This window comes from Lissotriton vulgaris, chromosome 5 (assembly GCF_964263255.1).
Source record: "Lissotriton vulgaris chromosome 5, aLisVul1.2, whole genome shotgun sequence".
In the NCBI taxonomy this organism is placed as follows: Eukaryota; Metazoa; Chordata; class Amphibia; order Caudata; family Salamandridae; genus Lissotriton; species Lissotriton vulgaris.
Genome location: NC_141693.1, coordinates 1,906,790,503 through 1,906,862,591, shown reverse-complemented (window position 1 = coordinate 1,906,862,591; position 72,089 = coordinate 1,906,790,503).

Below are 72,089 nucleotides of genomic sequence, written 5' to 3'. Positions count from 1 at the left end.
GATGAACAATAGATATTTTAAAGTGCAAACAGTGATGGATTCTTAAAAGCGTTTAAGACGACCTTGAATTGTGAGCACTGCATGTAAAAGCATTCAATATCAGGGCTGTAAAACTAAGAAGAGTGTTTAGATCAACTTAATCCACTTATAAATATAATTCGGCAAAAATACAAAACAGGCCTAAAACAGGATAAATGTCAGAGGGTCCGGATTAATCTATCCAGTCACCAGACATATTTGTGCCATAGCCAGGGCTTCAAAGATCATGTACGCTCGCCCTCTAGACAGATCCACATCCTCACTAACTCCCAGGAGAATTACTTGTGATGTAATATTATGTTGATTCAAGATCGTTCCCCCAAAAAAGGGAAATTTCTTGGAGATAATTAGCCACCGGGGGCAAGTACTAAACATGTGCACTATATCAGCCTCTGGTATGCCATGTGGTATTTAGAACCCGGCTTCCTCCCAATTTGAATAATTTTTTGGTGTGTAGTATGAATCAAAACGGTTTTATAATATTGGCTTTTGAGGCTGGCCATCAGAAGAGTCTCCTTACAGAGATCCAGAGATGTTTCCAAAAGCGGTCCCTTTGAGCCTACCCTTACTTCCCCCTTCTGGTTCTGTAGTTCGATATCATCTGAATGATCACTTATCAGGACCCTAGAAATAGGTCCAAAACATCCACCGTGGTTGACTTTATCTATTATTGGTTACTTAGCACCTGACCATTGGTTGTCATCCAGGTTGCCAAGGAAGTCAGGAATCTGCTGATATTTAAAAAAAATCTCCTTATGTAGACCAAACCTCGCCTCTAGCTGTGTAAATGAGCAGAGCTGTCCCTCATCTAAAAGATACCCACATTTTAAAATACCACAACCCTATATCGATTACACATGCCATCTTAAAATATACTTGTCGATTTTATTTTGGTGATATTAAATTGCTTTTTGATCTGACACCTTAATTTGAAGGCTGCATCAGCTGTTTTGAACTTAGTTTTTTTATAGTGACTCTTCTCTATATTCCTCAGGAAGCATCCTCTCACATCTATACCCAATGTGAGCTGATATATTGATTGTATTTCAGACTGGCATTCCTCCTGGCTGTTGCCAGGTATTAATGTTACAAAATATTGCATCATACAAGCCCAAAATATATTACCATACTAGAAACTCCCTTTCCTTCCCAGTCAGTGGGTAATACCATATATTTAAATCCTGCCGTGGTTCCTTAAACTGCCATACAAAGCTATTAAACAGACTATCCAGCTTAGTTAACCAGCTCTTATGAATCTCCAGGGGGATAGTTCTAAATAGATAAAGATATTTCGGGAGTAGCACCATTTTTAATACACTGTACCCCCCTCCTCCCACATGTGATGCTAATTTGGTTTGAGCTCTCACCCATTATCTGTATCCTGGCTGTGGGTGCCTGATATAAGGCCTTGACAGACCTAACAAATCCCCTACTGAGTCCCTTCAATTTTAACCCCTTCGCTGCCGGGCCTTTCCCCCCTCCTGTGCCAAGCCTTTTTTTGGCTATTTGCAGAAGTGCGCTCTGAGGCCCCTGTAACTTTTTGACCACATAAGGTATCCACGCCAAATTTGCGTCCTTTTCGTCTAACGTCATGGCGATTCTAAAGGTACTCAGGGTTTGTGGATTCCCATGGAGGGGTCACAGAAATGAGCCAAAATAAGACAACATTTTGTTTTTTTGGGGAAAAATGGGAAAAACCGGCTGCAAATTAAAGCATCTGGGTTTTCCCTGCAAATGTTATCAAAAAAGGGTTTGTGGGGCTGAAATCACAATTTCCCCAGATTTTAGGGAATTACAGACTTTTGTTAGAAAACCAACATTTTTTACACAGTTTTGGCATTTTTCTGGGACATAGCCTATTTTTGCTATTTTTTGTGCTTTCAACCTCCTTCCAGTTAATGGTAGAAATGGGTGTGAACGTAATAATGGATCCTAGAAAGCTATACATTTTTAAAAATTAGACAAAATTCTGAATTCAGCAACTAACTAACAGTTAAATATAGGAAAAATTGAAAATTTGTTGAAAAAATCAGCCTTTTGTGTCAACGTTTTCACTTGTAACTTCTTCTAATTATGACAAAACTTTGAAAGCAATATACCGTTACATCCGCTGGACCTTCCTGGTTGTGGTGAGATATAGGACTTGTAGGTTCACCAAGAACCTGACAAGCCCAGAATCAAAAACTGAGCAGCAATTTGCAATGTTTTTTTATTATGTTCTGGGTATATTGTGGGAAAATGTATTCATGGAAAAATCGGTATGAAAGACACCTATGTGTTTCTTAAATTGGAACAAATTATAGAGTTTAGAAACAGTACATATTTGCACATTTTCTAAATTAGGAATACTCATGTTAGCATGAGAATTATCGGTCATGTTTCAAAATGACTTCTTTTTTACACAATGTCTTTCATTTGGTAGGCAGAAATGCATCAAACATCAATAGGTAATAACAGCTGCTTTACAGAACTGTATTACCCGAAGTCTCCCAATAAAATGGTACCTCAATTGTGTGGGTAGGCATAGTGCCCATGACAGGAAATGTCTCAAAACTCAACGTGAACACACCACATTTTCACAATGAAAATGTTGTGTGTTCCCTTTTTTTGCGAAATGTCTAGCTGTAGTTTTTGAACACTATCTCTGGCAGCACCTCGGGAAACCTAGAAAACCTATACATTTTTTAAAACTAAAAACCCAGGGGAATACAGGATGAGGTGACCTGACTGCCTCCCACCAGGTCTGTTACCCAGAATCCCTTGCAAATCTAATAAATTGTCAAAAAAAAAACACATTTTCCCCACATTTCTGTGGTGGAAAGTTCTGGAATCTGCGTGGATCCACAAATTTCCACACACCCTGCGTTCCTCAAAGTCTTTAAAGAAAAATGGTACCTCACTTGTGTGGTTCGGCCTAGTGCTTGCGACAGGAAACGGTGCAAAACGCAATGTGGACACATCTCAATACCGCAGTGAAAAAGGACCCTTTTTTGGCAAAGTGCTTAGCTGTAGTTTTTCAACCCTAGCACTGCCGGCACCTACGGAAACCTAGCAAACCTATACATTTTTTGAAACTAGACACCCAGGGGAATCCAGGATGGGGTGACTTGACTGCCTACCACCAGGTTCTGTTACCCAGAATCCCTTGCAAACCTAATAAATTAGCAAAAAAAACACATGTTCCTCATTTTTCTGTTGTGGAAAGCTCTGGAATCTGCGTGGATCTATGAATTTCCACCCACCCCCCGTTTCCCAAAGTCTTCCAAGATAAATGGTACCTGACTTGTGTGGGTCGGCCTAGTGCCTGCGACAGGAAATGGCACAAAACACAACGTGGTCACACCTCAATTTTGCAGTGAATAATGACCCTTTTTTGGCAAAGTGCCTAGATGTAGTTTTTGAACCATAGGTCTGCCGGCACCTAGGGAAACCTAGCAAAGCTATACATTTTTGAAAACTAGACACCCAGGGAAATCCAGGATTGGGTGACTTAGCTGCTTCCCACCAGGTTCTGTTACCCAGAATCCCTTGCAAACCTAAAAAATTGCCTAAAAACCCACATTTGCCCCACATTTATGTGGTGGAAAGTTCTGGAATCTGTGTGGATATACAATTTTCCACCCATCCTGTGTTGCTCAAAGTCGTCCGAGACAAATGGTACCTTCCTTGTGTTGGTCAGCCTAGTGCCTGCAAAAGGAAACGGCGCAAAACACAATGTGGTCACACCTCAATTTCGCAGTAAAAAATGACCCTTTTTTGGCAAAGTGCCTAGCTGTCATTTTTGAACCATAGGTCTGCCGGCACCTAGGGAAACCTCACAAACCTATTATATTTTTGAAAACTAGACACCCAATGTAATCCAGGATGGGGTGACGTAGCTGCCTCCCACCAGGTTTTGTTACCTAGAATCTCTTGCAAACCTAAAAAATTGCCCAAAAAAACACATGGCCCCATATTTCTGTGGTGGAAAGTTCTGGAATCTGCGTGGATCCACAATTTTCTACCCACCCCACATTCCCCAAAGTCTTCCGAGAAAAATGGTACCTCACTTGTGTTGGTCGGCCTAGGGCCTGCAACAGGAAACGGTGCAAAACACAACGTGGTCACACCTCAATTTCGCAGTGAAAAATGACCCTTTTTTGGCAAAGTGCCTAGCTGTTGTTTTTGAACCATAGGTCTGCCAGCACCTAGGGAAACCTAAAAATCTATACATTTTTGAGAACTAAACACCCAGGGGCTTCTAGGGAGGTATGGCTTGTGTGGATCCCCCAACGTTTCCTTACCCATAATACCCTGCACGCCTCAATTTTAGCTGAAAAAATCACTTTTTTCACACATTTTGGTGTGGGAAAGTTATGGCATCACTGGGCTCACTCAAATTTCCCACCACACAGCGTTCCCCCAGGTCTACCGATAGAAAAGGTGACTCACTCATGTGGGAGGCCAAAGTACCCGCGACAGGCATGGGCCCAAAACGTACTGAGGCGGCATCAAAATTGCCTATCTCAAAACCACCTGGTTTTGCAAGGGGGGTCATCTGGGTTTTTGGCCCCTTGCTTAGCCGCCATCTAGGGAAACCTACCAAACCCACACATTTCTGAAAACTAGACACTCAGGGGCTTCCAGGGAGGTATGGCTTGCGTGGATCCCCCAACGTTTCCTTACCCGTGTTGTAATGTGATGGCCCACGGCTGGCGGCATGAATGCTTTGTATGAGTCACACGTATGAAAGGTGTATGAATGGCCTGTAAACACCCGCAGACAGCGCCATTCAAGGGCCCATCACTTCCACACGCCCACATTTGTGACACAGTAACTACACAAACTGATGGATTGCGTGGAGTGGCTCTCAGCTAGCAGTGTGTGTAGTGACCAGCTGCAAGTCACTACTCACACACCACCAGCCGACTGCTAGTCCACGCACACCGCCAGCCAAGCACCAGTCTATGCACACTGCCAGCCAAGTGCCAGTCCACGCACACCACCAGCCAAGCACCAGTCCACGCACACCTCCAGCCAAACGCCAGTACACACACACCTCCAGCCAAGCGCCAGTCCACGCACACCGCCATCCAAGCGCCAGTCCACACAGACTGCCTACCAAGTGCCACTCCACGCACACCGCCAGCCAAGCGCCACTCCAAGCACACCACCAGCCAAGCAACAGTCATTTTTTTCTTCAAATAACTTTATTCGATTCAAAAAAAGAATCATAAAAGTATACTATTAAAATAACAAGTATCATACATTCAATCACAAATCGTATTTCACAGTTCATGTCCAAAGTACCAAAATTCACAAACAAATGAACACTGACGGGCTGCACATTACAATAGTGAGGTAGATCATTGAATATTACTGGTTAAAATCTTTCACGTTGACCTCCCAAGATCATTAAAAAAGTTTGTTAAAGTGCAGTGCATTCTCAATATACAAAATATCATATTTAAAAAATCATAGTTCATAGCGTTTCCTAATAGAAAGTGCAGATCTGATAAAACTAAGCATAGAGCTACATATAACATCAGATGACAATAATCTCAGGTACCCAAAACCTTCCATATACGTACAAGGTCTAATATCCTTCAAAAGGGGTTTGATAAAACGATCTCTCGGAGCTTTATAAAGTGAACAGAAGAGGACAAAGTACACTGTGCTTTGTTGGGCTGCATTATTACATGGGCAAGGGGGCAGTCTCTCACACCAGCCCCCTTGTTTCGGGAAAGCTACCAAAAAGTGCAATATTTGCAACCAAAATCTAGTCAAATAAAAGCGCCATTGTGTGTGCGTAGTAAATGACAAATAAAACTGTTGTTGTGGTATGACAGCTTGATTATATGTTAATATTTCTTGCCTATGCGATCGTTCAACAGTGTAATAAGCATTCTTAATGACCTTCTTCATGTTCAAATTAATAGAGACCGGGTCATCATAAAAACTTTCTATCCCTATTTTATGGAAAGTTACCTTTACATAGCATAACCAGGGTATCGACATAGCCTTATCAAGATTCATGCAATCCTTTAAAATTTCTTTTGTGAATGACAAGTCCTCAGAGCTCCATATTTTTCCCCAGAGGAGTAAAGGGGACAAATGAATTCTATCTTTCACAGGTTGTAATCCCACCTCTGTATGGCAGAAAATATTTGGAGAACTGTTGGGGATTGATAATAAGCGCTTCAGAAATGTATTATCCATAATTTGAATCTTTTCGCTTTTATGATATCCCCATACCCCTGCTCCGTAGGTCACCACAGACACACTCTTTGATTTATACAGGGTCATCAAGTCCCCTATTGGTTTTTGCCCCAATTTACTAGCAAAGCGGAAAAGGGCCTCTACAGATTTAGATGTTTTTTGGATCCGAGTATCTATCAAGTCATCCCAGTTTAGTGTTCTATTAAAAAGATTTCCTGAATAGTTAAAATTTGTGACTTTTTCAATGATCATAGTGTCCACAGTATATTTACAGGTCTTAATTCGGCCTGGGCCACAAGCCATAGCGTATGATTTAGTCAAATTCACCCTGAGATCTAAGGCCAACATGAATTCATTAAAGGCATCCAGACATTTCTGCATGCTGTTAGCCGTTAGAGTCATCACAACATTATCATCCGCATATGACAGCAGCGGTACATAATTGCCGTTTATCTTGGGAAAATCTAAACATTTTTGCAATAAAAACTGTTCCAAACCATTTGTGTAAATTAAAAACAGAAAAGGTGCCATGATGCAGCCCTGGCGGACACCTTCAAATGAGGCAATTTTCCCAGTTTTTTCGCCGCCTGGGCCGTATCGTACAGCAACAGAAGTTGCAGCATGTAATCTACGTAACAGGGTGACCAATGGCTCCTCGAACCCCATAGACTCCATTAATGACCAGAGCTTTCCCCTACAAACAGTATCGAAGGCACTGGATAAGTCCATGAAGGCCAGATGGATTGAAACACCCCTGGCCTTCATGTACTTACCCATGATCATTGCAAAATTTAGATACTGTTCTGTGGTCCCCCTACCTCTCCTAAAGCCGTATTAGGAATCCACAATAATACCAGATACATCCGCCCAAGTTTCCAATCGCGCCAATATTACTCTCCCCAATAGTTTACAGGAGGCATCTATTAGGAAGATCGGCCTATAGCAACGGGGGTCATCTTTTTCTCCCTTCTTAAAGATGGGAACGATTACCGCATTTTTCCAGGATGATGGGATACGTCCCAAAATAGTTGCTTTAAAAACATTTAGCAGGAGGGGAGCCCAACGTTGTGGAATATTTTTAAACAAGTGGAATGGTACAGCATCAGCCCCTGGGGCCTTCAGGGCAATACCTTTTCTTAATGCCTCCTCCACTTCCTCCAGGGAGAGCGAAAAGGCTGAGCTGCTGTGTAGACTCAGCATTTAAGGGGACATCGTCCTCACAATCATTTGCTAATAAAATACCCTTCGGGTTAAATATCTTTGAGTATTGGGTCTCCCAGACCTCCCCAGTTATATGCGATATCATAGACCTCTCTTCGCTAATAAATAGCGGGCGGTTTATGACCTCCCAAAACAACATACTATCTCGCAGGTCACTGGCTTTTTCCAATTCATCCCAGGCCTTCGCCTTTAGTTCCATTTTTCTCTTCTCAACTGCCTTTCTGTACATTTGCCTTGCATTCCTGACCATTTCTTTATCCCGGGGTGCCACATGGAGGGCCTTCCTCAGCATTTATTGTGCTTTAGAACACTCCCCATTAAACCATTTCTTGCCTTTAACAACACCTTTCTTAACTGGTTTAAGTAGATTTGTGCTACGCCAGGATGATGGGCACCTCAACCAACACCAACCCTCAATTCCCCATACCTAAAGGATTAGATGTAGAATGGACCAAGTTACTTAACCTAAAGAAAAAAAGCAAAAGAACTGAACTGCATGCTCAATTCATGCTAGATTATCTTAGAGCTGGCACCATCCCAATAGGCTTGAGAGTACGCAACATTTATTTATTTATTTATTTATTTATTTATTTATTTATTTATTGACATTTGTAGAGCGCGGCGAATACCCGTGGGCGTCTCGGCGCTAGATACAACATACCAGGCCTATTTGTGGAAATCAAACAGTTCCTGGAGCGGTGGGCACTTATATCGAACCGCTGCTCCAGGGACTACATGATGCTTATTGTGGAAACAGCCAGGGAAGTACTGGCAGCCCTCGAGAAGGAAATACTAGAACTAGAAAGTAAGCTTAAGGACGCCAATGCAGTTGATCTAGGCAAAAGCAAACTTGAGGAAATACACCAGGAGCTTGACTCCTTCACGGAGTATTTATTGAAGAGAAAAACCGACAAGCTACGTAAGGACATTCGAATGTACTCCCAAGAACGTGCTTACCCCTATCTATCCCCGGGCTATTACACCGCCCAGGAGGAAGGAAACTCTCAAACCCCAGCCTCTGGGTGGGGACATAAAAGGGTCACCACCTTCTCAGACACCACGGACTCAGAAGGGGAAAACCAAGACCAGTACAATCCGAACTACGATCAAGGATATAACACCAATCGAACCAACAGAAATGGAGGCTATGAACGTGGCAACCCCCAGAATCATTTTTTAGGGAACCGCCGGGGCAATCAACGCCCACCATCGGGGGGACATCACCCCAGGAATCACCGCATGGGACGAGGACAACCCCAAATGTATGTCCAAACACGCAGCCATCAATATTGGAAAACATAAAAGGGATCCCGGTATTCAACCTCACCAAAAAGGAGGTGAACCCGATGGCCATTGATTTACTTGCCCGTGGTCTCTCATTTGTACCAGCAACCAACTTCGACAAATTTGAATTCACTAAAGACATACACCTGTTCTTCAGAAAGATCCGTTTAAAGAAATTCTTTCTAGAGAGACCCAATAACATCACCACAGAGAACAGATCTGGTTTGAAACCCCCATCCACCTTTACCCCCTCCATAGATATGTTGGGCCCAGAGGTTGACATCTTTGAAAAAACGGTGATGTCCAAGGTGGAGAAAATGATTAAATATGTTCCCATGCCAGAGTCGAATCTGCACCATGACGAGGAAGCCACACTTAGAGAACTAAAAGATGACAACACTATTACCATCAAGCCTTGTGACAAAGGCGGCGGCATTGTCTTGTTTGAGACAACCAACTACATAGAAAAAATGAATGAACTCTTGAACTCATCCGGGCATTACCAGAAGGTCATTAAAAACCCTGAACCAACCCTGAAGCGAAAGATCCTTAGCAGAGTAACACATGCGGTGAACCGCAATTGGATCTGTGAGGCTGAAGCTGAATTCCTCACACCTACCAACACTAGGATACCCATTATTTATGGGGTTCCCAAAACCCATAAAAACTGTGAGGATCCCCCACTACGACCCATAGTATCCACCATTGGATCAGCTACTGAACCCTTGTCTAAGTACATAGACAAATTTCTTCAACCCATGGTTACGGAGCTCAAATCCTATGTGAAGGATACAGGACACTTCATCAAACTTGTGGAAGGAACAGAATTTTTAGCCAACCGGGAGCTGCTGGTTACCCTCGATGTAGAATCGCTTTATTCTAACATCCCTCAAAGAGGAGCGTTTACTACTATTGAAAACATTCTGAATTCCAAACCTGACATTACGAACTCCGAATTCATCCTACAATGCCTGGAACTTGTTCTGTATGAGAACTATTTTGAATTTAACAAATCTTTATTCAAACAGACCACTGGAGTTAGCATGGGGGCAAGCTGTGCTCCCAGCATAGCTTGTCTCTACATGGGAGAATTCGAGCGCATTAATATATTTAATGAAATGGCCCCGTTCTACGAGAATGTCCGGGGATGGCGTCGTTTCATAGACGACATCTTCCTAATTTGGGAAGGGAACCATACCTCCCTAGAGGAATTCATTGCCTGGCTGAATGCGGCGGACTCCAACATACGATTCACCAGCCACTTCAACGCCGAGAGAATTGAGTTCTTAGACCTGTGGGTAGAACACCAGGATAACCATCTTAAGGTGTCCCTATACACCAAACCCACTGCTAGAAACACCCTACTGCAATACTCTAGCTTCCATCCAAGGAACCAACGAGACAGCATACCATACAGTCAATTCTTACGCATTAGAAGAAACTGCACGAATGTTAGCGATTATCTTCATCAAGCCGACATCCTCAAGGAAAAACTATCATACCGGGGTTACCCTAGGAAATTGATAAAAGAAGCCTTTAAAAGGGCTAGGTATGCTAACCGAGATGCTATGTTCACCGAGAAGGAATCTGACTCCCTGGATCAGCTAGTATATGTGACCCGCCACACCAACATGAACCACAAAATTCGACAAATTATTAACTCGAGTTGGCATCTTTTGAACCTGGAAAAGGATAAACCTCCCTTTAAACGACCCATATTCGCGTTCAAAAGGAACATGAATTTGAGAAACCACCTGGTCAGAGGAAAAATACTGGATAATCCCAGCAGCATCCAAAAAGCCATTACCACCCGGGCTCCCGTTTATGGCAACCATAAGTGTGGTTCATGCCAAGCATGCCCTCATGCTATAATTGGAGAATCAGTTACCACTACCGAACGGACCATATCGGTAGCCCGCAATAAAAGAATGACGAACTGCAGGACGGCGAATGTGGCATATATCATCTTATGCCCATGCAATCTTCCCTACGTTGGAGAAACCGGACGTGAATGTCGCCTGAGAATTGGGGAACATAAATCCAACATCAGAAATGAAAAAACATCTGCCCCCCTGGTGACTCACTGGTTAAACCAGAACCACACGGAAAAAGATCTCCGGTGGTTCATCCTGGAGAAAATTGAGGCCCAGGCTGGCATTGACCCAGTAAACCTTCGGAAAAAAAGAGAAGTATTTTGGATGTTCATGTTTAACTCTGTATCCAAAGGCCACAATGAGGAATGCCTCTGGCAAAATGCCATCATATGAGACCCGCTCATTGCTTTTTAGCCTGAGTCCGACCTATGCTGCACCTGTTCCATCCTGATAATGCCCCTTCCCCGTTCCATCATGTCCCGTCCCCGTTCCATCTTGACTGTTGCCTCTCTCTCTCTCGACTAAGGCCCCTGGCGCCTGATCTATCTGCCCATTCCCCTCTCTCTGAGAAAAGTCCCGCTAGCCTTTAAATCCATCCGTCCTTCTCTCGTTATCCCTGGTTTTTTGGAACGAGTATCCCCGTTTCAATATGGCCGCCGCTCCCGCGTGACCTCCTGGACGTCGGCGTGTTCATCCTGCACCCTTTTTTATCTTGCACCTAAATTTTGGCCATGAGGACATATCCCCTATGAGACCGACTCTCCCTTTCCTTCCCGCATCTACCCTTATCCCTTCTCCTTTCCCCCGCCCAGCCCGTGTATTTATTAAACATCGGAATGACATTTACCATTCCAATATGGCCGCCGTGTTTGTCTGGCGCCCCGACATCGTTTATTTCTATTAACTCACCTGTTACACATTGTCCTGGCCAATTCCTTATTTAAAAGCCGGTGTGTTAACTCGCTGTCACTGACCCTCCGTGAATCCCTGAAGACGCCGCCTCGCGGTCCACGATGCCCGTTCCCATTTGAGGTAAGCGACGCTGCTGTGCCACACGAGAGCGCCCCCTCTGAACTTTTCCTCTGGACCTTCTTAATTGACTGTCCTTACTCCCCATTAGGAACCCACCCTTGGATCCCTCCACTCTACATTCCCTTTCTACCAACTGGACCTGGAGTTGTCTAACTAGGTAAGCGACGCTGCTGCGCCATATGAGAGCGCCCCCCCTGAACTTTCCCTCTGAACCTTTTTAATTGACTGCCCTTACGCCCCATTAGGAACCCACCCTTGGATCCCTCCACTCAGCAACCCCTTTTAATTAACTGGACCTGGAGTTGTCTAACCAGTTCTTGACAGGTAAATACTAAAAATGCTTTGGACTTAAATGCCTTAGAGCAGAACCTGTTAGCTTATTTCCCCGTATCTTAGTCTACCTTACTCATGAGACCTCTTCCGCATTTTTAGGTCTTTTTCAATGGATTGACCTTAACTTATATTAAGAACTCTCCTGTGGATCCGTCTGCTCAGCAACCCCTTTAAACCAGATAGACCTGGAATCTATTAACCAGTCCTGTACAGGTAAACACTATAAAACTTTAGACTAAAAAGCCTTAGAATAGAACCTGTAAGTTCATTTTCACCTATCTTGGTTTACTGCACTCATGAGACTTTCCTGTATCTTTAGGTCCCCGCTTTCAACCAGTTCCTGAAACTTGATCCTTTCACCTTTTATTCATACATCACTACGCATTGCGACCCTGATTGTTGCCCTACCCTCTAGGTAATGAAAATTAGACCCGACTATATGGCTAATCTATTAGCCTTTTCTTTCCATTGTACCTTTTACTTACCAGTGGCCGGTTTGATTCCCCAGGATTCTCCTGAACTAGTGGACAGTACAGTGAAATCCCCCTGCCGGTTGACGTCCCCTTGTCCTACTCAAGGTAACATTCTCCTCCCTGTTTGCCACTTCCGGTCCTCTGGTATGCATCTTGTGCCCCCTAGTAACTACAGACTTCTTCCCCCCTGCAGGACCCTGCAGGACCATACTGTGTTCATCCCCCCTCTCCCTGAGATTGCGTAGCGGAGTGAATCCCTACACTCATCAGGTAAATGTTGTTGCCATTTATTCCGGGTACCTAATCTATTCCGGTATTCTCTTCCCCCTAATGGCTATGTTTTACCTCTACACATCCTCCTGGGACTATGCATGATTGACCAGTGTCTTTACCACTTTTTATTCTTCATTTGACGTAACTCTCTCCAGCCCCAGCCGAATTACAGGTATCTGAACCCTTTCTCTCTGTATCCCCTTATCAAACCCCCCCCCCTTCTTCCAGTCGACCTAACCATTGTGAACTACTCCAGCTTTTCCATTCCTGACCTCGAGCGTGTGATTTGAATGTTCGAATTGTTAGCCAACTGGTGAACTCATTCCTTCTTAAATGCTTTGAATTTTTTCCCCCGAGTGACACCCATCTGTCTGAGTAGCTAGACACGCCTCTTGTGTTTTATATCAATATATGACGAATTATCTATGAAAAATTAATTATCTTTTCAAAGAAATCTAGGTATACTTTTCCACCTATCATATACCAGGCCTTTCTCTCTTTTTTAGTCCAAATTAGAGAATGAGTTTATATAGGCCTTACAATTATGTGTCTAGCAAATGTTCCATGTTGAATTATTATAGCCACCAATTCAATATTTTTAAACTTATCCCTTTTCATCAACAGTGTGCCCTTCTATGTTATGCCCATGTTCCCTCTGGTCTCCCTCGCCCTGATGAAGATGCAGCCCCACTAGGCCAAGCATCGAAACGCGCGTCGGCGCATTTCCACCTGGATGGCACCCATGCAGTATCAGCTCAAAAAACCATTTACTGCTTGTTGCCTCCTCAGTTGCTTTACATCACAGTTCGTTGTAGCTTTAGTTTAAAACTGTATCTTCACTGAATATCATGTGTGTATGTTAGATTCAAGTACGAATGCATTGAATGCTTGAAGTGCTGAAAGAGAATGAATGTTTCTGAGTGACTGAGGGAATATGTGGGACCTGTGATTATGACTTATGTGTTTACCTTCCTTCTTTGATATATTTTTTGGATTATGCATTTACACAGAATGAATTCTTTTTATGTACTGTAAATAAAACTTTTGTACATTTTTCAATAACGGCTGAATTATTAGTTTATTCATTGTTCACTCAGACAGGTGTTCTCAGTCGCTCGCAACCTCATTGAAAGGATCCGGCTAAGGGACCTACATATTTGCTCTGGCAGGGTTTGTGTTTTTCTATTCAGTTGTTACTTTCCCTTATTTCCTGCCAGTATCATTAAGTCCCCCCGGGGAACCCCCTTCTATTTGAGCTTTCTTCACAGCCCTGAGCTGTGGGGGTTTGGTCTTGGGCCCTGACTGCTTAGCAGCTCCCTTTTGAGTTCACCAGTGTGCCTGACCGCTTGATTGAAAGTACGCGTATCGTCGCCCTCGTCTCCCTGTCTATCCTGCCCCATTCCCCAGCTCTCAGGCTGTCCCTCCCGCTCTCCCCTCTACCCCCCCTGTTCCCCCTCCGTCCCAAAAATGGAATCCATTAAAACCTTCTGATTTTCTGATGATGACTTCGCCAGGATGATGGGCACCTCAACCAACACCAACCCTCAATTCCCCATACCTAAAGGATTAGATGTAGAATGGACCAAGTTACTTAACCTAAAGAAAAAAAGCAAAAGAACTGAACTGCATGCTCAATTCATGCTAGATTATCTTAGAGCTGGCACCATCCCAATAGGCTTGAGAGTACGCAACATACCAGGCCTATTTGTGGAAATCAAACAGTTCCTGGAGCGGTGGGCACTTATATCGAACCGCTGCTCCAGGGACTACATGATGCTTATTGTGGAAACAGCCAGGGAAGTACTGGCAGCCCTCGAGAAGGAAATACTAGAACTAGAAAGTAAGCTTAAGGACGCCAATGCAGTTTATCTAGGCAAAAGCAAACTTGAGGAAATACACCAGGAGCTTGACTCCTTCACGGAGTATTTATTGAAGAGAAAAACCGACAAGCTACGTAAGGACATTCGAATGTACTCCCAAGAACGTGCTTACCCCTATCTATCCCCGGGCTATTACACCGCCCAGGAGGAAGGAAACTCTCGAACCCCAGCCTCTGGGTGGGGACATAAAAGGGTCACCACCTTCTCAGACTCCACGGACTCAGAAGGGGAAAACCAAGACCAGTACAATCCGAACTACGATCATGGATATAACACCAATCGAACCAACAGAAATGGAGGCTATGAACGTGGCAACCCCCAGAATCATTTTTTAGGGAACCGCCGGGGCAATCAACGCCCACCATCGGGGGGACATCACCCCAGGAATCACCGCATGGGACGAGGACAACCCCAAATGTATGTCCAAACACGCAGCCATCAATATTGGAAAACATAAAAGGGATCCCGGTATTCAACCTCACCAAAAAGGAGGTGAACCCGATGGCCATTGATTTACTTGCCCGTGGTCTCTCATTTGTACCAGCAACCAACTTCGACAAATTTGAATTCACTAAAGACATACACCTGTTCTTCAGAAAGATCCGTTTAAAGAAATTCTTTCTAGAGAGACCCAATAACATCACCACAGAGAACAGATCTGGTTTGAAACCCCCATCCACCTTTACCCCCTCCATAGATATGTTGGGCCCAGAGGTTGACATCTTTGAAAAAACGGTGATGTCCAAGGTGGAGAAAATGATTAAATATGTTCCCATGCCAGAGTCGAATCTGCACCATGACGAGGAAGCCACACTTAGAGAACTAAAAGATGACAACACTATTACCATCAAGCCTTGTGACAAAGGCGGCGGCATTGTCTTGTTTGAGACAACCAACTACATAGAAAAAATGAATGAACTCTTGAACTCATCCGGGCATTACCAGAAGGTCATTAAAAACCCTGAACCAACCCTGAAGCGAAAGATCCTTAGCAGAGTAACACATGCGGTGAACCGCAATTGGATCTGTGAGGCTGAAGCTGAATTCCTCACACCTACCAACACTAGGATACCCATTATTTATGGGGTTCCCAAAACCCATAAAAACTGTGAGGATCCCCCACTACGACCCATAGTATCCACCATTGGATCAGCTACTGAACCCTTGTCTAAGTACATAGACAAATTTCTTCAACCCATGGTTACGGAGCTCAAATCCTATGTGAAGGATACAGGACACTTCATCAAACTTGTGGAAGGAACAGAATTTTTAGCCAACCGGGAGCTGCTGGTTACCCTCGATGTAGAATCGCTTTATTCTAACATCCCTCAAAGAGGAGCGTTTACTACTATTGAAAACATTCTGAATTCCAAACCTGACATTACGAACTCCGAATTCATCCTACAATGCCTGGAACTTGTTCTGTATGAGAACTATTTTGAATTTAACAAATCTTTATTCAAACAGACCACTGGAGTTAGCATGGGGGCAAGCTGTGCTCCCAGCATAGCTTGTCTCTACATGGGAGAATTCGAGCGCATTAATATATTTAATGAAATGGCCCCGTTCTACGAGAATGTCCGGGGATGGCGTCGTTTCATAGACGACATCTTCCTAATTTGGGAAGGGAACCATACCTCCCTAGAGGAATTCATTGCCTGGCTGAATGCGGCGGACTCCAACATACGATTCACCAGCCACTTCAACGCCGAGAGAATTGAGTTCTTAGACCTGTGGGTAGAACACCAGGATAACCATCTTAAGGTGTCCCTATACACCAAACCCACTGCTAGAAACACCCTACTGCAATACTCTAGCTTCCATCCAAGGAACCAACGAGACAGCATACCATACAGTCAATTCTTACGCATTAGAAGAAACTGCACGAATGTTAGCGATTATCTTCATCAAGCCGACATCCTCAAGGAAAAACTATCATACCGGGGTTACCCTAGGAAATTGATAAAAGAAGCCTTTAAAAGGGCTAGGTATGCTAACCGAGATGCTATGTTCACCGAGAAGGAATCTGACTCCCTGGATCAGCTAGTATATGTGACCTGCCACACCAACATGAACCACAAAATTCGACAAATTATTAACTCGAGTTGGCATCTTTTGAACCTGGAAAAGGATAAACCTCCCTTTAAACGACCCATATTCGCGTTCAAAAGGAACATGAATTTGAGAAACCACCTGGTCAGAGGAAAAATACTGGATAATCCCAGCAGCATCCAAAAAGCCATTACCACCCGGGCTCCCGTTTATGGCAACCATAAGTGTGGTTCATGCCAAGCATGCCCTCATGCTATAATTGGAGAATCAGTTACCACTACCGAACGGACCATATCGGTAGCCCGCAATAAAAGAATGACGAACTGCAGGACGGCGAATGTGGTATATATCATCTTATGCCCATGCAATCTTCCCTACGTTGGAGAAACCGGACGTGAATGTCGCCTGAGAATTGGGGAACATAAATCCAACATCAGAAATGAAAAAACATCTGCCCCCCTGGTGACTCACTGGTTAAACCAGAACCACACGGAAAAAGATCTCCGGTGGTTCATCCTGGAGAAAATTGAGGCCCAGGCTGGCATTGACCCAGTAAACCTTCGGAAAAAAAGAGAAGTATTTTGGATGTTCATGTTTAACTCTGTATCCAAAGGCCACAATGAGGAATGCCTCTGGCAAAATGCCATCATATGAGACCCGCTCATTGCTTTTTAGCCTGAGTCCGACCTATGCTGCACCTGTTCCATCCTGATAATGCCCCTTCCCCGTTCCATCATGTCCCGTCCCCGTTCCATCTTGACTGTTGCCTCTCTCTCTCTCGACTAAGGCCCCTGGCGCCTGATCTATCTGCCCATTCCCCTCTCTCTGAGAAAAGTCCCGCTAGCCTTTAAATCCATCCGTCCTTCTCTCGTTATCCCCGGTTTTTTGGAACGAGTATCCCCGTTTCAATATGGCCGCCGCTCCCGCGTGACCTCCTGGACGTCGGCGTGTTCATCCTGCACCCTTTTTTATCTTGCACCTAAATTTTGGCCATGAGGACATATCCCCTATGAGACCGACTCTCCCTTTCCTTCCCGCATCTACCCTTATCCCTTCTCCTTTCCCCCGCCCAGCCCGCGTATTTATTAAACATCGGAATGACATTTACCATTCCAATATGGCCGCCGTGTTTGTCTGGCGCCCCGACATCGTTTATTTCTATTAACTCACCTGTTACACATTGTCCTGGCCAATTCCTTATTTAAAAGCCGGTGTGTTAACTCGCTGTCACTGACCCTCCGTGAATCCCTGAAGACGCCGCCTCGCGGTCCACGATGCCCGTTCCCATTTGAGGTAAGCGACGCTGCTGTGCCACACGAGAGCGCCCCCTCTGAACTTTTCCTCTGGACCTTCTTAATTGACTGTCCTTACTCCCCATTAGGAACCCACCCTTGGATCCCTCCACTCTACATTCCCTTTCTACCAACTGGACCTGGAGTTGTCTAACTAGGTAAGCGACGCTGCTGCGCCATATGAGAGCGCCCCCCCTGAACTTTCCCTCTGAACCTTTTTAATTGACTGCCCTTACGCCCCATTAGGAACCCACCCTTGGATCCCTCCACTCAGCAACCCCTTTTAATTAACTGGACCTGGAGTTGTCTAACCAGTTCTTGACAGGTAAATACTAAAAATGCTTTGGACTTAAATGCCTTAGAGCAGAACCTGTTAGCTTATTTCCCCGTATCTTAGTCTACCTTACTCATGAGACCTCTTCCGCATTTTTAGGTCTTTTTCAATGGATTGACCTTAACTTATATTAAGAACTCTCCTGTGGATCCGTCTGCTCAGCAACCCCTTTAAACCAGATAGACCTGGAATCTATTAACCAGTCCTGTACAGGTAAACACTATAAAACTTTAGACTAAAAAGCCTTAGAATAGAACCTGTAAGTTCATTTTCACCTATCTTGGTTTACTGCACTCATGAGACTTTCCTGTATCTTTAGGTCCCCGCTTTCAACCAGTTCCTGAAACTTGATCCTTTCACCTTTTATTCATACATCACTACGCATTGCGACCCTGATTGTTGCCCTACCCTCCAGGTAATGAAAATTAGACCCGACTATATGGCTAATCTATTAGCCTTTTCTTTCCATTGTACCTTTTACTTACCAGTGGCCGGTTTGATTCCCCAGGATTCTCCTGAACTAGTGGACAGTACAGTGAAATCCCCCTGCCGGTTGACGTCCCCTTGTCCTACTCAAGGTAACATTCTCCTCCCTGTTTGCCACTTCCGGTCCTCTGGTATGCATCTTGTGCCCCCTAGTAACTACAGACTTCTTCCCCCCTGCAGGACCCTGCAGGACCATACTGTGTTCATCCCCCCTCTCCCTGAGATTGCGTAGCGGAGTGAATCCCTACACTCATCAGGTAAATGTTGTTGCCATTTATTCCGGGTACCTAATCTATTCCGGTATTCTCTTCCCCCTAATGGCTATGTTTTACCTCTACACATCCTCCTGGGACTATGCATGATTGACCAGTGTCTTTACCACTTTTTATTCTTCATTTGACGTAACTCTCTCCAGCCCCAGCCGAATTACAGGTATCTGAACCCTTTCTCTCTGTATCCCCTTATCAAACCCCCCCCCCCTTCTTCCAGTCGACCTAACCATTGTGAACTACTCCAGCTTTTCCATTCCTGACCTCGAGCGTGTGATTTGAATGTTCGAATTGTTAGCCAACTGGTGAACTCATTCCTTCTTAAATGCTTTGAATTTTTTCCCCCGAGTGACACCCATCTGTCTGAGTAGCTAGACACGCCTCTTGTGTTTTATATCAATATATGACGAATTATCTATGAAAAATTAATTATCTTTTCAAAGAAATCTAGGTATACTTTTCCACCTATCATATACCAGGCCTTTCTCTCTTTTTTAGTCCAAATTAGAGAATGAGTTTATATAGGCCTTACAATTATGTGTCTAGCAAATGTTCCATGTTGAATTATTATAGCCACCAATTCAATATTTTTAAACTTATCCCTTTTCATCAACAGTGTGCCCTTCTATGTTATGCCCATGTTCCCTCTGGTCTCCCTCGCCCTGATGAAGATGCAGCCCCACTAGGCCAAGCATCGAAACGCGCGTCGGCGCATTTCCACCTGGATGGCACCCATGCAGTATCAGCTCAAAAAACCATTTACTGCTTGTTGCCTCCTCAGTTGCTTTACATCACAGTTCGTTGTAGCTTTAGTTTAAAACTGTATCTTCACTGAATATCATGTGTGTATGTTAGATTCAAGTACGAATGCATTGAATGCTTGAAGTGCTGAAAGAGAATGAATGTTTCTGAGTGACTGAGGGAATATGTGGGACCTGTGATTATGACTTATGTGTTTACCTTCCTTCTTTGATATATTTTTTGGATTATGCATTTACACAGAATGAATTCTTTTTATGTACTGTAAATAAAACTTTTGTACATTTTTCAATAACGGCTGAATTATTAGTTTATTCATTGTTCACTCAGACAGGTGTTCTCAGTCGCTCGCAACCTCATTGAAAGGATCCGGCTAAGGGACCTACATATTTGCTCTGGCAGGGTTTGTGTTTTTCTATTCAGTTGTTACTTTCCCTTATTTCCTGCCAGTATCATTAAGTCCCCCCGGGGAACCCCCTTCTATTTGAGCTTTCTTCACAGCCCTGAGCTGTGGGGGTTTGGTCTTGGGCCCTGACTGCTTAGCAGCTCCCTTTTGAGTTCACCAGTGTGCCTGACCGCTTGATTGAAAGTACGCGTATCGTCGCCCTCGTCTCCCTGTCTATCCTGCCCCATTCCCCAGCTCTCAGGCTGTCCCTCCCGCTCTCCCCTCTACCCCCCCTGTTCCCCCTCCGTCCCAAAAATGGAATCCATTAAAACCTTCGGATTTTCTGATGATGACTTCGCCAGGATGATGGGCACCTCAACCAACACCAACCCTCAATTCCCCATACCTAAAGGATTAGATGTAGAATGGACCAAGTTACTTAACCTAAAGAAAAAAAGCAAAAGAACTGAACTGCATGCTCAATTCATGCTAGATTATCTTAGAGCTGGCACCATCCCAATAGGCTTGAGAGTACGCAACATACCAGGCCTATTTGTGGAAATCAAACAGTTCCTGGAGCGGTGGGCACTTATATCGAACCGCTGCTCCAGGGACTACATGATGCTTATTGTGGAAACAGCCAGGGAAGTACTGGCAGCCCTCGAGAAGGAAATACTAGAACTAGAAAGTAAGCTTAAGGACGCCAATGCAGTTGATCTAGGCAAAAGCAAACTTGAGGAAATACACCAGGAGCTTGACTCCTTCACGGAGTATTTATTGAAGAGAAAAACCGACAAGCTACGTAAGGACATTCGAATGTACTCCCAAGAACGTGCTTACCCCTATCTATCCCCGGGCTATTACACCGCCCAGGAGGAAGGAAACTCTCGAACCCCAGCCTCTGGGTGGGGACATAAAAGGGTCACCACCTTCTCAGACTCCACGGACTCAGAAGGGGAAAACCAAGACCAGTACAATCCGAACTACGATCATGGATATAACACCAATCGAACCAACAGAAATGGAGGCTATGAACGTGGCAACCCCCAGAATCATTTTTTAGGGAACCGCCGGGGCAATCAACGCCCACCATCGGGGGGACATCACCCCAGGAATCACCGCATGGGACGAGGACAACCCCAAATGTATGTCCAAACACGCAGCCATCAATATTGGAAAACATAAAAGGGATCCCGGTATTCAACCTCACCAAAAAGGAGGTGAACCCGATGGCCATTGATTTACTTGCCCGTGGTCTCTCATTTGTACCAGCAACCAACTTCGACAAATTTGAATTCACTAAAGACATACACCTGTTCTTCAGAAAGATCCGTTTAAAGAAATTCTTTCTAGAGAGACCCAATAACATCACCACAGAGAACAGATCTGGTTTGAAACCCCCATCCACCTTTACCCCCTCCATAGATATGTTGGGCCCAGAGGTTGACATCTTTGAAAAAACGGTGATGTCCAAGGTGGAGAAAATGATTAAATATGTTCCCATGCCAGAGTCGAATCTGCACCATGACGAGGAAGCCACACTTAGAGAACTAAAAGATGACAACACTATTACCATCAAGCCTTGTGACAAAGGCGGCGGCATTGTCTTGTTTGAGACAACCAACTACATAGAAAAAATGAATGAACTCTTGAACTCATCCGGGCATTACCAGAAGGTCATTAAAAACCCTGAACCAACCCTGAAGCGAAAGATCCTTAGCAGAGTAACACATGCGGTGAACCGCAATTGGATCTGTGAGGCTGAAGCTGAATTCCTCACACCTACCAACACTAGGATACCCATTATTTATGGGGTTCCCAAAACCCATAAAAACTGTGAGGATCCCCCACTACGACCCATAGTATCCACCATTGGATCAGCTACTGAACCCTTGTCTAAGTACATAGACAAATTTCTTCAACCCATGGTTACGGAGCTCAAATCCTATGTGAAGGATACAGGACACTTCATCAAACTTGTGGAAGGAACAGAATTTTTAGCCAACCGGGAGCTGCTGGTTACCCTCGATGTAGAATCGCTTTATTCTAACATCCCTCAAAGAGGAGCGTTTACTACTATTGAAAACATTCTGAATTCCAAACCTGACATTACGAACTCCGAATTCATCCTACAATGCCTGGAACTTGTTCTGTATGAGAACTATTTTGAATTTAACAAATCTTTATTCAAACAGACCACTGGAGTTAGCATGGGGGCAAGCTGTGCTCCCAGCATAGCTTGTCTCTACATGGGAGAATTCGAGCGCATTAATATATTTAATGAAATGGCCCCGTTCTACGAGAATGTCCGGGGATGGCGTCGTTTCATAGACGACATCTTCCTAATTTGGGAAGGGAACCATACCTCCCTAGAGGAATTCATTGCCTGGCTGAATGCGGCGGACTCCAACATACGATTCACCAGCCACTTCAACGCCGAGAGAATTGAGTTCTTAGACCTGTGGGTAGAACACCAGGATAACCATCTTAAGGTGTCCCTATACACCAAACCCACTGCTAGAAACACCCTACTGCAATACTCTAGCTTCCATCCAAGGAACCAACGAGACAGCATACCATACAGTCAATTCTTACGCATTAGAAGAAACTGCACGAATGTTAGCGATTATCTTCATCAAGCCGACATCCTCAAGGAAAAACTATCATACCGGGGTTACCCTAGGAAATTGATAAAAGAAGCCTTTAAAAGGGCTAGGTATGCTAACCGAGATGCTATGTTCACCGAGAAGGAATCTGACTCCCTGGATCAGCTAGTATATGTGACCTGCCACACCAACATGAACCACAAAATTCGACAAATTATTAACTCGAGTTGGCATCTTTTGAACCTGGAAAAGGATAAACCTCCCTTTAAACGACCCATATTCGCGTTCAAAAGGAACATGAATTTGAGAAACCACCTGGTCAGAGGAAAAATACTGGATAATCCCAGCAGCATCCAAAAAGCCATTACCACCCGGGCTCCCGTTTATGGCAACCATAAGTGTGGTTCATGCCAAGCATGCCCTCATGCTATAATTGGAGAATCAGTTACCACTACCGAACGGACCATATCGGTAGCCCGCAATAAAAGAATGACGAACTGCAGGACGGCGAATGTGGTATATATCATCTTATGCCCATGCAATCTTCCCTACGTTGGAGAAACCGGACGTGAATGTCGCCTGAGAATTGGGGAACATAAATCCAACATCAGAAATGAAAAAACATCTGCCCCCCTGGTGACTCACTGGTTAAACCAGAACCACACGGAAAAAGATCTCCGGTGGTTCATCCTGGAGAAAATTGAGGCCCAGGCTGGCATTGACCCAGTAAACCTTCGGAAAAAAAGAGAAGTATTTTGGATGTTCATGTTTAACTCTGTATCCAAAGGCCACAATGAGGAATGCCTCTGGCAAAATGCCATCATATGAGACCCGCTCATTGCTTTTTAGCCTGAGTCCGACCTATGCTGCACCTGTTCCATCCTGATAATGCCCCTTCCCCGTTCCATCATGTCCCGTCCCCGTTCCATCTTGACTGTTGCCTCTCTCTCTCTCGACTAAGGCCCCTGGCGCCTGATCTATCTGCCCATTCCCCTCTCTCTGAGAAAAGTCCCGCTAGCCTTTAAATCCATCCGTCCTTCTCTCGTTATCCCCGGTTTTTTGGAACGAGTATCCCCGTTTCAATATGGCCGCCGCTCCCGCGTGACCTCCTGGACGTCGGCGTGTTCATCCTGCACCCTTTTTTATCTTGCACCTAAATTTTGGCCATGAGGACATATCCCCTATGAGACCGACTCTCCCTTTCCTTCCCGCATCTACCCTTATCCCTTCTCCTTTCCCCCGCCCAGCCCGCGTATTTATTAAACATCGGAATGACATTTACCATTCCAATATGGCCGCCGTGTTTGTCTGGCGCCCCGACATCGTTTATTTCTATTAACTCACCTGTTACACATTGTCCTGGCCAATTCCTTATTTAAAAGCCGGTGTGTTAACTCGCTGTCACTGACCCTCCGTGAATCCCTGAAGACGCCGCCTCGCGGTCCATGATGCCCGTTCCCATTTGAGGTAAGCGACGCTGCTGTGCCACACGAGAGCGCCCCCTCTGAACTTTTCCTCTGGACCTTCTTAATTGACTGTCCTTACTCCCCATTAGGAACCCACCCTTGGATCCCTCCACTCTACATTCCCTTTCTACCAACTGGACCTGGAGTTGTCTAACTAGGTAAGCGACGCTGCTGCGCCATATGAGAGCGCCCCCCCTGAACTTTCCCTCTGAACCTTTTTAATTGACTGCCCTTACGCCCCATTAGGAACCCACCCTTGGATCCCTCCACTCAGCAACCCCTTTTAATTAACTGGACCTGGAGTTGTCTAACCAGTTCTTGACAGGTAAATACTAAAAATGCTTTGGACTTAAATGCCTTAGAGCAGAACCTGTTAGCTTATTTCCCCGTATCTTAGTCTACCTTACTCATGAGACCTCTTCCGCATTTTTAGGTCTTTTTCAATGGATTGACCTTAACTTATATTAAGAACTCTCCTGTGGATCCGTCTGCTCAGCAACCCCTTTAAACCAGATAGACCTGGAATCTATTAACCAGTCCTGTACAGGTAAACACTATAAAACTTTAGACTAAAAAGCCTTAGAATAGAACCTGTAAGTTCATTTTCACCTATCTTGGTTTACTGCACTCATGAGACTTTCCTATATCTTTAGGTCCCCGCTTTCAACCAGTTCCTGAAACTTGATCCTTTCACCTTTTATTCATACATCACTACGCATTGCGACCCTGATTGTTGCCCTACCCTCCAGGTAATGAAAATTAGACCCGACTATATGGCTAATCTATTAGCCTTTTCTTTCCATTGTACCTTTTACTTACCAGTGGCCGGTTTGATTCCCCAGGATTCTCCTGAACTAGTGGACAGTACAGTGAAATCCCCCTGCCGGTTGACGTCCCCTTGTCCTACTCAAGGTAACATTCTCCTCCCTGTTTGCCACTTCCGGTCCTCTGGTATGCATCTTGTGCCCCCTAGTAACTACAGACTTCTTCCCCCCTGCAGGACCCTGCAGGACCATACTGTGTTCATCCCCCCTCTCCCTGAGATTGCGTAGCGGAGTGAATCCCTACACTCATCAGGTAAATGTTGTTGCCATTTATTCCGGGTACCTAATCTATTCCGGTATTCTCTTCCCCCTAATGGCTATGTTTTACCTCTACACATCCTCCTGGGACTATGCATGATTGACCAGTGTCTTTACCACTTTTTATTCTTCATTTGACGTAACTCTCTCCAGCCCCAGCCGAATTACAGGTATCTGAACCCTTTCTCTCTGTATCCCCTTATCAAACCCCCCCCCCCCTTCTTCCAGTCGACCTAACCATTGTGAACTACTCCAGCTTTTCCATTCCTGACCTCGAGCGTGTGATTTGAATGTTCGAATTGTTAGCCAACTGGTGAACTCATTCCTTCTTAAATGCTTTGAATTTTTTCCCCCGAGTGACACCCATCTGTCTGAGTAGCTAGACACGCCTCTTGTGTTTTATATCAATATATGACGAATTATCTATGAAAAATTAATTATCTTTTCAAAGAAATCTAGGTATACTTTTCCACCTATCATATACCAGGCCTTTCTCTCTTTTTTAGTCCAAATTAGAGAATGAGTTTATATAGGCCTTACAATTATGTGTCTAGCAAATGTTCCATGTTGAATTATTATAGCCACCAATTCAATATTTTTAAACTTATCCCTTTTCATCAACAGTGTGCCCTTCTATGTTATGCCCATGTTCCCTCTGGTCTCCCTCGCCCTGATGAAGATGCAGCCCCACTAGGCCAAGCATCGAAACGCGCGTCGGCGCATTTCCACCTGGATGGCACCCATGCAGTATCAGCTCAAAAACCATTTACTGCTTGTTGCCTCCTCAGTTGCTTTACATCACAGTTCGTTGTAGCTTTAGTTTAAAACTGTATCTTCACTGAATATCATGTGTGTATGTTAGATTCAAGTACGAATGCATTGAATGCTTGAAGTGCTGAAAGAGAATGAATGTTTCTGAGTGACTGAGGGAATATGTGGGACCTGTGATTATGACTTATGTGTTTACCTTCCTTCTTTGATATATTTTTTTGGATTATGCATTTACACAGAATGAATTCTTTTTATGTACTGTAAATAAAACTTTTGTACATTTTTCAATAACGGCTGAATTATTAGTTTATTCATTGTTCACTCAGACAGGTGTTCTCAGTCGCTCGCAACCTCATTGAAAGGATCCGGCTAAGGGACCTACATATTTGCTCTGGGCAGGGTTTGTGTTTTTCTATTCAGTTGTTACTTTCCCTTATTTCCTGCCAGTATCATTAAGTCCCCCGGGGAACCCCCTTCTATTTGAGCTTTCTTCACAGCCCTGAGCTGTGGGGGTTTGGTCTTGGGCCCTGACTGCTTAGCAGCTCCCTTTTGAGTTCACCAGTGTGCCTGACCGCTTGATTGAAAGTACGCGTATCGTCGCCCTCGTCCTCCCTGTCTATCCTGCCCCATTCCCCAGCTCTCAGGCTGTCCCTCCCGCTCTCCCCTCTACCCCCCCTGTTCCCCCTCCGTCCCAAAAATGGAATCCATTAAAACCTTCGGATTTTCTGATGATGACTTCGCCAGGATGATGGGCACCTCAACCAACACCAACCCTCAATTCCCCATACCTAAAGGATTAGATGTAGAATGGACCAAGTTACTTAACCTAAAGAAAAAAAGCAAAAGAACTGAACTGCATGCTCAATTCATGCTAGATTATCTTAGAGCTGGCACCATCCCAATAGGCTTGAGAGTACGCAACATACCAGGCCTATTTGTGGAAATCAAACAGTTCCTGGAGCGGTGGGCACTTATATCGAACCGCTGCTCCAGGGACTACATGATGCTTATTGTGGAAACAGCCAGGGAAGTACTGGCAGCCCTCGAGAAGGAAATACTAGAACTAGAAAGTAAGCTTAAGGACGCCAATGCAGTTGATCTAGGCAAAAGCAAACTTGAGGAAATACACCAGGAGCTTGACTCCTTCACGGAGTATTTATTGAAGAGAAAAACCGACAAGCTACGTAAGGACATTCGAATGTACTCCCAAGAACGTGCTTACCCCTATCTATCCCCGGGCTATTACACCGCCCAGGAGGAAGGAAACTCTCGAACCCCAGCCTCTGGGTGGGGACATAAAAGGGTCACCACCTTCTCAGACTCCACGGACTCAGAAGGGGAAAACCAAGACCAGTACAATCCGAACTACGATCATGGATATAACACCAATCGAACCAACAGAAATGGAGGCTATGAACGTGGCAACCCCCAGAATCATTTTTTAGGGAACCGCCGGGGCAATCAACGCCCACCATCGGGGGGACATCACCCCAGGAATCACCGCATGGGACGAGGACAACCCCAAATGTATGTCCAAACACGCAGCCATCAATATTGGAAAACATAAAAGGGATCCCGGTATTCAACCTCACCAAAAAAGGAGGTGAACCCGATGGCCATTGATTTACTTGCCCGTGGTCTCTCATTTGTACCAGCAACCAACTTCGACAAATTTGAATTCACTAAAGACATACACCTGTTCTTCAGAAAGATCCGTTTAAAGAAATTCTTTCTAGAGAGACCCAATAACATCACCACAGAGAACAGATCTGGTTTGAAACCCCCATCCACCTTTACCCCCTCCATAGATATGTTGGGCCCAGAGGTTGACATCTTTGAAAAAACGGTGATGTCCAAGGTGGAGAAAATGATTAAATATGTTCCCATGCCAGAGTCGAATCTGCACCATGACGAGGAAGCCACACTTAGAGAACTAAAAGATGACAACACTATTACCATCAAGCCTTGTGACAAAGGCGGCGGCATTGTCTTGTTTGAGACAACCAACTACATAGAAAAAATGAATGACTCTTGAACTCATCCGGGCATTACCAGAAGGTCATTAAAAACCCTGAACCAACCCTGAAGCGAAAGATCCTTAGCAGAGTAACACATGCGGTGAACCGCAATTGGATCTGTGAGGCTGAAGCTGAATTCCTCACACCTACCAACACTAGGATACCCATTATTTATGGGGTTCCCCAAAACCCATAAAAACTGTGAGGATCCCCCACTACGACCCATAGTATCCACCATTGGATCAGCTACTGAACCCTTGTCTAAGTACATAGACAAATTTCTTCAACCCATGGTTACGGAGCTCAAATCCTATGTGAAGGATACAGGACACTTCATCAAACTTGTGGAAGGAACAGAATTTTTAGCCAACCGGGAGCTGCTGGTTACCCTCGATGTAGAATCGCTTTATTCTAACATCCCTCAAAGAGGAGCGTTTACTACTATTGAAAACATTCTGAATTCCAAACCTGACATTACGAACTCCGAATTCATCCTACAATGCCTGGAACTTGTTCTGTATGAGAACTATTTTGAATTTAACAAATCTTTATTCAAACAGACCACTGGAGTTAGCATGGGGGCAAGCTGTGCTCCCAGCATAGCTTGTCTCTACATGGGAGAATTCGAGCGCATTAATATATTTAATGAAATGGCCCCGTTCTACGAGAATGTCCGGGGATGGCGTCGTTTCATAGACGACATCTTCCTAATTTGGGAAGGGAACCATACCTCCCTAGAGGAATTCATTGCCTGGCTGAATGCGGCGGACTCCAACATACGATTCACCAGCCACTTCAACGCCGAGAGAATTGAGTTCTTAGACCTGTGGGTAGAACACCAGGATAACCATCTTAAGGTGTCCCTATACACCAAACCCACTGCTAGAAACACCCTACTGCAATACTCTAGCTTCCATCCAAGGAACCAACGAGACAGCATACCATACAGTCAATTCTTACGCATTAGAAGAAACTGCACGAATGTTAGCGATTATCTTCATCAAGCCGACATCCTCAAGGAAAAACTATCATACCGGGGTTACCCTAGGAAATTGATAAAAGAAGCCTTTAAAAGGGCTAGGTATGCTAACCGAGATGCTATGTTCACCGAGAAGGAATCTGACTCCCTGGATCAGCTAGTATATGTGACCTGCCACACCAACATGAACCACAAAATTCGACAAATTATTAACTCGAGTTGGCATCTTTTGAACCTGGAAAAGGATAAACCTCCCTTTAAACGACCCATATTCGCGTTCAAAAGGAACATGAATTTGAGAAACCACCTGGTCAGAGGAAAAATACTGGATAATCCCAGCAGCATCCAAAAAGCCATTACCACCCGGGCTCCCGTTTATGGCAACCATAAGTGTGGTTCATGCCAAGCATGCCCTCATGCTATAATTGGAGAATCAGTTACCACTACCGAACGGACCATATCGGTAGCCCGCAATAAAAGAATGACGAACTGCAGGACGGCGAATGTGGTATATATCATCTTATGCCCATGCAATCTTCCCTACGTTGGAGAAACCGGACGTGAATGTCGCCTGAGAATTGGGGAACATAAATCCAACATCAGAAATGAAAAAACATCTGCCCCCCTGGTGACTCACTGGTTAAACCAGAACCACACGGAAAAAGATCTCCGGTGGTTCATCCTGGAGAAAATTGAGGCCCAGGCTGGCATTGACCCAGTAAACCTTCGGAAAAAAAGAGAAGTATTTTGGATGTTCATGTTTAACTCTGTATCCAAAGGCCACAATGAGGAATGCCTCTGGCAAAATGCCATCATATGAGACCCGCTCATTGCTTTTTAGCCTGAGTCCGACCTATGCTGCACCTGTTCCATCCTGATAATGCCCCTTCCCCGTTCCATCATGTCCCGTCCCCGTTCCATCTTGACTGTTGCCTCTCTCTCTCTCGACTAAGGCCCCTGGCGCCTGATCTATCTGCCCATTCCCCTCTCTCTGAGAAAAGTCCCGCTAGCCTTTAAATCCATCCGTCCTTCTCTCGTTATCCCCGGTTTTTTGGAACGAGTATCCCCGTTTCAATATGGCCGCCGCTCCCGCGTGACCTCCTGGACGTCGGCGTGTTCATCCTGCACCCTTTTTTATCTTGCACCTAAATTTTGGCCATGAGGACATATCCCCTATGAGACCGACTCTCCCTTTCCTTCCCGCATCTACCCTTATCCCTTCTCCTTTCCCCCGCCCAGCCCGCGTATTTATTAAACATCGGAATGACATTTACCATTCCAATATGGCCGCCGTGTTTGTCTGGCGCCCCGACATCGTTTATTTCTATTAACTCACCTGTTACACATTGTCCTGGCCAATTCCTTATTTAAAAGCCGGTGTGTTAACTCGCTGTCACTGACCCTCCGTGAATCCCTGAAGACGCCGCCTCGCGGTCCATGATGCCCGTTCCCATTTGAGGTAAGCGACGCTGCTGTGCCACACGAGAGCGCCCCCTCTGAACTTTTCCTCTGGACCTTCTTAATTGACTGTCCTTACTCCCCATTAGGAACCCACCCTTGGATCCCTCCACTCTACATTCCCTTTCTACCAACTGGACCTGGAGTTGTCTAACTAGGTAAGCGACGCTGCTGCGCCATATGAGAGCGCCCCCCCTGAACTTTCCCTCTGAACCTTTTTAATTGACTGCCCTTACGCCCCATTAGGAACCCACCCTTGGATCCCTCCACTCAGCAACCCCTTTTAATTAACTGGACCTGGAGTTGTCTAACCAGTTCTTGACAGGTAAATACTAAAAATGCTTTGGACTTAAATGCCTTAGAGCAGAACCTGTTAGCTTATTTCCCCGTATCTTAGTCTACCTTACTCATGAGACCTCTTCCGCATTTTTAGGTCTTTTTCAATGGATTGACCTTAACTTATATTAAGAACTCTCCTGTGGATCCGTCTGCTCAGCAACCCCTTTAAACCAGATAGACCTGGAATCTATTAACCAGTCCTGTACAGGTAAACACTATAAAACTTTAGACTAAAAAGCCTTAGAATAGAACCTGTAAGTTCATTTTCACCTATCTTGGTTTACTGCACTCATGAGACTTTCCTGTATCTTTAGGTCCCCGCTTTCAACCAGTTCCTGAAACTTGATCCTTTCACCTTTTATTCATACATCACTACGCATTGCGACCCTGATTGTTGCCCTACCCTCCAGGTAATGAAAATTAGACCCGACTATATGGCTAATCTATTAGCCTTTTCTTTCCATTGTACCTTTTACTTACCAGTGGCCGGTTTGATTCCCCAGGATTCTCCTGAACTAGTGGACAGTACAGTGAAATCCCCCTGCCGGTTGACGTCCCCTTGTCCTACTCAAGGTAACATTCTCCTCCCTGTTTGCCACTTCCGGTCCTCTGGTATGCATCTTGTGCCCCCTAGTAACTACAGACTTCTTCCCCCCTGCAGGACCCTGCAGGACCATACTGTGTTCATCCCCCCTCTCCCTGAGATTGCGTAGCGGAGTGAATCCCTACACTCATCAGGTAAATGTTGTTGCCATTTATTCCGGGTACCTAATCTATTCCGGTATTCTCTTCCCCCTAATGGCTATGTTTTACCTCTACACATCCTCCTGGGACTATGCATGATTGACCAGTGTCTTTACCACTTTTTATTCTTCATTTGACGTAACTCTCTCCAGCCCCAGCCGAATTACAGGTATCTGAACCCTTTCTCTCTGTATCCCCTTATCAAACCCCCCCCCCCTTCTTCCAGTCGACCTAACCATTGTGAACTACTCCAGCTTTTCCATTCCTGACCTCGAGCGTGTGATTTGAATGTTCGAATTGTTAGCCAACTGGTGAACTCATTCCTTCTTAAATGCTTTGAATTTTTTCCCCCGAGTGACACCCATCTGTCTGAGTAGCTAGACACGCCTCTTGTGTTTTATATCAATATATGACGAATTATCTATGAAAAATTAATTATCTTTTCAAAGAAATCTAGGTATACTTTTCCACCTATCATATACCAGGCCTTTCTCTCTTTTTTAGTCCAAATTAGAGAATGAGTTTATATAGGCCTTACAATTATGTGTCTAGCAAATGTTCCATGTTGAATTATTATAGCCACCAATTCAATATTTTTAAACTTATCCCTTTTCATCAACAGTGTGCCCTTCTATGTTATGCCCATGTTCCCTCTGGTCTCCCTCGCCCTGATGAAGATGCAGCCCCACTAGGCCAAGCATCGAAACGCGCGTCGGCGCATTTCCACCTGGATGGCACCCATGCAGTATCAGCTCAAAAAACCATTTACTGCTTGTTGCCTCCTCAGTTGCTTTACATCACAGTTCGTTGTAGCTTTAGTTTAAAACTGTATCTTCACTGAATATCATGTGTGTATGTTAGATTCAAGTACGAATGCATTGAATGCTTGAAGTGCTGAAAGAGAATGAATGTTTCTGAGTGACTGAGGGAATATGTGGGACCTGTGATTATGACTTATGTGTTTACCTTCCTTCTTTGATATATTTTTTGGATTATGCATTTACACAGAATGAATTCTTTTTATGTACTGTAAATAAAACTTTTGTACATTTTTCAATAACGGCTGAATTATTAGTTTATTCATTGTTCACTCAGACAGGTGTTCTCAGTCGCTCGCAACCTCATTGAAAGGATCCGGCTAAGGGACCTACATATTTGCTCTGGCAGGGTTTGTGTTTTTCTATTCAGTTGTTAAGTAGATTTGTGGCCACACTCTTACAGAGGGCCTCAAAACTTTGAACTATCTTCTCTGGATCAGAAGTGGCAGTTAGGCATGTCATTATTTCTAAGGAATTAACCTCAAAGATCCGTTCCTCCATTTTCCTAGGATCGATCTTGCCCCATTTTATTCTAACCCCTTGATTGTAATTATATGTTATTAGTTGTTCTATGGGCATTGTCCTAGGTGTTACTATGCTATTCCATGCAGACCGCCAGCCAAGCACCAGTCTACGCAGACCGCCAACCAAGCGCCAGTCCACGCACAACACCAGCCAAGTGCCAGTACATGCACACCGCCAGCCAAGCGCCAGCCTACACACACCGTCATCACATTTAGGATTTTATATAGAAAAAAAACACAAACAAATTGCAAATAGATACAAATCTACTAACACAAAATCTGAAACTAAATACATTGCACTAATGCAAAACTTGAAACTGAATAATTTTTTTAAACAATACAGACCAGGCAGTTCACTTAACTACTCATGGATGCTCCTAATATTTCTTTTGTGTGTGGTACGCTCTAAAACAAGCAGACGCACACAACCCAGGGTTAAAAGGACACCAGGGGCAGAAAAAACGAGACTCCTTCCACAAACCTCTTCGCCAACAGACTCTACATCTCCTAGTGGGAAAATCTTTTGAAGATGTGGGATGAATGTTATCAGGAAAGTGGCGATCTTTCAATCGAACCACATCCTCCACCACTCCGAATCTAGGAACACTTTCCTTTTCCACAACAAGAAGGCTAGCTATCACAGAGTGCTGAAACTGAAGAAATGTCAACTTTGATGCAGGAGAACACTCCTTGAACACAATAAAAGCATTGAAACTTGCTAATTCGAAGAAATGGATGGCCAACTTCTTATACCAAACATAAGCCTTCCGAATAGCAGTGTAATGTTCCAACCTCTGATCTACTCTGTCAACACCACCCATGTGCTTATTGTAGTCTAGAATGCACACAGGTTTGCGCACTTCAGCAACCTGACCCCAAACAGCCACAGGTGAAGTACTCTCATCATGGATGGTAGTCAGCATGTACACACTCCTCCTGTCCACAAATTTCACAGCTAGTAGTTCATCACTACGCAAGGAAGTGCACTGTCCCCTCTGAAGTTTTTTACAAACTACCTCTTTCGGATAACCTTTACGGTTAGAGCGGATTGTGCCACATGCAAAAGTGTCCACTTTAAACAATTCCTTAAATAATTGCACAGCAGTGTAGAAGTTATCAAGGTACAAATGGTGGCCTTTGATAAACAGTCTTCTAGCAAGATCCCACACAATTTTGTCTGAAACTCCAAAAGTAAACGGACAACTTGGGGGGTCAATAGGAGAATCTCTACCAGTGTACACACGAAAATTAAAAACATATCCTGTCCTACTCTCAGAAAACATATTCAGATTAATTCCATAGCGTGCCCTCTTGCTAGGGATGTGCTGCCTAAAAATCAAACGGCCCTTGAACAAGACCAAAGACTCATCAATAGATATTTCTTTCCCTGGAGTATAGATCTCAGAAAATCGATCTACAAAATGATGAAGAACAGGCCGAATCTTAAAAAGACGTTCACAGTCCGGGAGGTCTCGTGGCATCGTATCCGGGGGCAGAGCCAGCACAAGTCGGGAAATCTCCTACACGCGGCTCTGTGCTTCAAAAAGCGAAACTCCCCCGAAGCGGCTAAACGCACGTCTAACCGAGAAATTGAAAAATGCTAAACTGATACTACACAAATAGTGTGAGTATAATCTATGTGTTTTTCTGTTTGTACAAGTCCTGACGAAAGCTCCATAGACCCCTAGGGCCCAAGGAGCTGAAACATGTCGACGATTTTTCAATATATACTTATAGACAAAGTAACTCGGTCTACATAAAGTACATTTCCTTTTTAATACAGTGGAAATACACCCCTCAATAAATCTTTGGGGCTATTTCTCCTTTTTTAAATCAATTTCTTGCACATCACTTTTTTGTCTCTTTTTTCTTTTTTGCACTGTGTATAGTGGGGAAACCCTCATATCTCTGGACACTGCACCAAATAACCCAGAGGTGCCTCGGGTTGAGGCTGGCAGTTTACGCACAGAAGATAAACCCGATGATAACTGCCACAACTACAATGCGGGGCGGATAAAACATATATACCGCACTTCCAATTGCATTGAGTTTTTGAGGGTACTCTTCATCCTTTGAAACCGAAGGTTAGAAGGTGTAACAAGTGTCCTTTTTACTTTTTGATTAATCTGGTCTTGTGGCAACGCCATAGAATTATCAACAAAATGCAGCATACATAGCTAAAGTAAATACTTATTACGAGCCATAACTGCAGGAAATATGGCTGTTGCCAACAAGGGGCTAGTAGACCAATAAGAAGCCAGGTTCGGCTTCCTTACCACACCCATCAATAAAGTCAAACCCAAAAACTTCTTAATCTCTTCCAGATTTGTGGGAGTCCACCGGGATAGCTCTAGACTGGTGCCTAGGTTTGTCACTTTTGTCCCTCAAAAACTGTTCAGCATACAAATTAGTCTGGTCAACAATCTCACCCAAAAATACATCATCCATAAACAACTGAAAAAACTGTATAGGCAAAAAACATTCACAATCCACTCTACACCCTGCATCACCGCTAAAGGCAGAAATAAAGCCATGCTTATGGGGGGAACAAAGTTGCTATTACTTTGCATATATTTCCCATCTACGTTTATACGAGTTATTGGTCTATAAGACCCAGGGATTAGGGGGGCTTACCCATTTTTTTTTTTAAATTGACAATATTAGTGTGTTCCCAGGATGGTGATGTTACCCCTTTCTTCTGGGCATTCAAACATTCAAATAGAATAAGGATATTATGTTGATGAGTTCTGGGAGAAATACTGCATAAAATTCCAATGGGATTTTATCTGGCCCAGCTGCTTTCCCCCTTACCATATATTTTACTGCGGTCCCAAATTCCACCGTAGATATGGGTAGCTCCAAGAGTTGCCTTTCCTCCAGATCTAATAAGTACCCCTTAATGGTACTAAGGAAGTTGTGATAGGATTCTGGAAACAAGATTGTATCTTCTGAATACAGATCTGAATTTTACTCATGGAAGACCTCTACAATTTCTGTAGGTACTTCCTTTTTTCCCTGTTTGCCCTTGATAGCCAACACCCCCCTAGCAACCTCCTTTTGCCTAATACGGTGTGACAGAAGCTGGACCATGCTTTCTCTGCATTCATAGAACTCTGCCTGGTGGTTTTGATATTTAGCAGCAACCTCTGTTATAATGTTTATTTATTTTTGCCCTGATTACACCTTTTTACTGAAATACCCACTATCCTGTGTCCCCAATTTTCCCAGCAAGATCTGACTCATATCTCAAAAGTGTGTCATACAGTACCTGCTGCTGCTGTCTGCTTTGTTGTTGTTTAGATAGTAAGCATGAGCGGGAAATCCGTTACGCTCGCGGATTTTGCGGATTTTTAGGAAATCCGCAATCGGCGAATTTTGCGGATTTCCCGCAAAATCCGCAAAAAAAATCCGCGAACGTAACGGGTTCAAAAGTTGAACCCCCACTCATGCAACTATTTTACAATGGCGCCAGCAAGCTGCCAGCGCCGTTGTAAAATAGTTACAAAGTTAGCTTGCACAGGAACCACTAGATAAAACGAAGCAGGTGCTGCTTTATTTTATCTAAGTGCTTCCTGTGCAAGCTAACTTTGTAACTATTTTACAACGGCGCTGGCAGCTTGCTGGCGCCATTGTAAAATAGTTACAGGCACAGCCTTACACAGGTCACTCAAGGGACCCCTGCGCCCTTCAGGGCGATTGCATAGTAACACACACATGGTCACTCGAACTAGTTGATGCTCAAATTCAGTGACTCATTCATTAGCCCAAAAACAATCATGAGCGTCTTCGAGGCTGAACAGGTGTGCCTCTTCCCAAATCTACTGTGGAAAATCAGCTGTGATGCTGGGTAGAGGGCGGCCTTTGCATGGTCGCTCGAACTAGTTGATGCTCAAAATCAGTGACTCATTCATTAGCCCAAAAACAATCATGAGCGTCTTCGAGGCTGGACAGGTGTGCCTCTTCCCAAATCTACTGTGGAAAATCAGCTGTGATGCTGGGTAGAGGCCTTTGCATCCTTGACTTTCTTGAGCGCAATCCCCGTGCTGTTCCTGTGACCAGGAGCTTCTTTCTCTTCATAGAATTGTGTTCGCACGGGTTGCTGCAAGTTCGCACGCGTTTTGTACAATTTCGCAATTTGCGAAATTGTACAAAATCCTCGCGAACTTGCAGAAACCCGTGCAAACATAAAAAAAAAAAATCTGCGCGGATTCGCGGATTTTGCGGATTTTGGCAATCCGCAAATCCGCAAATTCGCGGATTGCCAATCCGCAAAATCCGCTCATACCTATTAGATAGGCTAAAGCTCAATATCTCTCCCCCTACTCTCACTTTAAGTGAGTCCCATATGCTCCCCAGGGTGGCCGTATCCTTATTTATTCAAAGAAAACACTTCAGCCACTCCTGAATACGTTCCCTGTACTCTCTGTCCCTGAGTAGCTTCCTATTAAGTGTCCAAGTTCTAATTTGTTTTTCAAGCCTGCTATTTCACATTCTAATATCAATGGATTAAGATCTAACATTGCCCTTGGATGGCATTTGATTCCAATTTGCTCAGCAAAAGAGGCAGATACAATAAAAAATTGAGCCGAACCAACTTATTGTGGGGATAGGAAAAAAAGTGTAGACAGAATCTGGATGTTTCAGCTCCCCCTCCTACTCCCAAACATCAATCAGCCCATGATCACTGATCAATTGCTGAACTGCTTTAAAGACTAATGGTTTAGGACTCCTGTAAGGGTATGGTTTCCCCAAATTTCTTGTCACTTCTAGATGTAAATTAAACCCACAGAGAATCAGAGGGGCAGGCCATGTTGACAGTTCCATATTGAGGGTGTGTAACATTCCTGGGTCATCTAAATTAGGGCCGTAGAGAGAACAGACTGTGACTCTCCCTGTACCAAAGTGGATATCTGCAATAGTCCATCATCCTACATTATCCATCTTACTCTGATTACTTAAAACAAATTGCCATTATACCTCTTTTAGCTCTGTCATTCAAACCACATACATTGACTGTGCAGATTTGAATTTAACCCTGCATCAAAGCGTTCTCTGACCACCTTCCAGACTGTATAACCCGTATTCCAAAACATATTCAGCTTCTTCTTCTTTCTTACTTCCTTTGATTCCCTGATGATTGCCAACATATAAGTACCCCAAAACTTTTTTACCCTACCTCCCAACCTTCTGTCCCCCCAGCCCGTACCCAACCCCCCTCCTACCCACCCCGCCCCTCGTTAAGCCAACTGGACCTTGCTTGGTCCATGGAGCTGGATCCCCCTACCCCGCAGCTACAGACTAATTCCAAGATGTATTTGTCCGCTTGTCACTCACCCATGTGTAAATACGCTATTTCTATTGCACTCTTTCCTTCCCCCTTTCTCTTTCTATCCCCATTTTATTAATTCATTAATCCATTTCTTATATGCACCGACAGCCAGAGTTATAGTATAGCCATGTCTTAATATAAAGTGCTAAAAAAAGAAAAATGCGTAGTGCTACTGAATAGATCCATTTCAAATGTATTTAAAAGGAGGTCTTTTTATATTTTCTGATGCAAAAAGCTAAGTGCTTAGTGCTCCGATACTAAGTGCCATGTGCTACTAAAGTGCATGTATTCTCATTCCACACTCCTCTCTCCTTTACCCCCTTTTCTTCCCACCCCTTTTTTTTTACATTTCTTCAAGCAGACCCCTGATTTTGCCACCTCCTGATACCTGTATTCAGCCTAATCCATCAATAAACTCTTTTGCTTTGATCTCTGATGAGAAATTATGCATTTGGTCTCTTGAGATAACTTTAAGTTTTGTAGGGTTGAGTAAATATGCCTGTGCTCCTTTAGCCTGCATTGGCTGGATTAGTTGCTGAACTCACTACAGTCTGTTGGACAAAGAAGGAACAGTCATTCACCACTCTCCTTGAATCTAGTCTTGCTTTATCAGAATAGCCTGGCGTAAAAGAAAATTGGCAACATATACCAGTGTTGCTCTGGGCCTATTGTTTGCTGTTTCCCGCCACCGATGTTGTTTGCAGGGAAATCTGTGGGCCTTCTGAATTTCGCCTTCCTAATTCCAGTCCTGCAATTCTGAAAAGGCCACTTTAAACAAGTTGACAATAAACTGCTGGACATCTTCTATTTCTAAGCCCTCTGCAACCCCCAGGACCCTAAAGTTATTCCGCCTTAATCTATTTTCAAATGCTTCGAGTTTCCATTGAGTGTCTGCCAGGCGCATCTCATAACCTTCAACCAGATTTTTCTTAGTTGTGGCTTCTGCTTCTAGAGTGGCCCTTGGCTCTCCACTTCTGTCATTCTGGTTGAGTACTCTGTGCATGTCTTTGCCATTTTGTGAATAGCTACCTTTAGTTTCCTGTTAGCTGTTTGCATCCTTCGATTATCCAGCCTGGTCTCATCATGATGGACCATTACCCCCTGATATATGGTCTCCAGTGTGATCTCCTCTGGCTGTATGACTGGACTAACACTCCACCCTAACACTTTCCCCCATAACCGGGGCATTGCTGAGTAGTCCCACTTAAGAACAGTGTCAGATCCTTCTCCCTTAGATGGCATGCCGTATTTGTTGAATTTTCCGGTTTCCCACCTTCCTTCCTTTTCTGCACCTGATGCACTAGAGCCACTCAGCGATCCATCATTCAGGTCATTTTGCAAATCTCGAGAAGAAGTGTTCTACCACATCTGACTCTGCCATTTAGCCAGTTTACTTAGATATAGTGGTTTTGGGAGTCCTGGATTTAGTTACTCTCTCTTTTATGACACTAGGAGCCAAATCATCCACTTTCCAACCTTTAGCTTTCTGAAATCCATTAGTTATTTGAGTTTCATCATTAGGCAACTCTCTAATGTCTACCATTCCTGCTTCTCCTGAGACCAGCTTCTCCTCCAAATGTATGACTACTGGAGGGACAATTGCCTTGCCCCCCCCCTCTATTGTTTCATTTCCAAGTCGATATTCACTGATGTGGGGGGAGGGGCGGAGGCTGGTACCCTCTGGATTATAGGTTCCTTAGTGCCCCTCCAATCCTGTAGCCTATCCTTCTTCAGGGTACCTTGCTGTGTGCCTCCTTTTGGGGGTATTCTAATTACCCAGTAAGGGTTGTTACCTCCCCTTGGTCTGGTCTCTTGAAAAAGTTCACAACTTTATGGCTAGGTTGGTCTCCACTGGTACCAACTTCTATTTTTTGGCCACCTCCCCAACTCTCCCTTTTATCACAATAGATTTACGCTTCCCTGCTGTGGTCCCAGTGCTGCCCATGCCCATTGCTCATGGTGATTTTTGGGCCCAGCTTGTTGCCCAGTAGCTTATGTAGCTCGTATTGCTGGCTGAGGGGCCACCGCCATTTGTCAGTTTGCCGCCATGATACCAGTGTTAAAATTAGGAGAAGCCTCTGACCCCGGTGCTCAAACCTGAACATAACAGTGCGGCCGAACTGCATCGCTTGTTGGGGGAGGGGCTTTTCTGCCGGCTTGCCCGTCAACAGGAGAGTGAGGCAGGAGGATCCATACGGCCGTGGTTGCACGGCCCCCATCATCGTGCCTTAGGGAGAATCGCCAAACGTCTTTTTGAGGCTGCTCTCTCGATGTCAACAAAGGTCAGCGTTCCAGTGTTCTTGCTCACTTGCTCTCCTTGTGTACCTCGGCTACACAGCAATCCCTGTTTCTACCACCCGTGTAATCTCCGGCTGTACTAGAGTACTCATTAAATAGAGCTAGGGGCGTGGCTAGTGGGCGGGGTTGGAGGCAGAATTAGACATGATACACAGACACTTCCATTGAGTGTTCATGCTGTCCTTGCATTGTCCTGGATAGTGGTCTCAAACTTTCCATATGTGCAGATTAACAACTAAAACCCTGAATGAGCTAAGCCATCAGCTGTACTTTTAGAACTTATAGGCTAATAATCAATGTGCTCTAGGACGAGAGGGACTCTGACACTTATACCGGTTGCGCAACAGAACAAAACATGTGAGAAATGTATCAATCCACACAAAATGTATTAACTCGTTATACAAAATGATGGTGAAACACCAAATGTTCATGTTTCCTTGTTTTGTAATATTTGCAGCTTCTTAATATCATAATATTTCTAATGTTCCTACTTGGTTGCATTTGGCGCAATCCTTAAATATTGAAGGTTGTACACAAACAAACAAGAATTCCACTAATTTCTTTTCAAATACCTCCTGATTCTGTTCCTCTCAAACAACACTCTCTGTTTTCACATCCCTAAGCTTGAGATCCCTCCCGCACTCACCTCTCTCCCGTTTGTAGCTACTTCTGTCCCACTTTTACCCCAATGGTATCCTATCACTCTTTTTCATCACTCTTTCTATGTCTAATCTGTCGTCTCTGCGCCTCTCTACCTCTCTACCTCTTTCCATAGCCATCTGGATCTCTTCCATATCTCTGTCTGCGCTTACCCCTTCTTCCTCTCTACCTTTTCCTTCTGTAAACTCTTTGTGCCTTCCCCCTCACTCTTTACCTTCACTCACCCCATTTTTCCTCTTCTCCCCTCGGCAGGAGTCCCCATGGCCAGAGAGCTTGCAGTGGCATGCAGTGAGAGCTGCAGGGTCCCGAGTATGTGCAGAGTATAGCAGGGTAGAGGTCAGGGGGAAGAACACTACTGGCCTCCAATGGGAAAGTCTGTTGACCTCCCCCACCTCACCTGGGCACCAGGGAGGCTGCTTAAGCCTTCTTCACCACCTCATCCCCGATCATCATGAACTGAATGTCTCAGTGGGCGGGGTAGAATCGCAGGGACAAGTGAGTCATGAGAAAGACAGTCAGACTCCAGTGGGAGGCCAAGGTTTGAAAACGGCCCTTTGTGCCTGCGTTCCTCCACGGACTCAGCATCAATGCCTGGCAGCGGGTGATGAGGACAAGGAGAGCCTCCATCTGGGTAGGAAGGGAGCAGAGGCCCTATTCCTGCTAAGGCCTCCAATCATGCCCCATCAGGCTGCTTGCCACAGCCGAATAATACATACCGCAAGGTCCAACATGCGGCCAAACAAATGGAACGCAGCTGGCCCTCGGGCACCAGTCCAGTGGCGACCTTATTAATCTGACCCGGAGTACCTGTACTCTCCTTGACCGTGGAGAAGTGCCACTACTTGGCTCGGTAAATTTAAGAAGTGCCATACTCAGTACGGGTGAGTACCGGCCCATTTAAAGCACTGAGTAAAAGCCTCTGGGAAATCAGGATCTGCATGCTCCAATTGCAGCAGTACTCACCAGTCCACCTAGGCAATGTACACTCACCAGTCCCCTCGCAGCTGAAGTAGGCACCCACTGCAGTGGCTATGAAGGAAAAGCTACTTACCACAGTCAACAAAGCTTCAGACAGCCCGCCTCCAGATTGCGTTGTAAACAGAGTACATGTACTGATTAACCTGCTCTCAAAACAATAGGCGCTGCATCAGACGTAGCACACTTAAAATAGGAACAAGTATTCGGGGATATTTATATGTAAACACAGCCTTCTAATATTGGACCTTTCATACGGGCTGGTTACTTTTAAATATTTCGTTTTAGTCAAACACGAAAATTCCCTCATGATGGGACACATGCCAAACCAATAACTCTGGATGTTATGTTACAGAATTTGTCGCTATGGTAGATAATAGAATTTACTCCGTCAAGAAAGCATTTGCTGCAGAGGTGGATGGTGAGCTCATGGAAATGTTGCAGTGGGGGTTAGCGGGGGAAGGGGAGGACAGCAATCACTCCTTTATGCGAATTCCCATGGCTCACAGTGGGCCACCTAAAAGGGCGGCCACCTTAGTGCCACTTAGGCATAATACACCCCCCTATGGTCTTGAGACCCTGGGAAGAGTCCCACCACAGGACACGTGCGCCATGTCATTTCTGGCGCACCGAGGGTTGGAGGAAGGTATGTATACCTGCCCGCGCCTTTTGGGCACCCTCTCTGCTGCCAGATCCGCCGTCTGGGGGTCGCGTCATGCATTGTTGGGCAGGAGCTCTGATGGAGTCAGGAAAGTTGGCGGTGAGTTGGCCGGTTATATCCTCCTCTCCTCTTTGTGCAGGGGCGGCCTTAGGCATGTGCAAGCTGTGCACCTGCACAGTGACACCAAACCCCAGGGGCCACCACGCCAATATATATCCTTAATATAATAATCCTCGGAGGATGGATACATATTTGCGTGGTAGCCCCTGGCAGGGATTTGGTGGCCTCCGGCTCTGTTCCACTTCCAAACACCCTGACCCCCCCCCCCATTCACTGGCCTCCACGCTCCGTCCCGCCCAGACCCCCTCTTCCGGGGCCCCCTACCTACGCTCCCTGCCCAGGGCCACCATGAGCCTAGAGCCGTCCCTGCTTTGTGTCCCCTAACTCTTGCAACACGCGAAGAAGCTGCACCGTGGCTCGGGTCGGGCCGATGAGAAGGGGGTGGCAATGATTTCGAGCTCCTGAATTCCACCCACCAAGATATGCTTGCAAGGTCCGCTGGGCGGCGTTATGGTATGGGGCTGGGGGAGAGATTCGACTGTCCGTAATCTCATGCTGCATGGCTAGGGGGCTGTACACCAGCTACACCTGGCGTGTCCCATTCGCACAACATCCACCCAGGAGGTATTCCCAGGGGTCACATTAGCCCTGGGGGGTGGCTTTATTGTTACCCCACTGGGTCACTATTGTGGGGTCCGTGTGCTCATCCTCCCTCCCTCACACCCTGTCTTCTAGGCCTAATACCGGTACTCTGTGGCCCTTCGGCAGTGTTTTGGAGTAGCGCGGCTGGTCAATTGCTAAAAATGACTAGGGAGCGGGTTCAATACCCGTAAAGAGAAAAAACGCTGTCTAAGGTACTGCATTTAGGGTGTTGGCTTTCTTATGGGCCCGGTCGGGGTGGAGGTGCGGGGCACGTCCTTTCCTGGTCGGGCCTGGGGGTGAACTAAGTGTCAGACTAGCGCGCTGCACCAGCCCGTGGGGTGACGCTGCCCAGGGTGCGCCGCAGAGGTGTAGAAGTTAAATGGGTGGGGCTGCCCTGCATAACGGGACTTGGACTGTTGCTGGAGTAGCCGGGGCCTCTCCCCGGGCCATGGCTTACCACGCCCCAGCTACTTGCGGCAATACTGGGGTGGCAGTTAGAATCGATCGAGTGCTCTGCTCTGCATTCGAATGCTGGTCAAGTGAAAGTGGGCTGAAAGATGGACCAGGCATGCCTGTGCACTGCCCCAGCAGCGCGGCAAGGCTGGGGCTTTTCAATTTATAACTGGTGCTCGACTTCGCACCCGACCACTGGTCAGCATACACGGGTCACAAGCAGGTCCGCAGGAGATGCAAGCAACTGCCAGAGTGTGTGTGCTCCAGAGAGTACGGGCGGGCACTGCAGTAGTGGATGGCAGACAAGGCATGCCGCCGCCTTGTTGGTTCTCCTACAGTAGCTGCACTACAGCCGCGTGGCCCCACCAGGATCTTTTCTGAAAGTGAGTGGATGATCCAGGGGAGGCTGTGAGCTGCTGTGCTGCCCTGGAGGGCTCCTCTTCTAATGAGGGGAGACTGCCTCCTCAGCAATTAAGCGCACAGCTTCTGCTGCGCGACCAAGCACCGAGCTCTGGGGGGAGCATGCATGACCCAAGGCTGGCGGGTGTGTGACCCGCCATCCCTAGCATCCGGACCGGAAGAAGCCGGCTCAGAACCTTGGTGTTACCCACAAGTGGCTGTTTTTTCGAAAGGTCCTCATCCCTTACTCGCCGTAGATTACAGCAGCAAGATATTCTTGTTTAGTTACTGCCCATGACAGGGGCAAACCCCTAACCCCCTAATATGTACAAAGTTCAAAAGGATTGTCTGGAAAAGGATGGTTTTATTATTCTTTTCAGGAAAAAATTCCAGTCACGCACTGGTTTTTGGTGTGAATTCTTTATGAGAAAGTAATCACTCTCTTCTCGAGAGTGAGTGGAAGAACAGCCAACACAGGTTTCACCCCCTAACATGGCCTGCCGGCCTGTGGCTTCCTCAGGGCTGTGAATATATACATGTTATACAACATTTGGATGTGGTGTATAGCACCCAGAAAGAAGGAGAGGTAGAGTTACCAGAGTTAGGTGAGTGAAGAGGGAAAGTGTTGGGATAGAAGTTGAGTTGGTTAGTGAAATAGCCAAAGGTTGGGTAGTGGGGGAGTAAGGAAAAAAGAAAGGAAGAGAGATGCAAGAAAAAGGCGGAAGTGGGGGGACATAGGGTCAGGGTGAGGAGCACACCATAGTAATTGAAAGAAAAGGTGGTTTAGGATGCCGAATATAGACCGCATTTTAATTGGAAGGCAAGGGTAGGAAGCATGTAGGATGTTTGGTCCATGCGACAGAGACGTCGGTAAGTTAGTTATAAGTACGAATGACACTAGTCAAGAATGGCTAAAGCAACCCCCAAAGGAAAATGCATATCCTTGCACACTGGGCCGAACTGATTATAACACACAGGAGTGTGCTTTCAAAGTAGAGCCGTAGTTTGTTATGCTCTTGGGGTCCCATTTCCTGTTGGCACTGCGCTCCCGTACAATTGGAGATCAAACGGTTGAGATAAGGGTATTGGTTGGCCCGAACAATAACTTGCAGGGTAAACAAGACTGTGGTTCAGGAAAAGAACAGTGTTCCCAACTTCCGGGGTGGCCATCATACAGTCTTACAGAAAGGTCAATATAGCCATGTGCAAGCCCACCAGGCTGGAGTGCTTGGTTCAACTCAATGCATATCTAATCGAAGGGCTTGGTAATTTAAGCATGGCCTTTATTTGTGCTAACACCACACTGTAACCCGATAGGGACGGGGCACACCTATCAGAGGTAGATAGGAAAGTGGTCCAACTAGAAGGACGGTAACGGCAGGTTGCAGGAGGTTATAGAGCCTGCAATACTGTGAAGGATAATAAAGCTGTAGTTAAGAAATGAAGAGTAGATCCCCATCCTGGGGAGGCCCTTTCGTTCCAACAGAAAGGAAATTAATGCCATAGACAAGCCCACCAAGCTGGAGGTCATGGTTCAACTCAAATTCAATATGAATATGAATATGAATATGAATATGACGGGCTAGGTAAATTGGTGTGGCCTTTTCGTGTAATGCACATGGTCCCCCGATAGGGACAGGGCACACCTGTCAGAGGTAGCTAAGTAGATGCTCTACCTAGAAGGACTAAAGGTCAAGAAAAGGGAAAACGGGATGCACATGTCATAGGTGGGTATGAATCTATTCTTATTGGACATTAGCAAGGCGCTGGAAACAGCAGGTTGCAAGTGAAGGAAACAGCAGACCTTGGGGGAGGGCTCTGAAGGCGACGGTGACCACATCCAGAGCTTTGGCGGAGTTACAGGGCCATCCGGAGGTGGAAGGGTACAGAAGGGGACCTCTTCAGGAGCACAGTAGGGTGCTGTGCCAAATCATGGTAGTCTTTACGGCAGGACCCTGGAGAAAGAATTGTCAGTGCCCCGCTAGTCCTTGGGGCGGTATAAGCCTGAGCAACCGGGGGCTTGCTTTGCAACCCACCATGTTGCATACTTTTGTATGGAATAAACCTGCAACATATCTTTTCCCAACAAAGAATTGTGTTGTCTATTCATTTATTCCATTGTGCATGCTAGCTTTGCATAGGGTGGGGAGTGTTGCCTACATAGGCACAATGCGGCTACCGGTGGCTCATGCCGTGGGCCACCTAAAAAGGCGGCCACATTAATGCCACATAGGCACACTACACCCCCTCTAGTCCTGGGACCCTGGGAGGAGTCCCACTGCCCAAAGCGCGGGCCGCGTCATTTCCAGTGCACTGAGGGTTGGGGGAAGGTATTTATACCTGCCCCGCCTTTCAGGCACCCTCTTTGCTGCTGGACACGCTGTCTCCCGCCCTATCCCATACTCGGCGGGTTGGCTGAGGAGCAAGTGTTAGGTAGGATTATTTAATGTTTTTGTTTGTGTTGCAGGTGGAATTACAGGGCGATCCTGAGGTGGAAGGGTACAGAAGGGTACCTCTTCAGTAGCACAATAGGGGTGCTGTGCCAAACCCCAGGAGTCTTTATGGCAGGACCTTGGAGAAAGAATCGTCGGCTCCCCGCTAGTCCTTTGGGCACTTGGAAGCCTGAGCAACAGGGGGCTTGCCTTGCAACGCTTCGCCATAAAAGGGCGTGAGTAAAGTGGCGGACCAGTGGTTCACGGTATTCAAGGGGGTAATCCCCTCATTACTGGTAGCACCGATTGGATTGGCCACAGTGCATTTTGGCTCTTCAGGCGGGCAGGGCAGTGTAGGTTAGTCACCGCTGCCTGCCCTTGGATCGCCTGTACGTTAACCCACCATGTTGCATACTTTTGTATGGAAAACTTGCAGCAATCTTTTCCCAACACAAAATTGTGTTGTGTATTAATTTATTCCAGTGTGCATGCTAGCTTTGCACAGTGTGGAGAGTGTTGCCTATATAGGCTCTATGGGCCTTGCTTACATTTTTATCCAGCCCGCTCTGACTGCATTGAGTTTCATTTTCCTCGTTTCTGTCGACTAAGGGAGCGTGTGCCAGTTCTTCCTACTCTTGTATTGAATTCTGTTCAAATCACAGCTGTTTTGTTTCAGAGACCTGTTGGATGCAAGAGGGCTTGGAGGAGTTGACAGCGTCTACAGTCAGCAGATGTAGGGAGGGGGAGGGGGGCTAATACCAACTTAACACAGTTGAGTGCCTCGCTCCTATCTATTGATCACTTTAGGGAGGGGGTGCCAGGGGCATTCATCATGGGATTGTCCCTCCCAGGTTGCACACAGACAAATCTTAATAGGCAGCCTTGACATATCTCTGTGGCAATTTAATCCCAATTGGGTAGGGACTTTTCCCCACCCACAAACTTAAAACTGGTGTAAAGGTGGCACCCTGACTACCAGCTTCAGAACACTACTGGTCCCTAAAATAACAGAAGAAAGGTGGCGCCTGGTGAATGAAGACAGGACTTCAGAAAGAGAAGGGCTGCTCCTGCTACAAACATTGTGGCAAGGGACTCCCAAGCAGGACCTGCTTCCACTTGTGCCAAAGGCCAGTGAGTGGTCTCTAAAACTTCCGAGACACAAATGCTAAAGAAGTCCTGGAACTACAAAGTGCCCAGCTAACGAGTTATCACTGGCCTTGCCCTGGACTGTTCTTGTGTAGGCCATAAGATATAGGGCCAGATGTACGACCCGATTTTACATGCGCAAACGGGTTTGCAAACCCATTTGTGCTTGCAAAAACATCACGGGCCATGTACAAAGCCTATTTAGAGTATCGCAATTATTTGGGACTCGCTAATTAGGTTTTGTGACTCGCTATTTGGAAGAGGCGATCCCTTCCAAATAGTAAGCCTCAAAACCATGTACTAATATTTTGAGACCACAATTGCGGTAGCAAAACACTCGCAATTACCACCTACTTCAAGTAGGTGGTACTGCATTTTCAAATGGGAAAGGGTCATCATGGGACCCCTTCCCCTTTGCAAATGCATGCTAAAATATTTTTTAAGGGCAGGCAGTGGGCCCAAGGACCACTGACTGTCCTTTAAAGATTAAACGAAAACTTTCATTTACATTGTTAAAGTGCTTGTGTTCTCTCAATTCTCAATTTGGGGAGGTTGCTGGCGCTCCTGGGACAGGTAGTCCTGCGCCAGCAACAGCTCGCAGCCCTGCTTCTCTCACTTTCCCTCTTTGTAGCTGTGTGTCCGCCTTCCTCGCAGCGGGACCCGCGGAGCGGGTACCGCAAGATGTGGGTTAAGGAATATGCTACTTACCAGTATGCATCTGTTCTTGGCATAGAGGGCTGCAGAGTGGTACATTATGAATAGATCGCCATCTGGTGTTGGGCTCGGATGATTGCACTTTGTTTTTCTCTTGGAGAGTCTTTTGTATCTTGGTGACTCCTCCCTTAGTTGGTAGTGCGCATGGGCATCGGCTCCATCCTTAGATTGTTTTGCCATAGTAGGGTTAGATGGAGTAGTATAGTAGAATACAGATAAGAGTGCCCATGTAAGTGTATCTAAATAAGATAGTGTTGGAACAGACACAGGTTTCCGGGGAGGCTGGGAGGGCATGTACCACTCTGCAGCCCTCTATGCCAAGAACAGATGCATACTGGTAAGTAGCATATTCCGTTCGAGGCATATGGGCTGCAGATGGTACATTATGAATAGACTATACAGCAGTTCTCTCCCTAGCGGTGGTCGCCCGTGTCTGTTGCAACTGTCTGAAACAATGTTTTTAATACTGCTTGTCCCACTCTAGCTTGTTGTGTTGTGTGCACATCTACACAATAGTGTTTTGTGAAAGTGTGCGGTGTAACCCAGGTAGCCGCTTTGCATATGTCATCTAGTGGAATGTTTCCCAGAAATGCCATAGATGCTCCTAGTTTACGTGTAGAGTGAGCTCTAGGAGGAACAGTTAATGTTCTCTTTGCTTTTAAGTAGCATATTTGAATGCATTTTACAATCCATCTGGCAATGCCCGCTTTGGAGATGGGATTGCCTTTATGTGTGGGAGAAAACGCAACAAATAGCTGTTTTGTCTTTCTGAAAGTTTGTGTTCTCTCTATATAGTACAATATGGCCCTCCTAACATCCAGTGTATGTAGGGCTCTTTCCGCTACTGTTTGTGGTTTTGGAAAGAAAACCGGTAATTCCACTGACTGATTGATGTGGAATGCTGAAATAACCTTTGGTAAGAATTTTGGGTTTGTTCTAAGAACCACTTTATTTTGGTGTAGTTGCATAAATGGTTCTTGAATCGTAAAAGCCTGCAGTTCACTTACTCTTCTAAGTGACGTGATAGCTATGAGGAAGGCCACCTTCCATGTGAGGAATTGTATTTCACACCTATGCATAGGTTCAAAGGGTGGCCCCATTAGTCTGGTAAGCACTATGTTGAGATTCCAGACTGGGGAAGGTGGTCTTCTTGGTGGGATGACTCTTTTGAGTCCTTCCATGAAAGCTTTAATTGCTGGTACTTTAAACAATGACAGGTGTTGTCTGTTTTGTAGGTACGCCGCTATGGCTGCTAGATGAACCCTAATAGATGTATATGCTAGATTACATTGTTGTAAGTGTAATAAATAGCAAATGATTTGTTTAGTGGATGCGTCCAGAGGGTTGATGTGCTTACTGTTACAGTGTATAGCAAACCTCTTCCATTTTGCTGCATAGCATGCTCTGGTGGTAGGACGTCTTGCCTGTTTAATGATTTCCATGCATTCTGGTGGTAAATCTAAATACCCAAACTCTATGACCTCAGGAGCCAGATCGCTAGGTTCAGTTGTTTGGGATCTGGGTGCATTATTTCTCCATGGTTCTGTGTAAGATGCATGGGTAATAACCTTAGCTTTTGATGTGGTACTTGTGAGAGTTGTAGCAGCGTGGTGAACCACGGCTGTCTTGCCCACGTGGGTGCCACTAGTATCATTGTCATTGAGTGTTGCTGCAGTTTCCTCACCAGTAATGGAATTAGTGGTAGAGGAGGGAACGCGTAAGCAAATTTGTTGGACCAATTTATCCACAGTGCATTGCCCTGGGACCTTTGGTGTGGGTACCTGGATGCGAATTGTTTGCATTTTGCGTTCTGATGATTTGCAAACAGATCTATCTCTGGTTGCCCCCATTTTTGGAAGAATGGCTGTAGTATTTGGTCGTGCAGTTCCCATTCGTGAACTTGTTCTGACTGTCTGCTTAGTATGTCTGCTATTTGATTTTGAATTCCTGGTAGGTGTTCCGCTAACAGGTAGATTTTTTGAGGAATGGCCCATCTCCATATGTCCTGTGCTAGTTTGGACAGTTGGAGAGAGTGTGTCCCCCCCTGTTTTTGAATATAATACATTGCAGTCATGTTGTCTGTTCTGATCAGGACTGCCTTGTTTGTTATTTGCATTTGGAAAGCTTTTAGTGCTAGAAATATTGCTAACAGTTCTAGGTAGTTGATGTGCAGCTTCTTTTGCTGCGCACTCCACTTCCCCTGTACTGTGTATTTGTCCATATGCGCTCCCCATCCGGAGAGCGATGCGTCCGCTGTTATTATTACTTGTGGAACTGGCTCTAGGAACGACCGTCCTTTGGAAATGTTTTCTATGTTCCACCACTTCAGAGAGCGATACGTCCGGTCGTTTACCAACACCAGATCTGTAATCTGACCTTGAGCCTGATTCCACTGTGTCGCTAGACACTCTTGTAGTGGGCGCATTTGTAGTCTGGCATGTGGTATTAGCAGTATGCAAGAGGACATCATGCCTAATAGTTGCATAAACACTCGTGCTGGTAGTGAGTGTTGTGGTTGAAATTTTTGTATTAACCCGACCATTGTCTGTACTCTGATTGGGTTGGGGTATGCTATTGCCTTTTCTGTGTCTACTGTAGCCCCCAGGTATTGCTGGATCTGGTTTGGTTGCAGGTGTGATTTTTTGTAGTTCACCGTAAACCCTAGGTGGTGCAGCAGTTGAATTGTCTTCTGTGTGTTGTGAAGACATTCTTCCTTGGATTTGGCCTTTATTAGCCAATCGTCCAAGTATGGGAAGACATGTATTTGTTGTCTTCTTAGGTGTGCTGCCACCACAGCTAGGCATTTTGTGAAAACTCTCGGTGCTGTTGTGACACCGAACGGAAGGACCTTGAACTGGTAGTGTTGTCCTTCTAACACAAACCTTAGGTATTTTCTGTGGGCTTTGTGAATTGGGATATGAAAGTAAGCGTCTTTTAGATCCAGTGTAGAAAGAAAGTCCCCTTTCTTCAGTAAAGGGAGTACTTGTTGGAGCGTGACCATGTGGAAGTGCTCCGAATTTATGTAAGCATTGAGAGGTCTGAGGTCTAATATTGGTCGTAGGGACCCGTCCTTTTTGGGGATCAGGAAGTATAGAGAGTATACTCCTGTTCCTTGTTGATCCTTTGGGACCTTCTCTATTGCATGCTTTTGTAGAAGTGCTAGCACTTCTTCTCTTAACAATGTCAGATGATCCTGACTCATTGGGCGCTGTTTGGGGGGGATGTTTGGTGGGGTAGCTGTGAGTTCTAGGCAATAACCATGTTGGATAATTTGTCTCACCCACTTGTCTGACGTGATGTCTTCCCAGACAGGTAGGAACTGTGATAGACGTCCCCCGACCGGTGTTATGTGGTCTGGGGGGAGATCTATGAAGTCACTGTTTTGGTGTTGAGGCGTTGCGGTTGTTATTATTTCCGCGGCCTCTACCCTTATTGTTGTTACCTCTGTAATTACCTCTTGAATTACCTCTGGGTGATGTTGGTGTGAAAGATGTGGATTGCTGATTTGTTCCTGTGTTTTTTGAGCCCCCTCTATAGGTGGATCTACGAAAGGAACCTCTGTGCGTTGGCTGTTGCAATGCTCCCATTGACTTAGCCGTTTCTGTATCCTTTTTCATCTTTTCTAATGTCTCGTCTGTACTTGAACCGAACAATGTCTTCTGATCAAATGGTCTGTTCAGTAGGGCTGTTTGAACTTCTTGTTTGAATCCTGAGATTCTGAGCCATGCGTGCCTTCTTAGCATGACACTAGTGTTAATAGACCTTGCTGCAGTGTCTGCTGCGTCTAACGCACACTTAATGGAAGTATTAGTTATTATTTTACCTTCCTGAATTAATTGGTCTGCCTTCTTCTGATGTTCTTTTGGAAGATGTGTGAGAAGTTTTTCTAACTCATCGTAATGTGCCCTGTCGTAACGTGCGAGTAGAGCTTGTGTATTAGCTATACGCCAGCTATTTGCTGCCTGTGATGCTACTCTCTTGCCTGATGCATCTATTAACTTCGACTCTTTATCTGGTGGAGGAGCCTCTCCTGTAGATAATGAGTTTGCTCTCTTACGAGCGTTTGAGACCACCAGCGAGTCTAGAGGTACATGCCCTCTAATAAATATTGGGTCCTTTGGAGCCGCTTTATATTTTTTATCGATTCTTGGGTTTAACACCCTGGCTCTCACTGGGTTTTCGAATATTTCTTCTGTGTGAGTGAGAAGACCCTTTAGCATAGGAAGAGTACCTGATGTTCTCTGTGCACTAGGTAGAGTCTCTAACAAGAAATCCTCTATCTGAGGTTCTGTGTGCATATCTAGTTTGTGATATTTTGCTGCCCTATTAATGAGCTGCACAAAACCTGTGTTATCATCAGGTGGTGAAGGCTTTGAGGGGTATAGCTCTGGGTCGTTGTCCTCATCTGACCCTACATCGTAATTTTCCCATGGATCTTCCTCATCCTGGATAGATTCGTCATCCCCTTGAGGTTCTCCCTCCCCTATATCACTGTCTACATCTGACTGAGGTGTAGCTGGTCTTGGTGTGGAGGGTGTAGGAATATGTGGCCTATTGTGAGGAATAGGAGAAGAGGGTGTGTCTCTAGGACGAGGAGAAGCAGGAGGAGTTATGTTCGTCCCCATTGTTCTCTTTTTTGGAGGAAGAGGTTTATCTTCTGACTGTTCACTCTTTCTCTTCTTCGTGACCACTTTCCCAGTTTGTGGGTCAATAAACAAGATCTTTTGCTTGGGATCTGTTTGTTGCTCTTGAATCGGTACCGAGGGTCCTGGTTCCGAGAGCTGTTTTTGTTTTCGATCCTCAGATCTTTCTGTTTTCGACACCGAATGTCTGCCCGATTCCGACTTTTTGGGTATCGAGTGTCTTTTGGGCGATACATCATATTTCTTTTTCGACATGGAATGTTTCGATACCGAGCTCTCCTTTGTATGCCGCCTCGGTGTCGAAGTCGATGACGCCCTTTTATCGGATCCGACGTGGTGGGATTCCGAGTGTTTCGGTTTCAGTTTCGGTTTCGTTGCCGGGCCCGAAGGCGGGGCGTCGGAAACTTTTTTCAGCGATTTGACCGGGCCCGAGGGCGGGGTCGTTACCGCACGGGGTCGGTTTTTCGGTAAGGGGACGTCGTCACTCACGGTTTGTTGCTCGAAGAGTTCTTCAAACTCCGACTGGTCCCCTTCCGACCCCGACTGGTCCTCTTCTTCCTCGATTTGTTCGTCTCCGAACAGCTCCGGGATCGCCTCCGCCTGCATTCTGGAAGCCTCGTGTCTTCGAGCTCGACGATTTCTGATCGTTAGCTTGGAGGAGAATGCTGCGCAGGCTTCGCAGTCCCTGGATTCGTGTTCAGGCGATAAACAGAGGTTGCACACCTCGTGTAGGTCCTTGTGTGGGAACTTAGCACCACACGATGGACATTTTTTGAATGGAGTCCTTTCCATGGACTCCGGGCTTGACTGCGCCGAGAAAGGTCTCCTGTTCCTCGACGTAGATCCAAGTTTTTCTCTTCTATTTTGAATTTGTAACGCGTCGGAATGGAAAAGAACGCGTTCGCTAACAATACCGTCGAATTGGAAAGGGAATACGCGCCGAAAAATCACTTTCTTCAGAAGTTGATCTGGAGCGTCTCGATCTTCATCCGAACCCGATGGCGGAAAAAAACAATCTAAGGATGGAGCCGATGCCCATGCGCACTACCAACTAAGGGAGGAGTCACCAAGATACAAAAGACTCTCCAAGAGAAAAACAAAGTGCAATCATCCGAGCCCAACACCAGATGGCGATCTATTCATAATGTACTATCTGCAGCCCATATGCCTCGAACATTGATTTAAAACAAAACGCTCTGGAGAATATAGCAGCAACGTCCAAGATAGAGAGGAATCCACCGGTGAGCAGAGGGGAAGAGGCTTATCAGCACTGCTGGTGCGAGGGAGGAGCCGGCAGGGAGAGCGCCCCAGCTGGTCTCAATTTGGGGAGGTTGCTGGCGCTCCTGGGACAGGTAGTCCTGCGCCAGCAACAGCTCGCAGCCCTGCTTCTCTCACTTTCCCTCTTTGTAGCTGTGTGTCCGCCTTCCTCGCAGCGGGACCCGCGGAGCGGGTACCGCAAGATGTGGGTTAAATTGATTTAAAACAAAACGCTCTGGAGAATATAGCAGCAACGTCCAAGATAGAGAGGAATCCACCGGTGAGCAGAGGGGAAGAGGCTTATCAGCACTGCTGGTGCGAGGGAGGAGCCGGCAGGGAGAGCGCCCCAGCTGGTCTCAATTTGGGGAGGTTGCTGGCGCTCCTGGGACAGGTAGTCCTGCGCCAGCAACAGCTCGCAGCCCTGCTTCTCTCACTTTCCCTCTTTGTAGCTGTGTGTCCGCCTTCCTCGCAGCGGGACCCGCGGAGCGGGTACCGCAAGATGTGGGTTAAATTGATTTAAAACAAAACGCTCTGGAGAATATAGCAGCAACGTCCAAGATAGAGAGGAATCCACCGGTGAGCAGAGGGGAAGAGGCTTATCAGCACTGCTGGTGCGAGGGAGGAGCCGGCAGGGAGAGCGCCCCAGCTGGTCTCAATTTGGGGAGGTTGCTGGCGCTCCTGGGACAGGTAGTCCTGCGCCAGCAACAGCTCGCAGCCCTGCTTCTCTCACTTTCCCTCTTTATAGCTGTGTGTCCGCCTTCCTCGCAGCGGGATCCGCGGAGCGGGTACCGCAAGATGTGGGTTAAATTGATTTAAAACAAAACGCTCTGGAGAATATAGCAGCAACGTCCAAGGTAGAGAGGAATCTTGTGTTCTCTCCTTCATACACTGTAAAATAAACTACACCTAATTGGTGTATTTGATTTTAATCGAGAGTTGTGTGTTTCTGTAGTGGTTGCAGGGCGTGTATCAAAAGGAACTTAGATGTGCGCAGCATACAGTTCTTTTCTGTCAACAAATGGTAATAATTAAATAAAGTATAAAACCTGCATTGAAATCATTTTGTCTCTAATTCAGAAGTACCATACCAACACGCTTGTGGTTTCAATTAAAGACCATATTGATTATGTTGACACTCCCAAGCATGCAATTATTCAACACCAGGGTGCATGTCCAAGGAATGTGCTGTAATAAAAAGAAACACCAATGTTACTCACAACAGATGTGCTTTGTAATTGCCAAGAACAGGGCGCAAAAACCAAGCATTAATAAGACATCCATCTATCCTGCGAGGAGTCTTCTCACTGCAGTGCACCAGTAATCGTATACGAGGAGTGTTTACACTGTATTGACATGTGCAAGAACAAATAGAAATAAACAACAGACTCTGACTTTCATACATGAAGTCTTTCGATATTTAAGTCAAGGAATTCTGCTCTCTTCGTACATGTAAGCCTTCAATATTTCTTAAGAGTCTTTGACATAATGATCATAACGTAAATTCCAGCCCCAGTGAGTTCCAGTGTAATTATGAGTGACTGTTCAACGACTTTGAGTGACACTTTCTCGCAAGAAAATCAAGCAATGAAGAGAGGGAAACATAAATATCAGAAATGACACCCATTCGAGCAGCAAGAAACTCTAAGATCTAAAAACGTCTGCAAAGCTCCAGATCCCCTTGTACTGCAGACAGTGACTCACTGTGCAATGCAGAGGTCTCAGCTATAATGTTGCACTGAATGATGTGCTCCTAAAAGTAAATAAATTAGGAAGAGTTGGTGAAGAAGATTATATTGCTGTCAAATTTTCACTTTGCTTATGTGTGACATTTCCAGAGTTTCACTGTGTACACAGGAGTGACATTCTATAGCCAAATGTGTGACACTTCAGGTTTATTGTGACAGTGACAGACACATGATAAATGTGCTCAGGATCAGCATATGGGTAATAAATATTAGGGATCATTTTCTGGGTGGCACCAGAGCTCATGTGATCATGGTACTTGACTGTGGAGACCACTGCACAGTTCTGCTGCACAAATTCCTATTGTAACCAAAGAGTGAATAAAATACCTAACAACCACAAAAAAACAAATCTCATGTCACCTTATTGAGCAATGGTCTCTTTAGTTCTGCACAGATGAAAATAGTGCTAAGGGGCCATGACAACGGTTGAAAGTGCTGCACAAATACCAGTAATACAAAGTGATTTCAAACAATGTGAAAGAATATCATCAAAGCGTCCAAGTTTCCCAGTTCCATGTATTTCAATTTAGGGTTTTTCTTTGAATTCTGAGACTTTTATTCCTGTTTTATAATTGAGTGATCAAGACTACAAGACCCAGAATTAAAAGGAAAAAACAATGCTTGAGCACCACATCACACATGTATCAGGAAAAAAACTTGGTAAGACTGAATCTTTCTTGTTAACTTGCCATCTGCTGATTTAGATTTGGAGATTTAAATGGTCATACTGCCTGAAACTCAGTTTGTTTTGTTTTATATAGCACAAACTAAGCATTGGTGTACTTTTCATGATCACCACCATATATTGACCACCAGTTATATTACAGAAGCCACATTTCTTTTTAGGCCCTTCTTAGATTGAGTGATTTGCCCAGAATCCCAGGATGTTGAGGCGACGCAGCACCTAAAACGCTAACAATTGCTACTAACAGAAACTGTGCCTTGGAGAGCGCAAGAAAGAAATGAGCCTCATTGAATTAGATAACATTAGATAACATTAGATGTACGAAGGGTTCGGAGGGACCCGTAGCATAGTTTGCTTTGCAATGGTGTTAACAAATGAAATGCAGGGCAGTGCACCATTTGTAGTTAGCATTACCAGTCAGCCCAGCCTGTTAGGGTTTAAACCCGGATTAAATTTGTATGACCCAATGTCCCTGGCCATTCTCTGTCAGCTACCACTACTCTTGTGGATGGCGGCAGCTACCACTCCGCGCTGGGGCATCTTTTGTCGCTCTGGTGTTCTAAAGTGCAAGTAGTAAAGTAAGGGTGACGTGACATGACCTGTACACAGGGAGCATGATCAGAGGGAAAGAGCCAATTACAGGGAGCTACAAAGTACAAACAAAGAGACACACCGCGAAAGGATGCATGCTTCCTACTGCTAAGCAAATAAGTGAAACAGAGTCTCAACATAGTGCCCTGATTAGAGGTGCGATGCTCCTTCTACTTGCAGCTGCATATTGAATGAACCTCGTGGGCTGGTCGGGGGAACAGTGTGTGACACTCCGGCCCCCCCCCGCCACTATCCAATGGTTCGGGCAGCGGCACGGTGCAGGACACCCTGGTGACTCTGGCGTCATTGATGCATCGCCAAAATGCTCGGCAACCAGGCTGCCAGCTGAGGCCTCACCACTCTATGGTGGCAGCTGGGTGCGGCCTTGGGTCGCCAATGCACGGCGGGCAGCGCGCTCCCAAAAAACACTTCGTCTGTGCCACGGGCGGCAGGGCCGGCCTCCCTAGATATGTGTGTGACACTTAAGCATGGGCGGAAAATCCGTTCCGCTCGCGAATTTTGCGGATTTTCGGTAAATTCGCAATCCGCGAACGCTCGCGAATTTACCGAAAATCCCAAATTCGCACGCAGCAGATTTATTTTTCTTGGTGATACAATTTTGCGGCGTGCGGTGTAAGTTCGCAATTGCGAACATGTAGGTGCGGTGGGCAGCAACAATCTCGCACTCGCAAAATTACAACAATTGCAATTCTACACAAGAAATCCACTAGCAAGCAGCATAGACCTTCTGAAAATGATGATTTTTATCAGAATAACTCCTCAGGTTGACATTTGCCTGCACCTTTTTGGATTTGAGGCCTTTTGACTTTCTTTGGATCACTTTTGGATTAGAAATCAACTTTCACAAGTAAGCTTGTTTGGGGCATTACAGTTGCTGTAATGCTGTTCTGCAGAAAAACGAGTTTTGCAAAAGTGAAAGCATTCAGCAGGTTCAAAAGTTCAAACTCATCATTAGTAACAATTCGCTGTAGTGCTTCCTGACTGGGGCCCCTCCAGAGTTCAGTTGCTAGTTGCAACAATTGTATGACCCTGCTCTGACCCTCACAGCAGGCTCATAGAATAGCTACAAGTAGACCACAAAGGTCCTCGAAAAAAAATTGCACTGCAACAGAAAGCAAATTACAGATAAGGAAGCAGGTGCCAGACTGGAATTTTAAAACAGTGACACATTAATAAATCAACCCCAAATTAATTCATGTCAGTTGAAGCAGGGCCGGTGTGCTTGCTTTTTTCCCCCCATAATCTACAGTGATGATGAACCAGAGGGTGGCATTGATGTACCAGAGGGTGGCATGGGTGAAACAGAGGGTGGCAGGGGTGAAACAGAGGGTGCTGGGAACCTGTGATGATGAACCAGACGTAGAAACAACATAATCGCGACCGTTGCGAGCCGACATGTAAGTTCGCAATTGCGAACTTGTACAAAACCCTCGCGAACTGGCAGAAATCCTTGCGAACACAAAAAAAAAATCCGCAAATTCGTGAGAATTCGCGGATTTTGCGAATTGCGAGTTCGCAAATTCGCAAAATTCGCGAACGCCAGATTCGCAAAATTCGCTCATGCTTAGTGACACTGAGTCAGTGTCGGCCCTGGCTCTGTCTGCAGTAGCCATAGGAAGAAATAGCATTATAAAACCGAAGACTTCCAGTGTCTGGTGAAACATTGTAACCAGCCCCGAGCTGAGCCAGCCCCCAAGCCTGATGCAAGCAGTGCCCTGGGGGACCACGCCTGCTAACTAACAGATTTGCGCCGTCGGTGAATGTGCTAAATAGCAGCACTCCAGCAGACATAAAAGGCGCTATAAATGCGTGACAATGCATTTCAGTGAGATGATGCAGATCTCCACACTGAAATGTGTTAGTCTAACGCTTGTTGTGTGGTACTTGGCAGGGCTGATGTGTCTCGAGCATTTGAGCCAGAGAGAACTCTGACTGTTCTGTTCCTTTTCCTTCAGGTTCTTCGGTAGGGGCATGGCCAGGAAGCCGTCAGAAGATGTCGATGGAGTCGAATCTCAAAGCCTGTCAGGGAAGAATGCTGCACAGGACCGGAGACAGGTAAGTGTTGAGGAATCCCAGCGAGTCTTAGCTCTGTGTGCACGTTCTGATGGCTGACAGCTTGCTCATTGACTTCTTGCTCATGCACACATGTCATCAGAGGGATCATCAGGATACAGGTAACAACGTGAGGGCCGTGCATATGGTTAAAACTCACGGTGTGCAATAATCACAATGCAAGAATACAAAATGTAACAAGAAAGGTGTACATCATAAAATGTATACAAAAGTGCACAGTGCAGCATCAATGGTTACACAACAAATCACTTCCTTTTGATAGCAGGAAGAGTTCCTGAATGAATACCAGTTTCGCAACCGATAACAGCATGGGCTGGTGCCGGTGAGTGCGATTAACTGAGAAGTGAGAACAATCCTTTCCCACCAATCTCAGACAAGTAGCTACACGTACCTGGCTAGTCGATCTCACAAATATCAATAACATTTAGCTGTGTGTCTCCATGCTGTGACATGTGTCCAGTGCCAGTCCCCTCAGACCACAACCACTTAATTAGAGTCGACATTGCAGTCACTACTCTGCACTTTCATGATCAATGCACCTGTCTCCAGTCCACTGAAGTAGGCCTCTTCAAGGCATGTTGTTCCATTGAAGTAGAGAGGCATTGTTCTTAACTTTCTTCTTCTAGCTGTTGTGGTAGTGCCAACAGATTCCCAAATGCAGACCCGAATGAGACAGACCTGTGCAAGTAAAGGTCAGAAAGAAAACGAATTTGAGCATTTTTTGTAGTTTTGATAACTCAACTGTCTGGTCTCAGAAAAACCTGAAAAAAGTAGAACATGAAAGGAGTAGAACAATATAAGTAATTACAGTAAAATGTGAAAGCAAGGCAAACATTCATGCAGAATCATCCCACGGGCCAGAAACATTGCAAATCAGGCTTAAAATTATTTATAACACCCTCTCAGCCACCATATGAATCATCAATAACTCAATATATCACTCACTGGTGCAATAGTTACCTGTTCCAAGTGTGGTGCACATTTGTCTATTGGATTTCTTTTTCTATGGAAGCAATTCACAAGGTCTGTCTTGTATAATTAATGATTATCTTCAGTGGCAGCCCAGCTAGGGAATGAAGGAAAGAAGGATAGGAATGAGAGGCATTGTTGTCTTCATTGTTGTCTTCATGTCCTTTGAGAAAATGCAGGCTCATTGTGTGCACAATGGTCGACTCCATACATGTAATGTGACTAAATGGGGCAGCATAATCCAAATACTAAATACCAAATACCAAATACCAAATATATAATTGTATTTCTCAATTATTTGTTCAAGGCAGTTCGACAATATGTATACAAGATCTGTTGTGGGCGATGTAGCGCAGATTTTGTTATTTCATTTGTAGGGGTGCATCATAATAATGGGTAGTTCACACCTACATATATTCCTTTGTCGTATTAACATATGTGTTAGAACATGAACTGCAATAACGTGAAAGGTGATGTTTTGGGGATATTTTCTATGTAAACATGAAGAAGACTAATGTTGCAACTAGTTGTGTTTAGTTGAACTATTACCGTGTATAATTCATACATGTTGCTGACAATTATTCACGTATTTGATGTGCTTATGTAAAGTGTTAATTTAGAAAGGCTTAGTGGAAGTGTACACTTTATTTGAAATTTCATGAAGCCTTTGTGCCATTTCTTATGTTGGCGGATATCTGTAAGCCTGAAATGTATTTTTTTCCTGCAATCTCTCGCATCAGATTCAGTAGTGAATTTCATGTGCATGTTGGATTTATTCTTTCTCAGGTTTCTGTTGCAGGTGGAGAATTCATCTTTGTTATTAGAATAATGTCTTCGTTTTAGGAGAAAGGTTTAGGGAGAGGAAGATAGATTGAGTGTTGATACTGATAAATAAGAACTTTCTCATCTGAGCAAGCCTGGGAATCAAGGTCATCTCGCAAAGCCCAGGGAGCATTGCTGCCTAAAAGAAAATCACATACGAGGAGGTGGCTTGACTGGATGGTGTGATGCTGCAATGCATTTTGGGATACTACCTGTAATGTGGACAAGTGTCCCTCAATGGTTAGAGCGGCAGACCCTAATGCAGAGGTCTGGCCTGGGACCAGGGTTCAATTCCTGCCTCGGTGGTTCTTGGGCTCAATTTCCTCGGACCTGATAATTCTCGCCTCGGTGCCTATTCTAATCATGGGCCCCACTCTGCAACTCTGGGCAATAGCTTGCTTAATCTCCACAACGGCCCCAACAGCGCTAGGATGCCGGGCTGTACCTTGGGGGTACCCAGGAGTGGGCGCCTCACAGGGAAAAAGCCAGGAAGGGTTCCACAGCGGTATTCGTACAAGCGTACCCATGTGGGGTGATTCGGGTGCTATACAAGTAATACAACATTTACATTTAATATTGATGTACTGAAGTTAGGGAAAGTGTCTGGGGATTTCTGCCTTGCCTTGAGAGAGCACCTTAGATCGAGCTCTGTAGTGTTATGCTACCTGACCCATCTAAACTTGAAGAGGCTTATGAAGACTTCCCATGCTGACACCTTAATGTATCTTGCCTTGGGAAGTGCTTGGTAGGGATGTCATGCTATTTGTAGTGTAGAGACAGACTAATGCTTTATACCAACGAACTTCCAATAAAGGGCAATCTCGATGTTTGCTCTGTCATTTTCTGCATTCTGGTTCTCAAACTGATAATCTTGTGCATGTTGCATTGCCTTAACTTCATCGATAGATTTGGCTTTGTATTGGTTCCAATGTATTTCTACACCATCATCTTGGGGTGCTTTTACGTCCAGCTATTTTTGACTTTGTAATAAATTAACTAAACTCCACCAGGAGTCTGTAATTCTTAAAAGTCATGGTAAATTGGAACTGCATAGTTTAATTAGCTAACAATGTTTCTCCCCTCCACGCTTGTATGCTGACAGAAATTACCATTGACCTGAGATTCTAGAGCAGGTCTAGAACATGAAACCTGGCTCCTTCGTGGGCTACTTAGTCAGGGAAGTAGAGTTCATCCTCAGCCACAGGGGTTTGCCTAGACGGTCACCAGCTAACACACTTGAGTCTGACCAATTGCCCTCAATCTCATCCTGTGCTATTTCAGGAAGAGTTTAATCTTGTGGTATGAAGTGTTTGTTCATTTTAATCATGGTCAATCTCTCCATGTTTTGAGGTGAGATACTTGTCCTTCTGACTGTGACAACTAGACCAGCTGCACTAAAAGCCCGTTCAGAATACACACTGGCTACTGGACAAGTCAGATTCTTTATTGCCAACCTGCTGAGTGAGCTCTGGCCATTGTCACATCTTCCCATACTGATAGACCGTTGGGTTTTGAGCCAGGTAGACCTCTTTTGAATCATCCAGATAGTCTTTGACATTCCTCTGGATGGTCGTTAGTGCTTCTACTTGAATAATGTTGTATTCTACATATTTGTATAATAGGCCCTGCTGCCTCTAGCTGCTCAGCCAGAGTTGCTCTTGGTATTAGAATGTTGGTGTGCCTGTGATGCATGGAATGCCTGGGTGACTGAGTGGGGTGAATGTGGCAGTTGGAGATTGACTGAGCAGCTAGGGAGGCTGCTCCTGGTGGGGCTGGTACCACACTAGGCTGGCTGGAGTACAGAGATGTTGTTACCTTGTCTGAAGACTAAACATACAAGTCTAGAATACATCCTGGCTCCTGGTGTCTTTTCCACTAAGGACACAACAAATACTCTAAGATTAGACAATGTAGGGTCTACTACTTTGCGCACTAGAGATCTATCAAATAAAATCTCAAGCTCAATTATTAATGCTAAAGGGTCAAGCTCCACTTCCTAGAGGGACATCGTCACTAACCCTTGATTACTCTACATAAAACAAAATGCAGGAGGAGCGTACAAATACAGAACGAATTATAGCAGCTTAAATATCACATTTGCATTGAAACACTCAGTCCCAAAAACAATCTTCCAGGCAAATATTGTATGATTCGTTTTCTTTATTCAGATCATATGTAGCTGTCAGTCAGCTCAATGTTTGTTTTAATACAAAGTTAACAGCCAAAGCGTTTCGTCCGCCTCTGGGACATCATCAGGACTGTAAACAGGAAAAAGAACAAACGGTCACCATGTAGTAGTCCATTATAGTGCAATCTTAGTTCTTAAATTCACACAAAGTCCATGTACCATACAAACATGATTATAAAATTTTAAACCAAACATAAAACAGATACCACTCTGCCTAATGAACAGTCTAAAAAGCTATTTCAGAAAATGAGGTAAGTCAGGACACATTTTAATCATTACATATTTGAAATAAATCATCCAACAGATACCACTCTGCCTAATGAACAATCTAGAAGACAATTTCAGGACAAGACATACGTCCTGGAACATTTTAATCCTAACAGAGGGGTCGATTAGGATGGCGGACGGAAACGTGTTCCGTCCACCATGGTCGCGGTAAAAATACTCCCGACCGGTCCGCGGATAATCCGCGGTAGCGATTAGGTTATAACTGACAGCAAACACAGACCACGGCGGACGCATCACATCAAACACCGACCGCGGCAGACGGATAACATGAAAGACCGCCACAGGCGGACGGTATTACATAAATTACCTCCACCGCGGACGCAAACACCGCGGAAACAGGGCCAACCGCCGCAAGACCTGAGGAGGGTCCGGCCGCACGATTAGGATAACCCCACAACTCCAACGGAACTCACCAGCTCCCACGACCGCAGCGGAATGATCGGAAAACGGAGCCTGACTGCGGAAGGACAAAACGAACATCACCCCTGCGTCAAACCGATTCTAAAATGGCGGACGGAAGTAAATACAAAACACACAAAACAGGACACCCACCCACCTGAAACACCCACCACCACCAACTACACGCCCCAAGGCCCCCCCCAACACAAACAAGAGCACCCAACTCACCATACCCACAGAACACCTGACTGCCAAAAACCATTGGGACACAAGAACCACACAGAGTATAAAAGGAATCCCTCGTATTACCACAATCCTTTGCATCATAGCACACATGGAAGAAAGAGGCAGAATACCACAAACAGCAGAGACACACACACATAGAACCTGAAAACCAGCACACCCACCACACAAACCTCCACAACACCATCCCTACATACCACACACCTGCACACCCCACCCCACACCACCCACACCTTGCACAACACAAACCATGGCACCCAAGAAAAACCACAAGTTCACAGACACTGAGATGAAGGTAATGGTGGATGAAATCATTCGTGTGGAACCACATCTATTCGGCAACCTAGTCCAGCAGACCACCTTGGCAACCAAAACCAACATGTGGAACAGGATAGTGAGCAGAGTGAATGCTTCAGGGACCGTGCCACACACCAAACACGAGATCCAGAGGCGGTGGCACGACCTCAAGGCAAGGGTGAAAGGCATCAGGGCGAAGAACCACCTGCGGGCACACCACACTGGCGGCGGCACTCCCCCGGAGCCCATACCATTTACAGAATGGGAGGAGAAGGTGCTGGGCATACTGCACCCTGAGAGCCTTGAAGGAATAGAAGAGGGACTTGAGGATGGTAAATACAAACCAATGACCAGTATCACAGAGCACTACAACTCCCAACAGGCCCCCATGTTCACAGGCAGGGTGGGGGAGTGTGGGGGGGGGTAGGTCCAGCACCACAACTCCCAACAGGCCCCCATGTTCACAGGGAGGGTGGTGGAGTGTGGGGGAGTGTTGGGAGTTGGTCCAGCACTACAACTCCCAACAGGCCCCCATGTTCACAGGGAGGGTGGGGGAGTGTGTGGGGGGAATGGGGGGGTAGGTCCAGCACTACAACTCCCAACAGGCCCCCATGTTCACAGGGAGGGTGGTGGAGTGTGGGGGAGTGTGGGAGGTAGGTCCAGCACTACAACTCCCAACAGGCCCCCATGTTCACAGGGAGGGTGGGGGAGTGTGGGGGAGGGTGGGGGGGTTGGTCCAGCACTACAACTCCCAACAGGCCCCCATGTTCACAGGGAGGGTGGGGGAGTGTGGGGTGGGGGGTAGGTCCAGCACTACAACTCCCAGCAGGCCCCCATGTTCACAGGGACGGTGGTGGAGTGTGGGGGAGTGTGGGGGGTAGGTCCAGCACTACAACTCCCAACAGGCCCCCATGTTCACAGGGAGGGTGGTGGAGTGTGGGGGGTAGGTCCAGCACTACAACTCCCAACAGGCCCCCATGTTCACAGGGAGGGTGGTGGAGTGTGGGGGAGTGTAGGGGATAGGTCCAGCATTACAACTCCCAACAGGCCCCCATGTTCACAGGGAGGGTGGTGGAGTGGGGGGGTAGGTCCAGCACCACAACTCCCAACAGGCCCCCATGTTCACAGGGAGGGTGGTGGAGTGTGGGGGGGCAGGTCCAGCACTACAACTCCCAACAGGCCCCCATGTTCGCAGGGAGGGTGGGGGAGTGTGGGAGGGTTGTCCAGCACTACAACTCCCAACAGGCCCCCTTGTACACAGGGAGGGTGGTGGAGTGTGGGGGAGGGTGGGGGGGTAGGTCTAGCACTACAACTCCCAACAGGCCCCCATGTCCCGTCCCACAGCAAGATGGAGTCCGCATACCATGTGCTGACCACTGCATCTCCCTCTTCAAACTCATATGTAGGTAGCCTTCTTCACAGGGGCACCATCCAATAGCAGGACAGGCCCACACATATCCAAGTATTGTCTCGCCAACTCCCCACCACCATAATGCCCAGTACTGTGTAACAACACACCAATTCGATGACACCAACAACCATGTCCTCATGCCCTACAAAATAGAAATGTTACAACAAAAAACCTGTCATGTCCACAGCATTGATTTCCATACTCTTGTCCCTCGGGTGACCGTGAACTGACAGGAGAAACCAGCAGCCGCCAGCACCAGTCGCCCGCCTCACAGCATGGACTCTCAGGTGATGATCCGGTGGACACCTCGGGTGCGGAGGACGATGCCGGCCTAACTACACTCCCAGGGCCATCAGGATCACAGGACAACCCTGCCTCCACCGCCATCAACACCCGACCAACAGCAACTACTGCCACTGGTACCTGTGCAGCTACCACCACCACCACCACCACTCCTGCCACTGATATCCTGGCTGACCCATCGGACGATGATGGACCATCAACATCACAGGCTAGCAGGGAGAGTGGACGGTGAGGACATAGGTGACGGCCCAGGTCACAAACAGGAGTGCAGCTGCAAGGCGAGGCCGTGAACAACACCCAGCCCATTCTGGGGCAGAGACACTGGATGCCTTTGCCAGAGTAGAAGCCTCCTACGAGCGGTGGCAGGCACAGGCCGATCGTGCCCACCAAGACTCCATAGACACCTGCCAGCTGTTGCGGTCAGTGGACACCCGTTTGAGACAAATAGTTGACATCATGGGGCAGCAAACAGCTCTTTGGAGGGAGTGGTTATCCCACACCACACCACCTCCCCCTCCCCAAGTGGCCAGCGGGATAGGGCACCAACCCCAGCTCCCCCTCCCCCAAGTGGCCAGCGGGATAGGGCACCAATACCACCACCCCCTCCCCCAAGTGGCCAGCGGGACAGGCCACCAACACCACCGCCACCATCACCTGAGGCCACTGACAGGGAGGCTGCCCCAGAACAACCTGCCCCCCCAGCTGGTACCGCTCCGGCACCAAGACGGAGGGGCCGTCCAAGGCTGGATCCAGCTCACAGCAGTGGCAATGCACCAACCACCGGCTCAAAGAGGGGCCGCCACTGACTTCACCCTTCCTTGAGCCTGGCATTCACTCTGCAAACTATCCTGCACCACAATGCCAAGCCTTGGCACACGTCTGTTGGACTAGGTGTACATCACATAATGTGGTGTCCCCACGGTGTTTTCATCTGATATGACCTTCAACTCTCACTTCCCCACCAACACCTATTTGTAAATATGCACTTACAGTAATCCACACCCTGTAAATAAACACCACGTAAACACTCTATGCTGTGTGACCTCCATGTTTCGTTCAAAGGTTCGTCTTAGTACTTGTCATTACCAGGTGCAGGTATCAATGTACTTGACAATCATGTCTCTGTGGGAGTGACCTAGGTATAATGAGAGAACAACAAGCACAGGTCAGGAAACTGAATCACAACCATCACACCACAGCATACAGCAACATCCCACAAACCACACTCATCTCAAATTAAGCGGATCACAGGACACACATCAGGGAGCTTTGGACGTACACCATCTCCCACACCCATTTGCAAACAGAACATACCAGAACAGGCACCATCCACATACCACATCCACACATCACAGGCTAACATACATCACGCTTTGAACACCAGCACAAGAGGTAGTTACTCACATTTAACTAAAGTAGCGAGCAATGAGCTGACGCCTCTGGTCCACACCTTCTTTCTCCCACTATTCTCATCACTGGACATGGGTGGTATGGGAGGCGGAGCAACCTGTTGGTCTGCAGGGTCCATGATCAGTGCAATGTTGTTGCGTAAGGCCAGGTTGTGGAGCATGCAGCAGGCAACCACGATTTTGCATACTTTTCCGGGTGAGTATGGCAGGGCCCCTCCGGTTTTATCAAGGCAGCGAAACCTATACTTCAGCAGTCCAAACGTACGTTCCACCACCCTACGTGTCCTCCCATGGGCATCATTGTTGCGCATTTCTCCTGGGGTAGTTGGATTCCGTAGGGGGCTCAGCAGCCATGGTCGGTTTGGGTACGCAGAGTCGCCTAGGTAGGGGGATGACAGACACATACATCATTACCAGGATTGGTGATAATAGCATGTCACACATACAACACAGTAGTCATCACAGCACACTCACCTACAAGCCAAGCACGTTCTTGACACAAATTAGCCATCAGTTGGGGGACAATGCTGCTCCGCAGGATGTGGGAGTCATGTGCAGACCCTGGAACCTTGCACACACATGGGAGATGATGTTGTCAGCCAGGCACACAACTTGCACATTAATAGAGTGGTAGTGCTTCCTATCACGGCTTCACGTGCCTGGGGTGGAATCAGACCAATATGTGTCCCATCAATGGCACCCACTACGTGTGGGATCTGGGCCAGGGCATAGATGTCACCCTTCACTGCAGGCAGCTCTGCCGGACGTGGGAAATGGATGTAATCATCCTTGTAAGACATCATGGCATCCAGCACATCCTGCGGGCAATGCTGAACATGGATTGGGACCTCCCCCTGGCATGTCCAACTGTGTACTTGAAAGTGCCAGTTGCAAAGAAGTGAAGTGCCGCCATCACCTTTGCTGTGGGTGTAATTGCTCCTGGATATGGCCTGCGTGGCTGAAGATGAGGTGACAATTGGCCTACAAGGTCCTGCAACCTCCGTCTGTCCAGCCGGAATTTGCGAATTACCTCCTCTTCAACCATGTCCTCCAGCACAGTGTATGGTCGATGCACATTTGGAGCCCTTCTGTGTGGGAGTACATGGGAGCAGATGTCAATTCACCAACAATGCACATATGGGCCACACCATCACATCTTGACCAACACAATACAAATTATACACGTAGCAGACACTGATTGTATGTGTGACGTGACCAAAATATAAGGCACTACAGCTGGCTACACACACACTGTAGATCCAGAAACAACATCCGTTGTGCTAAAATGTCGAAGGTCACGTTCAGACATGTTGAAAGGACTGCCAACATCACATGACAGATTGCCCAAGTGTGGAGAATAGTCGCCACAGACACACCATGAAGTGCACACACAACACGAACATGGACCACACCCTCATTGTCATCATGCACCCATTACCCCATCTACAATGCTCTGCATTCTCACATGACAGGCATGGGCATACAACAAGCGACACACATACATATACCCAGTATGCATGTATACCACCATCAATGCGACTTGCACACACAAAACACACACTCACCACAGCTTCTGGATGTGGGTACACAGCCGTGATGTACTGTATAGAAGTGTACCAATAGAAACATGTGACCTCAAAACCAAGACATAAACACATACCCATGCACATGTGACGAAACTTGGGCTCACATCACGGGCCCATGTTCAACACTGGCTAGGTCAATAGTATGGCCACACATGTCAACAATGGACATAACTGATACACGTGTACACGTGCCATTGACATGACATAATGAATACTGTCGATTTCCTGACATGTCCTGACACACATGTACAACTATGAACATAACATGTGTGTGGAGACATGCATTGTGTGTACACACGACATCCGGGTACGCCTTCCCCCAACACATGATCCTTGACACTGCAATAGTGCATTACATTTGCTGAGTTGACAAGGACCATCTCGGTCACACCCCGCAAACAGCATGTGCGCACTACCAAGACGGTGCATCATTTGAAATTCATCACTCACTGGCATCGCAATGGCAGAGCACAGATTCCGTGTGGGCGGGGTAGGCTAACACATACGTTTGAATGGACAACTCGAAATGCCAGTTGTTATCCCCCTTACAGTCACATAGCAGCACCCTCCGCAGACCGATGGGCCTGGCCGCACACACACCGCCAGGTGCAGGCGGTGGGTGACCGCGGGGTGCAGGCGGTGGGTGACCGGCGGGTGCAGGCGGTGGTGAACCTCCCTGTGTAGTGTTGACAGCCTGGCATGGTTGCCCCTGGCCGCACAGCCACCACCGGGTCCACGCGGTGGTTGACTGCCATGTGCAGGCGGGGGTTGACCGGCGGGTGCAGGCGGTGGGTGACCGGCGGGTGCAGGCGGTGGTGAACCGCCCTGTGTACAGATATCAGCCTGGCATGGTTGCCCCTGGCCGCTCAGCCACCGCGGGGTACAGGCGGTGGGTGAGCGGCAGGTGCAGGCGGTGGGTGACCGCTGGGTGCAGGCGGTGTGTGAGCGGCCAGGGACAACCATGCCAGGCTGATAACACTACACAGGGCGGTTCACCACCACCTGCACCCCACGGTCACCCACCGCCTGCACCCGGCGGTCACCCACCGCCTGCACCCGGCGAGCAACCACTGCCTGCACCCGGCGGTCACCCACCGCCTGCACCCGGCGGGCAACCACCGCTTGCACCCGGTGGTCACCCACCACCTGCACCCGGCGGTCACCCACCGCCTGCACATGGCGGTCACCCACCGCCTGCACCCGGCGGTCACCCACCACCTGCACCCAGCGGTCACCCATTGCCTGCACACAGCGGTCAACCACCGTCCGCACCCGGCGGTCACCCACCGCCTGCACCCGGTGGTCATGCATCGCCTGCACCCGGCAGTCACCCACGACCTGCGCACTGCGGTCATCCACCGTCCACACCCGGCGGTGGGTGAGCGGCCAGGCCCGGCGGTCTGCGGTGGGTGCTGCAATGTGACTGTAATGGGGGGTTACCAACTGCCATTCCCACTTGCACATTCAAATGTATGTGCTTGCCTGTCCCGCCCCCGCGGAATGCGTGCTCCACCATTGCGACGCCAGTGAGTGTTGAATTTCAAATGATGCACCAACGTGGTAGCGCACACATGCGGTTGCCGGTGTGTGACTGTGACGTTCCTTGGACATGACTGAAATTAAACTGAAGACTGAAATTAAAAGTCTAGGTTTCTGGCTGGAACAGAACCTCTCCATGACAACACAGGCAAAAAAAACAGCCGGCACATGTGTTGGCCTACTCCGATCAACTAGGAAGATTCTTCCACTACTCCCTGCAACCTCACAAAAAATGCTCATTCAAGGTCTAATACTGTCAAGATTAGACTACTGCAATGCTCTTTTTTGGCCGCCCCTAAAGCTACTCTCAATGTCCTGCAGAGAACACAAAATGCTGCTGCAAGGATACTCACGGGAACCCCCCGCAGTGTTTCAGCCAAACCTGTCCTAAAGGCATTGCACTGGCTGCCGATCCGTGAAAGGGTCAAATTCAAAACCCTATATACCACCCACAGAGCCATGCAAAATCAAGGACCCCCAATGCTGAAATCTATGCTTTGCCCATACATACCTAACAAACCCTTACGATCAGCGCAAGGCAACCTGGCTAAGGTCCACCGAATTAAAAGAGCTCGATCCGGTGGACGCCGTTTTTCGGTGATAGCCGCAACCCTCTGGAATTCTCTTCCAACCCAACTCCGGTTTGAACCTAATCACATGAGATTCCGAAAACTTCTCAAAACCCACCTCTTCCCGCAATAACCTCTCTCCCTTACCCCTCTGCTTCTATCCTCAGTTGTTTGTTTGCAATCTCAGCGCTGGGACGCTTCCGGGCAGCCATGCGCTATAGAAGTCCCAAATTCATTCATTCATTCATTCATGTAGCCAATGGAAACAGGTTACGCGGGGTGCGTAAGCGATT